This window comes from Ictidomys tridecemlineatus, chromosome 15, assembly GCF_052094955.1.
Source record: "Ictidomys tridecemlineatus isolate mIctTri1 chromosome 15, mIctTri1.hap1, whole genome shotgun sequence".
NCBI lineage: Eukaryota > Metazoa > Chordata > Mammalia > Rodentia > Sciuridae > Ictidomys > Ictidomys tridecemlineatus.
This window is the reverse complement of record NC_135491.1, coordinates 58,599,897-58,667,682: the sequence shown is the minus strand read 5'-3', so window position 1 is coordinate 58,667,682 and position 67,786 is coordinate 58,599,897. Positions and strand designations below refer to the sequence as shown.

The 67,786-nt window shown below is 57.3% G+C and overlaps 4 protein-coding genes and 1 long non-coding RNA gene across 9 annotated transcripts; 1 reads left to right on the top strand and 4 right to left on the bottom strand.

Annotated features, from left to right (window-relative positions):
* Window positions 1-10,397: 10,397 nt before the first annotated feature.
* On the bottom strand, window positions 10,398-15,320 carry Foxl1 (forkhead box L1). The gene has a single exon (XM_040279777.2). It carries the CDS (start codon window positions 13,185-13,187, stop codon window positions 12,153-12,155), a length of 1,035 nt encoding a protein of 344 aa, XP_040135711.2. The 5' UTR covers window positions 13,188-15,320; the 3' UTR covers window positions 10,398-12,152.
* Window positions 15,321-21,621: 6,301 nt separating this feature from the next.
* Foxc2 (forkhead box C2) lies at window positions 21,622-24,527 on the bottom strand. The gene has a single exon (XM_005335441.4). It carries the CDS (start codon window positions 23,988-23,990, stop codon window positions 22,488-22,490), a length of 1,503 nt encoding a protein of 500 aa, XP_005335498.2. The 5' UTR covers window positions 23,991-24,527; the 3' UTR covers window positions 21,622-22,487.
* Window positions 24,528-28,935: 4,408 nt separating this feature from the next.
* Window positions 28,936-30,926, bottom strand: LOC106145194 (uncharacterized). Of its 4 annotated transcripts, none has more exons than XR_001230076.4 (3): window positions 30,249-30,925; window positions 29,908-29,975; window positions 28,936-29,361 (listed from the first exon to the last, which is right to left on the bottom strand). It is a non-coding gene; the product is annotated as an uncharacterized LOC106145194 (long non-coding RNA). The 4 variants fall into 4 exon arrangements; XR_005731447.2 differs by having other exon boundaries at window positions 28,936-29,523; window positions 30,249-30,827; XR_005731445.2 differs by having other exon boundaries at window positions 28,936-29,975; window positions 30,249-30,926.
* Mthfsd (methenyltetrahydrofolate synthetase domain containing) lies at window positions 30,837-44,414 on the top strand. 2 transcript variants are annotated; one of them, XM_078032786.1, is made up of 8 exons: window positions 30,837-30,973; window positions 32,761-32,864; window positions 34,148-34,261; window positions 36,845-36,958; window positions 38,385-38,475; window positions 40,576-40,688; window positions 40,918-41,043; window positions 43,433-44,414. In XM_078032786.1, the coding sequence occupies exons 1-8, from the start codon at window positions 30,958-30,960 to the stop codon at window positions 43,919-43,921; spliced, it is 1,167 nt and encodes a 388-aa protein (XP_077888912.1). In that variant the 5' UTR covers window positions 30,837-30,957; the 3' UTR covers window positions 43,922-44,414. The 2 variants fall into 2 exon arrangements, with proteins under 2 accessions (XP_077888912.1, XP_077888913.1); XM_078032787.1 differs by lacking the exon at window positions 34,148-34,261 and adding an exon at window positions 34,005-34,118.
* A 9,517-nt stretch (window positions 44,415-53,931) lies between these two features.
* On the bottom strand, window positions 53,932-58,585 carry Foxf1 (forkhead box F1). Its single transcript, XM_078032785.1, has 2 exons — window positions 56,626-58,585; window positions 53,932-55,272 (listed from the first exon to the last, which is right to left on the bottom strand). The coding sequence occupies exons 1-2, from the start codon at window positions 57,752-57,754 to the stop codon at window positions 55,112-55,114; spliced, it is 1,290 nt and encodes a 429-aa protein (XP_077888911.1). The 5' UTR covers window positions 57,755-58,585; the 3' UTR covers window positions 53,932-55,111.
* Between the last annotated feature and the right edge of the window lie 9,201 nt (window positions 58,586-67,786).

Sequence of the window (67,786 nt, the reverse complement as noted above, 5' to 3'; positions counted from 1 at the left end):
TCTTCTTTATATTTTAGCAATAGGTGAGGTCCAGAATGCATTTCAAAACCATCCAGATTGGTTTTGAGTAGATCACGCTGTACCCTTGTATGTGTTTTAACTTTTATCATAAAATTAGAAGTCCCTCCTCAACAATATTCCCCTAAAGGATAGGGATACCAGTCCCAACAGTGTCTTGCTCTACATAAATGGGTTCCCGGGCTCCCATCTCTCACCAGCCAGCGAGCTCGCGTGTGCACACAAAGGCCGCGGGCCGGGTCCTGGAGCCCGGGAGGGCCCCTGGCGGTCACGAGCAGGCGGGTCTGCCCATTTCACAGCCCACTGAGAAGTCACAGCTCTCTAATTGTGAACCACACATGAACCTTTCTGGCTTGGGAGCTCATTTATGCTTGGCAGAGGCAGCCTCTCGTTTCAAAGCAGGGAAGCGAAGACTTTAAAAGATTTAAAACCCAGCTCCAAAAGCTCCGTGGACATCAAATAGCTTTTTTGAAACAAGGTTTTGATGAGTTAAGAGCAAATGAATTAGAAACACATGGATTAAATTCCCCCTTAAAATCCGCCTGGGTTTAAAAAATGAAGGGGAAAGGGGCTTGGCAAATATCCTCTCGGTTTTATCAAACCCCACGCGTTTTTAAAACAGTGTGAGATGGTCAGTGTTCCAAGTGCAGCTGTATTCACCCAGTGCCATCAGCTGGGCGACGGAAAGGGTCCCACTGACCAAGTGCAGAAGCCACTCCATCCAGCAGCCCCAAGCCTCTGCTCAAACGGCCCAAAGCCACCAGCTGAGAGCTCCGGCCAGTGGCGCACAAAGTGGTTCTGGTCTTTGTACCACCCCTGTCCCTCAGGGTATGTAACTGCAAAAAGGACGTGGCACCTGGCGGCATTTCCACATTACTCTGGTCCCCCATGTACCCCGCACGTCCTCCAAGCCCCCCCGCAGCCATCGAAGGACAACCAAATGGCTGCCACCAAAAGAAAGCAGCGTGGTCTGAGCTCTGTGTGCTGGTTGGGCCCCCTCCAGGCTCTGAACAGAGCAGACCCGTGTCCTGTTAGAACCCTGAGGCCAGGCGTGCACCCTGGGGATGAGATGGCAGAGTCCTGCAGCACAGGAGGGGTGGTGGCTGTCCCCGAGGCCAACTCCTGTCTCAGGTCAAGTGACAAGTTGAGCTGGAGCGTGTAGACCCGACAGGGGCACCCATCACGACGAGCAGCCTGGGTGCTGGGTGCTGGGGTTCAGGGTTCCTAATTCCCAGGCCACCCATAGGCTGCATCTGAAGATTTGTGTTGCACACCTCAGGAGAAGTGCCTGTCCCCAGCCGTGCCATGTCAGTGCCGTGGGACAGCAGTGCCCGGTCCACCCACAGTTACTGAGACTTGGTGAGGAGGTGGACGTGGACGGTGGAGAAGACAGACCCCAGTACCAAACCGCCTGGGTCTGCCTCCCCGCGTGACTGCTTAGAGCTGTGTGATGTTGGGCAAGCCACCTAGCCTCTCTGTAAACTTCAGGGAACAGTGGCTTCCATCTGGAGGGTGGCTGGAGGGCTGGCACGAGTCTGTACATGTGAGGCTCCGAGTGCCCACGCCGCGCTTGTGCTGATTGTGATGCGCCCATCACTGCAGATAAATGACCTCATCCCCTTGAATCCTCGCCACGCCTCAATGTTATTAGTCCCATTTGTGGGATGAGAAATCTGAGGCTCCAAGAGGCCAGATGACTTGCTAACCAGTAGCGAAGCCAGATTCCAGCCCGATAGGCTGGCTCCAGGGCCACCTCACACCCAGAAGGCGCCTCTCCTTGGGCAAATAGGGCAGGCTGGCTCTCAGGCCAGCTCAGCCTCTGCACAGGCACTGGGCACAGCGAAGAAGCAGAAGAGCCAGCGCCAAGTGCTGACCCAATCCAGAGCCCCCCGTTTCTATTAGCTGGGCGCAGGGAGGTGGGTGCTGTCCCAGTGCAGCGTCCAGAGTCCTGTTCTGAGTTCTAATCCCAGCTTTGCCAACCATCCACCAGGTGACCTTGAGCAACAAGCCCAACGTGGGCACTTACATCACGGGGCTGGGAGACAAGTCACAGAAGAGCCGTGAAGCTGGCTTGGCAGGGCTCCCGGCGTGCACTAACTGCCCAGGAACCGTGGCTGCCCGGCGCCATGCTGTTATGCGCCAACCTCTTCCTCCAGAAATAGGAACTGCCTCACTACACAGAGGTCTCAGCCCTCCCTGTAGGCTCCCAGGTGGCCAGCCCCCGCGCAGCACAACCTGTCCGGAGGGAGGCACAGAAAGGCGAGGAAAACCCTCCTCTGTCGCCCGCGTTCCCGGCGCACGCTTCTGGGTGCGCTGCAGGGGTGTGCCTGGCGCTGGTCGTCGTTATGCCCGTGAGTGTACATGTGGCTGTGTCTGGTCGTGCTTTCAGCAAGATCTGATATGGAAGGAATCAACAAAGACGGGGTCACACGTAGGGCTCATGTTGTCTGCCCTGTCTGATGGATGAGAACCAAACCTCCCTCAACCCCAGTCTTTTTGTCTGCAAAATGAAGTCCATGGTACCCGCTTCTGAAGGGTAGTACCAAGACCATAGCTAACGTGATCAATAAGGTTTTCCTATCACTGGACTCTCTTCCCATTACCAGCCCAGCTTCACACAATAAGCCAAGAAAACTGCAGTTCCGAGCCATAAGTACCAGGGAAGGGATGAGTTCATCCCCTGGGCTTGATCAAGATGAAAAGCATCGCTTCGCTACGTCAAGATCACAAATCTATTACATTTTTAAAACCCAAAGGGGGGGCCCAGGCCCTTTGAAGCCAACGTAAATACAACTGTTTAACAGCTTATTTTAACGATCCAATGGGAACCGAGTTGTTTAAATGGATTCACGTTGCCAGCACCTCTCTCTGCGACACGGTATTGGTTAGAAATCAGGATTTTACTTAGCTAAATGTCTTGCGGTCTCCTCCGCTTTGTTTCTTCACAGGGTCGTCTTTCTGTGAGTTTTCTTTGGCTTCCCAATAGAAGAGTAACAGATTCCTTTTGAAGTTTTTTATTGATGAATGAGCCGCTATAAATAACCCTCCGTGGCAGCTGCCCCATCTCTGAAGCTGACTCTGGAATAATAGTAGCAGTGGGAACCGAGGGCAATTTACGGCAGCGCGTCATGAAATGGTTTAATGGGCTTCATACTGTTTAACTTAATCTTTACAGATGTAAAAACAGAAATACAATTATTTTAACAACTATTATTACATATTGCTCTGCTAATGCAAACAAGGGCTCGGGAGGGAAGCACCGAGACACTGACTCAGGAGCTCGGGGTAGTTGTAAAGCTGGGAGCCAGGGGAAGGCTCGGGTCCATGGAGAAGCGGTGATGGGGACCCATAATCTCCCCGAAAGCCTCTCTCTGCCGCCCGGCTTTGCCACACACACAGCCACACACAGCCACACGCACGTCATAATCATGTGGTCGTCCACAGTGAACTCCTCTGGGCCGATTTCAAGCGCAGCTCTGCGGTATGAATTATGGGGCCCGTGGAGAATTTCAGTTGCTGGGAAAGGCAGCCACTTGCTCTGTACGGAGGAGCTCGGAGGAGTTGCCCTGTTTCTCACACTCCCCAGCTGCCACCACTCCCTGCTCCGCCCCCCTCCCCCACCTCCCCACGAACACCACCAAGTGTCCGGGGAGCATCCTTGTGGCCAGGCAGGGCCCAGCTCCCTGGAGAACCTATATCCCAGAGTCTGCAGCTTGAAAGTTCTCCCTGTCCCTGGGGAGGTCCTGGAGGCGGCAAAGGGAACCCAGGTCTCCTCCGTGGGGTGACAATGATGTCCACACCGTCCTCCTCTCTGAGTCCTGGGGGAGGGCCTGGACTCCGGGCCCCAGGCAGGGGAAATGCCGTTGGTCAGTGGTGTTCTCATGGGCTCAGGGCGGAGCTGGAGCCCCTCCACTCCTAACAATGTGATTCTGCGCCCAGAGGGGTTCCGCCTCCTCCCCGGCCCTCGGTGGGGTTCTCACCACTGCAACAAGGAGGTCGCAATTCTGAACCATTTGAGAAATGACAGATTTGGGCAAAGAAGGAGCTCAGCTGGAGACCGCGGCTTGCCTCTGTGGCGAGCCCAGACCTGCCCACCCAGTTGACGGCAGCTCCCGACCACCGCGGCCCCCCATCCCAGAGCGGGTGGGTATCACCACTTCAGGGGTGAGCCCCACTGTGCATCCCCCTCCCAGAGCGAGCGAGTAAGGGGTGGGCAGTGCTCCCCAGGGAAGGGCACCGGAGGCAGAGGGAGACGGCCTCGGGAGGAAGGCCCTTCCCCAGATGAAGCCCCCTTCCCTGTGCGCCAGGCAGATGGTGATCAGCAGCCGGGATTTCGCTCCATCGGGAGAGCCAGGCATGGAGGATTTGTGAGGGCCTACTGGGTGGTGGACACCATGCCAGACACCACGGAAGGAAGGGAAGCAGCAGAAGTGGAACCTGCCTCTCACGGAGCCTCTGGGGCAGCGGGCAAGACGGGGCTGGAACTGGCCTCTGAGCGACTGCATGATTGACTTGCGCTGAGGGCCCCAGAGAACCGGGAGCCCCTGGTGCCTGAGGGGCACCCAGGGAACGCCGGGCCTGTGCGATCCAGGTGGCCGCTTTGTGGGCATCCCTCCTGGGCACCTGAAATGTGGCTCATCTAAATTACCATGTGCTTTAAGTGCAAAATACAGGATTCCAAAGGCTTGGTACATATATATAGTGTGTGCGTGTGTGATGTTAATTCATTATATTAAACTACAAGACGAAGCGATCATGTTTTGGCCATTTGAGGTCAAGACAAATACATTATTACACTTGATTCCACCTGAGTCTACTTTTTTAATGTGGCCACGAAGACTTGCTGAATCCCTCTCTTTTTTGGCCACTGGTACAGAAGAAGACACCCTGACCAAGAGGCGGAGGAGCCCTCTGAGCTGGAAAGTCCCAGGGTCTGGGCTGCTGGTGTCACTGAGGCAGGTCACCTCCTGGCAGGTGGGAGACCTCCAGTTCAACTTCCGCACCCCAGGAAGAGAGAAAGAGGGGAAGGGGAGCCCCAGGGTCTGTGTGAAGAGCTGGCCCCTGCCTTCATCCCCGTTCCCGGGCGCCAAGAGGTCCCGAGAGACGAGACGGGGTTTCCCAGGTGTCAGTCTTACAGGCCGAGGGTCCCTCATCTGGACTGCTTAGGTCCAGAAGGGTTTCACATTGGGGATTTTCCAGGTTTTAGAATATTTGCACAGGAGGTCCTCGGGGGTGGAGACGCAGGCCTGGACATGCAATTCCCTGATGTTTCCCCGGCACCTTCACACGGCCTGGCGGTGGTCCTACAGGATGTTTTTAGTGAGCCTGCGGTTTTGACCAGGAGTGCAGCACCTGCAACTCCAGGACTCCTTCTGAAACGGACCTGCCACGTGCCTCTAGGACAAGACACCTGAGGGGGGGGGGAGAGAGAGAGAGAGAGAGAGAGAGAATCCATCCACCGGCCTCTTGTTGGGGTGGTTAAAATTAAATGAGAAAATGGACATGAAAGTTCTTGTGCAAAATAAGTCTCTTTCCCTCCCTATATATTATTACACCTTGTTGTGAGTTGGTGATCATATCAAAATCAAAAATTAAATAAATCTATTTCTTGATCATTTCTCTCCACTGCATGTCTGCCAATAATTAAAATAAAAGTACTGTGACATACAGAGTTCTCTGTCCTGGGTAGTCTGTGAGTGCATTGCACAGGAAATGCAGAAATACTTTTTGGTGGTAATCATGACAGAAACGATAATGATGGTGGTGATGATGGTGGCGGTGATGGTGGTGATGATGGTGGTGATGATGGTGGTGATGATGGTGGTGATGATGGTGGTGGTGATGGTGGCGGTGATGGTGGTGATGATGGTGGTGATGATGGTGGTGATGATGGTGGTGATGATGGTGGTGATGATGGTAAAGGTAAAGGTGGTGGTGATGGTGGGGATGATAGTGATGATGGTTGCATTTAAAGACTATATTGCTCATATATGTGAAGGAAATACCAAAATACATTGAAAATACCAACTATACTCTTGGAGGAAGACTATCCCAAGTCATTGTAGAATTACAATTTTGCTCTTTTTAATGACTTTCTGAATGCTACATTTCTTGAGTGAAGACAATAACTTCTACATTGGGAGGAGTCGAAGTGGAAGGTAACATCAAGGTCACGAAGAGTGCCGAGGGGCCACTCTGGCCAGAGGTAAAGTATACAGAGGGAATAAAGAATAAGTGGTAAGAACACCTTTCTCTGTTCCTGAAATCCACTCGTGGCATCTACTCCTCACTTCGGTGGCTCTCAACTCTGGCTAGGGAATCAGTAGGATTGCCTAAGAGGTTTTCAAAAACACCCCTGTGTGTCCCCGCCACAGGTCACCTGATCATAGAGGGTGGCACAGAGATCATCTCGGAGGTGGGTGCACGGGACCACGCCCAGTGGGGGTGTCGCAGGTGGACGCCTCCAGGAGCCCTTGGGAGAGAGCAGGGAGCCCCGCCGCGCCCACCCCACTGTGCCTCGCCTCCCCCACCCCTTGTGCTCTCAAGATGGAGCCGGCAGTGCAGACTCCAAGGCCAAAAATGTGGGAAAGTTTATTTATTTCCCCAAAACATTCCTGATTTGTAATGTGCTTTCTAAAAATGTTCCAGCTGACCAAGCCCCTGCTATATTTAGCTGCAGCATTTAAAAGAAATGTTCTTTACACTTTATAAGGCGGGCCAGGAAATGCAAGGGTTTAAGAGAAAATTGCTCCTCCTCTGGTCCCTTTCTCCCAGGAGGGGACAGAAGCTCCCAAGGCCCACAGGAACAGCCTCTGTGCTGGGGAGAGGCACAGAGTCCCATCCACTCAAGGGCCCTGAGCTCACAGGGGCCCAAGAGCCACCCCTGGGAAGTGCCCTCTGAGTGCCTGGGCCCCGGGGCTGAGCCGGGAAGCATGGTGGGGTTTCTGTCCCGCAGCCTGGCGTCTGTCTGGCCCTCGGCCATGTCTGCTGTCCTCGGCTGTCCCTCCATCATGAGTGGCAGCTCATTTTCTCTTGGCTCTGGATTCCAGCAGTCAGATCAGCTCCCAGGTGAAGCTGTGCAGTGAGAGGTGAAGTGGACTGCAGCCCTGGCGCAGGAGTGGAGAGGAGTCCAGCAGCTGCTGCTGCCCAAGAGCCACAGGACACGGGGGGAATGGCTGTTCAGGGTTTTGCTGCAGAAGTCAGAGTCCCAGACAGAGACTGGGGGCGCTGTGTACAGTGCTAAGACCCACCATCCATTAGTGCTTCTTGTGTGCCAGATGTCAACCAGTTCCACTCTGACCACCACCCAGGCAGGAGGTAGATCCCTCCCATTCTGCCAGCGTGGTGGGTCTGTCAAACCAGTGGATGCCTGTCTGTTAATTGTCTGCTCAGGACAGCACCATGAGGCAGAGGCCCCCAGTGGATGGCCTCTCCCCACCCCACCAAACACCAAGCACTGAACGATAAGGAACCAGTAAGATGCCCATGATAGGGCCTCCCCGTCTCGGGTGGTGTGTCCACCAGACCTGGAAGAGTGGGGGTAGGAGGTCAGTGGGGGGTGGCCAGTGCCTGGCAGGGCAGATGCCTGGGGCACCAGGAGGGTTAAAATATCTCTTGCTGCACAGAAGAGACAGAGCTGAGCATCAGGGAGACAGGGCCCACCAAGGGTGGGCACGTGTTCTGGAAGGTGAATGCAGCGTCGGTCAATCCAGGAGGCCAGCAGCAAGGCACGCCTTGCTTCAGATGCTCAACAACCTGAGCCAAGGCACGTGTCCCCCCTGCAGAGACTGAGGACAGGGACGGCAGGGTGGGGGCAAGACCATGAGGTCAAGTCCAGGCCCTGGTCCCACCCACCTAAGAGGAACAGACAGGGTCTGGAGCTGCCCCCAGCGGGAAGCCGACCCGTGGGAGAGCCCACCCTCTGCGTGCCACCGGCAGCCTGCTGCGCCTCGGTATCTGGGCAGCGGCCACCAGTGAGCCTAAGGAAGCACCCTTCCCCACCCACACACTTGTCCCTTCTCAGCCCATCTAGCCCTCAGCTGACCCCTGTGACCATGTGTTACTGGGGTCCCTCTAGCTGGTCTCTGACAGGTGTCAGTCAATGAGAGGCATCAGGGTGAGGCTGGGTACTGCGCCGGCTCCCTCCTGCTCTGGATCCGAAGGTGGCCTGCTGCAGGCCGAGGTGGTGGGAGAGCGTGTGGCAGAGCACTTCCCCTTGCTACTACCTGTGTCCCTGTCCTTCCCCACCCTGTAAACAGTCCCTCCCCTTGGCCTCTTCATTGCCCTAGTGAGTTTCCCTTCTCTGCCAGGACCTGCCTTCTCACACCTGGTAGGTAAGTGGTTGCAGCCAAATCTTTGGCCCACCATCTGCCCTTATGCCTCAGTCCCCTCTGTCAGAGTAAACAGAGACACCTGAGCTACCTGTGTACCCCAGATGGCCAGGCAGCCCCACAGTGCAGATCCTGAGCTCAGACCCTCTGATCCATATGTGGCCTATGAGCCCCACGACTAATGTCCCCAGTGCAGTTAGTGTTTGGATGCCATTTGAAGGGACAGACCCCCACCACCACTCAAGGTCACTGTGTACCCAGGAGAACTGGGCCTTGGGATCTCTGGATAAAGGCCAGCAAGGTGGAGAACTCTCCATTTGGCTCTTCAGGTTATATTTTTAAATTACTTTAAACAGCAAAAGAATTTTACTTTCCCAACAAGCTCCTGCCCTTTGTTCTTGGTGACAAACTGTGCTTGTTATCGTCTGCATTTTCCACTTTGTGAAAAAGGCTTTACTTCACGGAAGCCAGAGTCTAGCCACCGTGAAGGAGGTCAGGCACAAGACCCTGACTTGCTGGATTCTCTCACTTGAAGGTGCAGCTAGCTTCTGAGATTGTCCCCTACTTCTGTGACATGAGCAACAGCCTCCTGTTGGCAGGTAGGCTCTGGGTCCGAGCTATAAAATAATCCCATTGGGCTAATTCTGTATCCCACCCAGGCATACACACTGCGACTGCACATCAGAGAACATGGTGTTTCTGAAAAGGTCTAAGCAGGCTTCTGGGTTCTGAACTCTCCCAGAGTGTGCTGGGAGCCTGGACAACACTGGCTCCTGCAAGAGCCGGCAAATTCCCCAAGCCAGACAAAGCCGAGACCTCTGCAAAGTTTTCTGTCCTCGTAAAAATCGTAGAGGCCAAGTTCTCAAAGTGGCTTCGTCTTCCAAGATTACTTTATAAAGTCTTTGTTAGTTTTATTACAATAATGCAAAAAAATAAAATAAACTGTCCCTAGCTTGAACTGTATAGGAAAACAAAATTGTAGAAAATTATACAGAAAAATAAAATCTTTCAATAATATCAATGTTTGGGCTAATGTGAAAGGAGCCAACAAATCCAATCTACATGCAAAAAGGGTGTATTTCTGGGAGTTCATATCTCTAACATACACATACACATGTAGGTATGCATACATATATCATACACAGGCATATATATGTATATGTAAATACCATAACATGCATGTGTGTACATATATATGTATGTATACACACTTACCATTATACATGTGCCTTCAAATCCTCCGTTATGATCAGTGTATTAATCTGTGCGTGTGAGAGAGAAAGAGATAGGGCTTGGAGCAAAGATCACTTCATTCAGAGGAGAGCAGAGATGCAAACCTTGAACTGGTTGGATAAAGCAGAACCATAAGCTTGCTTCTGGTTTTCCCTTAATGGAGCTAAGATTCTGTTTTAATCAAAGGTACAGACCATTTCTTGGTCTCACCACTCTATAATTTTGAGCCGATGATAAGTATGGGCATTAGAGCAACTGTTTGAGTCAATAAGGCCCAAATCCCCTCTTTTTCTTCAGTAGGAAGAAACGTACAAAATTACATAAATCACCCCAAAATCCATTTTCCTTAGCATTTCTAAATCTGGGGAGAGGGAGGGTTGAATAGAATCGCCTTCCTGTATGTATAAATACACAAAGTACACACAGACTCTTGCATGTCTCTGTGCCTCAAAAACCATGTTCATACAATACTTCTTTGAATTTTAAGTCTAAACACAACCTTTTTCGAATAGTAGTATTAAATTATTTGTTTCTTGAAAAAACAGTGGTCACCAATGAAGAACATGACAGCAGATCCAACAAAAGAAAAAGAGAAATTAAAAACACCCAACACAGCTCAAGCACTCAACTTCCTTCCTGGTGTCCCCAGACTCCTTGGGGCACCGGGTCCCCCAGTCCCCCCTCAGCCTGTTCCTCTCAGGAGCCGGAGCCTCCCATGCTGCTGCATGGCTCTCGGCCGTGATCCCAGTCTCCTCTTTCCTATTACACTGTTTGTTTATTTCCTCCTAGTAATCCACTGAACCAGGCACTGAGAGGTTAATGTAAAAACAACTTTATTCACAGAGGCTGAGAGTGTGGGATAACAAAATATCCAATGACAGCCCACCACATTTTAAGTTCAGCACAGTGAGCCCGGCCCTCGCCCAGGGGCCTCTGCAGATCAAGGACGCTCCTGAGCTCACTGAAGTCTTCCCGTCAGCCTGGGTAGAACCCTGCCCTGGAAATGCCTGCGGATCAGTCTGCATGGTGGCTGTGCAAAGGGCCTACGCGCTCTGGGCACCCTCTGCCTGCCCCAAACATCCTTCGAACCTGTGGACCAGGAAGCCCTTTTGACTTAAAGCTCAGAACCATTTCTGTACAAGTCCTGGGAAATATCTTGGTTATTCTGAAGGCCTCTCTCAGTCCACCTCCAAGAACTCATGGCTCTTTGTACCTTTCCTACACCAGACAAGACACAAGTTCCTTGGACGTTCAGGAAATCGAGTTTCAGGACCCACAAGGCAGCCCGAGTGGAGGTGCGTGGGAGTCTGGGAGTCTGAGAGTGGTCCCCCAGAGGCTGGAGCTTACCAGATCTTTGTGGCAGACCCAGCTGCCCAACAGACTTCCAATCACCTCCTCAAGGTGTTTATTCAGCCTCCTGGTCTGCAGGAAGGGGCTTGGAGCTCCACCAGGCTCTATTGCAATCCTCCTGGGCCGGACCCTTCCTCAGTCAATAGCAAGTTTCCTTGCTCTTCCCAAATTAACCCATCTCTCCCTCAATCAGTTTACGTTTGCTTCATTTGGCTTTTTGGATTAAATTAGTCCTTCATTACAGGATTCTGGAAAATGTAGCGAAAACCAAACCCAGATCTTGAAAAACTATGGAAATAAAAAAAAAAAAGTCTGATGTCGTCTAAGGCATACTCCACCCTCCACACCCTCCCCCTGTCGCTTAAAATCTTTCAATCCCTTAAAAACAAAAGCAAAAGCAGAGAGGCTATTCTGAATTATAGACCCGGCAGGAAATGTAGACTCATCTCACTAGGCAATGGAACACCACCTTACCCAGCGTGCGCCTCAGGAGAAGCTGTTCCTGTGAGAGTAGAAAGAGCCAAGTGTTTAGGCAAAGAATAAAGTGTGTTTCTTTTACTGCCTAGAAAGAAATTCAGAGAAGAATTCTCCATTTAAAATACAAGTGTCACTGCGTTCCGGGGTTTCTGGGCATCCACCTTAACCTTGGTCATAAATGCTAACCAGGCCTACATTTCCAAAATGACCCCATGGAATAGGGGCCACCCTGCGCCCCAAACTGGACTTCTGGGACAAAGCCAACTGAGAACTGCCCCCCCCCCAACACAGGGGACTCAAAGTCAAAGCCCAGGCCATGCGAGACATGGGAGCCTGCCACCATAGCATGTAGATCCAAAGGCCACGGTGACTGTAGTCCTGTGTTCAGGTGGTCAGCAGGGTTCTCCTGCCTAGTAGCCCAGGGCCTGTGGTGGCAGCAGAGGATCAAGTCATTAGGTCAAGGAATTCTCCTGGAAAGGGTCTGTTCAAATCCCCACAAGGTGGTTCTTTAGATCTCCAAGGCCAGTTCCCATTGCTGGGTAAATCCACTCCTGAGGAGGGGGGCAAACGCGCTCACCTACGCACAGAAGTTGGCGAGGCTGACCAGAACCCTATTGTCTACACAAGCAAAGATCCCTTTTAAAAGAATGTGCCTCTTCTCCTGCCGGCACGACGGTGGGACCGCGGCCGGTGGCTCAGAGGAGGCTGCGCCAGGGCAGAGGACAGAGCGAGCCACTGCTTGCTTTACTGGAAGCGAAGCACCGCCTCGGGGAGCTGCAGGGGGAAATAAGAGAGGAAAGGGATCCCCAGCTGGTAAAAGCCGCCCTGGACGTGCGGGTCCAGCATCAGGGAGGCGTTGAAAGGTGGACGGAGACTGGAGGAGGCGGCCAGAAGTGAGGCGCCCAGGCCGCCGGCCGGCCCTGGCTTGGCGTCCCCCGGGACCTCGCCCCCTCCAGCCGGTGTCTGGCCCTGCCTCTCCGCCAGGATGCTGTCGATGCTGAAGCTATTGGACTTGGAGCTCTTCGGAGAGCTGCGGGAGGCGGGCCGCGGAGGGGACCCTGGGCCATCCCCCGTGCGCGCTGGCTGGCCCACCGCCACCGCCACGGTGCCCTGGACAGCATCGCCTGCGTCCTGGTCCGGCGACCCAGGGCCCAGCCAGTGGAGGGACGCCTGCGGAGAGGAGCCTTCCCCGAGGGGCGAGGGGCGCTTGGGCGCTCCCTCACGGCTGGGGCTTCCGGGACTGGGGCGCGCTGCCCCGCTGGCCGCCTGGGGCCGCGCCTCTGAGCCGCGCTCCTGCAGCTCCGCGCGAGCCCGCTTGGCCTCCGGGGCCCCGGCGCCGGGTTTGGGCTTCCTCTTCCGGCGCCGGTAGTTGCCATTCTCGAACATATCCAAGCAGCGAGGGTCCAGCGTCCAGTAGCTGCCCTTGCCCGGCCGCCCTTTCTCGCGGGGCACCTTGACAAAGCAGTCGTTGAGCGAGAGGTTGTGGCGGATGCTGTTCTGCCAGCCCTGCCGGTTGTCGTGGTAGAAGGGGAAGCGGTCCATGATGAACTGGTAGATGCCGTTGAGTGTGACCCTCTGCTCGGGCGCGTCCTGGATCGCCATGGCTATGAGCGCGATGTAGCTGTACGGTGGCTTCTGTGGGGGCTCCGCTCGGCCCGAGGCGGCCAGAGCAGCCGCGGGGGCGAAGGCCAGAGGCAGCCCGGGTCTCTCAGGGCCGTACAGATAGAGCATGGGCGAGGCGGCCAGAGCAGGCAGCCGGGGACCGAAGAGGTGACTCATGGCGAGCCAGAGCCGGCGCTGCGCTCCGGTAGGCAGGCGACCCCGGAGGCTCAAGGACTGCGCCGCGCGCCACAAGGGCCCTCCTGGGGAGCCTGCCTCCAGTCTGCCCTCCGCTCTGCCGCTCTCCCTGGCTGCTCCGCACTCTGTCCTTTCTTCATGGCTTTAAAAATGTTAAATAATTGTTGTAAGTTTGCTATTATATGTTGACTTAGCGCTGGAAAATAAATTGTCTATGATAAACAGTCGTTGTGTTCTCAGCCCACCCACATTAATTAAAATTTCATTGCTGAAAAACTCCAAGCTTTTCTCTCCACGTGTCTTTTTGATACCAGCCAATCGGTTTCGGGGCTATTCCTTCATTTGTTTATAGAATTAGTCTGTTGATAAGTCCGCCCACCCAAGTTGAATCAAGCTGTGTTTATTTGGAAAAATTTCCGGGCACCCAATATATAAACGCACTGATCTGATGTTTGAAATATCACGTCCACCCCTTGACGCTGTAAGCACACACAGTCAGTGAGGCAGGATGTGGACGGGTGGCTCGAAGCCGTGTCTGCAGGGCCAGGAAGGCAGGGTGGGGGGGCACCAGCGTGGGTTTTACTGTTGGCCTAGGGGCACCCCATAACCTTGAGTCTCCCACAAAAGGTCTCTCTTCTTCCACGTCATTAGGAGATGGAGAGAGCAAGGCCCTACAAAGTACTTTCTGAGGCCCTTGACCAAAACCTTTTTTAGAGGTAGTGTCCCCCATGAGAGGTTTGGTGTCTGAAGTGGGGTGCAGCCCTTTCCAGACAGATGCTGGGCTCACTCTGTGGGAGACAGGCATTCTCCAGGTGTGAATGCCCCCAAAGTGGAGTGGACCCCAGGGGCCAACCTCTCCTTGCAGGAAGGCAGAGGAGAGCAGAAGGTACAAGGGTACCAGGTCTGTAGCTCTGGTTGAAGAAGAATTCAAAAACACTGTTTGCCGAGTTGGGGGCAACACCAGAGTCTTTCTGGGGGGCTAAGGTTGCAATCAAGAAACACCATCAAGGGGCACTTGGCAGCTGGCGGGTGAGCTGGTATTTGTGGATGCGGGTCTTTTGCTTTATATCCTGTGCTTTCCTGTTTATAACAAGGAGGGGGGTTATAACAACTTCACAAGTGCATGCAGCTGGCCCGTGATTACATTAAGCATTTGGGAAGCCTGCTTGCTCTCCCCCAACCCCCCCCCCACCCTGGGGTGTAAGCAGCCCCTCTTCTGTCTCATTTTACATTTAGCCACGTCACACTTTGAATCAAAAATCCTGAATGATACCAATTCCAAAGGAGTCCTCTCTTGCCCACTCCAAGTTGGGGTAGGGGTGGGGGCATGTAGCGTGACCAAGTCCTGTTTGTGATCTCGCTGAGTGTTCTTTTAAAGGAAAAAGAAAACACTGGGGATAACTGAATTAGCGTTTCATTGAGTAAGCCGCCGAGCGGTGCCAAAGAGAAAAGGGAGGGTGGGGACGGCAGGTGGGCGTAGAAACGGCCACCCGCACGCACCACCCGAGGGGGCGTGGCACTAAGCACTAATGTGGGAGGAAGGTCTGTCACGGCAGCTGTCACATCAAGCTGGGGACTGGTTGCCAGAGGTCAGGTAGCTTTTGCACGAAGAGCAGGAGCGCATCCCACTCCATTAGGAGGAACCTGGAAGGTAACCCATGTGGTTGGGGCTTTCCGGATACCGTGGAGGACGTAGACCGCAGAGGATGCGGTGAGATTGAAATACCAAAAGAAAGTCGCAGCCAGCATCAGAAAAACCCAGTTTAGGTGCAGATCCCAGGGTCTGGGCTGGCGTCCCCGAGTCGGGACCTGCAGATAAACTAACGTATGCCTAGCTTGCCGGCAGGCCTAAGTCCTGGGAGTGGCCCTCTAGACAAGAGGGGGCGGGACGTAGCCCTCTCGGGATCCCTCCTTATCGCCAGTGCACCCCCTTTCAATCCTGGGGTGAGAAAAGAGCCTTAGTGTTCGCACATTTGCAAGCCTGGGGTCACCCGGCCTCTCCAGATCAGCACCACCCGGTCAGCCCAAGTTGGAAGCCAACTCGAGTTCCACCTCTGCGCTGCCGGCTCTAACAGACGCAGACCGAGAGACCGGTGGCGCGACGCAACCCCCTCCCACACCTCTGCACCTCGCAGCCCCTCCCAGAGCTCCCCGCACCCGAAGTCCAGCACGCACATCCCCAATTCTCTGGAAACGCGCGCCGTCTGGGCGCGTCTTCCAAACTCTAAGGCAAATCCCAGCTTGAATCCGTGCACTAATAAACACCTCCCAATTTGGGCACAGGCCGAATGAGGGCGGAGATACGCAGGGCCGGTGGGCGGAGCACTGTTAGTAACAAGGAGGAAATAAATAAACAAACAAATAAATAAATAAATAAGAATCACCCCCCACCCCCCCACCCCCCACCCCGTTGTACTCGCGGTTGCCGTCGCACGCCCAGCCCTGCGCGCTTGAAGAGGTCTCAAAGCCTCGGAGAGAATCCAGATTCCAGCTGTGAACTCCAGCGTCGCCCCAGCCCGGCTCCTGGGCCAGCGCGGGCATAAATTCTGGGCTCCCAGATGAAGAGTTTGTAACTTGAGCTCAGGTGGGGCTGCTGTGGGGACGAACTTGGCGCTGGGGCACAATCCCACATTTCCGGGGACTGCAAGACCTAAGGCCCTAGCGTCCAGGAGCGGATGCGCCCTCGTGCGGAAGCTCCGTTGGCGGAGGACCCGGCTGAGGCCTGTCGGGGGACAGCTAGTCTGTGAGACAGCGACGGGAGTGGGCGGGACAGAGGAGTGGGCGTCCTAGAGAGCCCTTACAGATTCCTGAGTCTTCAGATCCCTGCAAAGCACGTCATCACCAAGCCAGTTGGTGAGAGCCACCTTCCTGGTGGAAACCCTGAGACCGCCATCGTGCAGGATGCTGCCGGGAGGCTTGACCTTCCAACTCGCTAGCAGAAATTGAGGGCAGTCACCGTTCCCAGTCCCCAGACTGAGCGGAAGTGAGCTCCTCAGGGAGGCTGGTTGGAGCCCAGGCTCTGGGGAGGGAAAGAGCCTTGGAAAGAAAGAGTGGTGAGATGGGGGCTCCTCCCACTGCCCCCACACCCTTCCTTGCTCAGCCCACAGCAAAAGGAAGACATCCCAGTTAGGGTCCTCTGCGCCATCTTTTCAAACATCCACATCCCTCTTCTAACCGTGAAGCCGGTTCACTACATTTCACACATGTAGTTATAAATATTTCACGGTGATGATATGTGTAGGATTCCACCCTGCGGTCAGCGTGCTGGAGAAGAGTGGGTGGAAAGAAGCAAGACCCGGCCTGGGCACCTCCTGACAACCTAAAAACATTGCAGGCGAAGGCGATAACAACAGTGTCAGTCACTGAGATCAGGTGAGCGCCCCGGGCTGTTGGCGTCACTCCAGCTGCTTGTAGGAAGTCATTTCACCCCCACAACAACTCTTAAGAGGTAGACACTTTTGTCACTCCCAGTTTGCAGACAAGGAAACCGAGACCTGGTAAGTTGATTGCCTTGGGTCCTTCATGGGGCAGTGTTCCAAAGATAGAAAAGCAATCTTATGACAACAGCCACATGTTTGGACCCCGGGGCCCGTGGGAGTTCCCTCCTGAACCCTCTCAGCATCTCTGAACGACGGGTGTGAAGGATTCACCCATTTTACAGATGACAAAACTGAGGCCGAGTGCAGCACTCCAGGGCTGGTGAACGACAGAACAGGGATCTGAACCCACATGATTGTCCCCCGAGGTGGTGCTCTGGGGTCTGGCCCCATCAGGGGCTGAGAAGGACTCTCTAGAGGAGAGGCTTCCATAAAGGAGAGGGTGCCTGGAGAAACCCAGAGTCCCCACAAACCCAGGAGACCCTCTCCTCCCCTCACCCCCCACGGCCTCTGAGGCTGGAGCACAGGGTCTTCTGTCCTTCTCTTCATGGTGGTGGGGGCCATGGGCTGGGACCAGGAGGGGAAGGTAATGGCGACCCAGCTGGGTCCACAGGATGCTCAGCCAGGCAGGGGGCAGGGCACCCTGAATGACCACTCCCACAAGCTCACCTTGTTCCCAGGAGTGAAAGGCTCAGAGTGAGCTGCAGAGGCAGGTGCACCACCTTGCACAAGCACCGCAGGTCTCCACTGAGACCACAGAATCTTTTCTGTTCTGTTCCCCAGGAAAACCCCAGAGCTGAAGGAGGTCGGTCCTTTCTGACAGTGCACTCTATGTTCCTTAATCCTCACAACAATTCTATTTGACCACCCCCCCACCCCGTTTTTCCCCAGTTGAGAAACTGGCCCAGAGAGCTTCAGGTGATGGGGCCCGGTCACTTGAGCCCTCTGCTAGCCTGTTTGTAAGGACCTGATTTGGTGTATCCACATTTGGCCTTAGGCCTTAGGAAGACTCCACTGGGACCTGGGCTCAGGGGTGCCCACCTGTAACCCCGGCAACTGGGAGGCTGAAGCAGGAGGATTGCAAGTTGTAGACCAGCCTGGGTAATGGAGCAAGGCCCTGAGGATGTAACTCGATGACAGAGTGCCCTGGGCTCATTTCCCCCGTACTACCAAGAAAGAAAGGACCCCAGGGAAGGAAGGAAGGAAGGAAGGAAGGAAGGAAGGAAGGAAGGAAGGAAGGAAGGAAGGAAGGAAGGAAGGCCGCCCTGGGAAGTCCACCAAGATAACATGAAGCTAGGTGAGAAAAAGCCAGAGGGCCACCAGGAGACAGAGGGCAGAGGGCAGAACCAGGCGCTGCCGGAGGGGCCTGTCTGGGGTGTGAGGCTGGGGCTCCTGGGAGGAAGCTGCATTCAGGCCTGAAGGCGGAAGCCTGCTTCCCAGCGCCATTCCCTGAAGCCCCAGGACGCGCTCTCTTCTCAGCCTGCCCGCTCTATTCCGCCTGTTCACATGCTCACAGCCCCGGGCTGAAGCTCCCTGCAAGCCAGACATTTGGAAAAACCACAGCACACAAAGTGATATCCGCAAAACTCACTCTGCACAAGACACAATTCTGCTTCCCTTGGCTGCAGAGCAGGGATGTTGAGCGGGGAGGGGAGGCCTGGTGGGAGTCAGAGGTGGGTGGCGTCTTCCCAGGCACAGGGCCTATGCCGGAAGAGGGTCGTGGCTGCCAACCTTCCAAACTCCCCTGAAACATTCCACTGCTTTCCTTGCATGCCTCTGTCAAAAAGCAAACATTGCAAACGCCTTGGAGAGCTGAGGCCACGCAAGAGAGAGGCGGGCAGCAAATGCTTCTCAAAGTTTGGGAAAGCATTTCAAATATGTGGGGTAAGAAAGCATTCCCGAGAGAGGGCAGCCCTGGTGGCTCCAGCCAGCCTGTCCCCTCACCTGGCACTGAGGCACCGGGCCCTAGCACCCCCTCTTCATCAGCAGCAAGCTGCCCCGAAGGCATAGAACCTTCACTTCCACGGACCCACGTCTGCTCCATGGCACGGGTGGACAGCTGCAGATGCCCATGCAGGACAGGGTTCCTGAGGGCCAGGTGCAGGATCTGAGGCCACAGTGGTCCTACCAAAGTGGGTCTTTTCTCTGTGCTCTGTCACCATTCTCTCAGGTTTCGGTTAACAATGAATTTCCACCAGCCCCTCCTACCCAACAGCCCCTGGCCTTGTTTGGATTGGGGGCAGGAGGCAGGGGCTGCCTAGCAGGCTCTTTCTCAGGAGGGAGCTGGAAGCTGCCTTCTGGCTCTGGGGCCCTGCAGGAGTCTCTGCCAGTGCTGTCAGTGACCTGCCCCCAGCAGTGGAGGGGCAGAGGGGAGAAGAGGACCCTGGAGATTTATGAGGCAGGCTCTGAATTCCCAGGACCCTGCCCTTCCTCCTTCCAGTTTCTGATCTTCATTTCTCACAAGCAGGGGGAGGGTGGTGGGGAAGAGAGGGTCCGTCCCAGAAGCCATGGCTGTGCCAGGTGGAAGGAGAAGGGCTGCTTTGGTAGCCTGTGCGCTTTCCAGCTCCAGAGTACCAGGGAGGCAACAGGTCCGTTCCTGCAGATGTGCTCTTGGTATTTCTAGTCCAACACGTGAGCAGTTCAGGAGGTAAGTCACTGCAGAGTTGACACCTTGGGGCAAGTCACTGGAGCCAGAGCAGTGAGGGCCACCAGGTTGCAGATTCACAGGAGTCCTGGAAGAGGCCTGGGCAGGGCAGGGCACTGGCAGTCCCTTCCTGCGCACTGTGAAGTGGTGTGTGGCCTCAGGGTCTTCCAAGAAGCACGTGGTAGATGTATGTGGTGGACCGCAGAGGCCCCCACCCCCAGAATCAGGCGGGCGAGGCCAGGCACCCCTCTGCCCAGACCTTTCCCCCTCTTCTAGAAGGCTTCCCACGGACAGAGAGGGCTAAGAAAGAGGCAGCCAGTCGATCTGTGGATCACCGACAGCTGTGCCTGGTGCCCAGGTCTTTTTTGGCAGGCAGCAGACACCCGGGGTGGGGGCGAAGACCTGCGAGGAGCCGGCGGGCCGCCGCTTTAGTGCGCCTTTGCTCACAGCGTCCGGCTTCGGGCTTCTCCGCGGGGCTGCAGGAGAGGCTGCTAAACCGAGGCCTGAGGCCGCGCAGGAGGGCCGAAGCCGGGCGAGCCGAGCGTGGGGCCAGGCGACACGCGCAGCAGACAAAACCAAGCTCCCGGCCGTTCCGCACCACCCAGCCTCCTTGGTTTAAGACTCCCAGCGACAGTGACGGAGAGCGCTGGCCCACACCTCCCAGGGCCACGGGTCTCCACTCTCCCGCCTCCGGAGGCCCCAGATGCGACCGTCCTGAGCTTGCCCACCTTCCTCGCTCTGCGGGCTGCGGGGCGGACCTTCTCCAGCTACCCGCTGGCGGCTGCGACTTCTTGAGGAAAGCTTCCTAAAGGTGCAGAAGCCCGACGCCGTGTGGCAGTGTGGCACTGTGAGGGCAGCAGCCGGTCTCTCCCCCACTCCATCCCTTCTCTACTTTCCAGGTCTCTGGGTCTCATCATTCACAGGGCAGCGAGAGTTCCAGACCCCAAGGCAGGGCAAGCTTTCAGGGAGGTCTCTTTGGAACATCTGGAGAAGGAGAGCACAACCCACTCCTGGTGCTGAGTGGTCCTCTTGGGTCACGGGCAGGAAGAACAGAAGCAAAGTGAAACCGGTGTGGCTGACGGGAGCCAGGGGCTCCGGCCACCGAGTTATGACCCCAGGAGAGGACCCCTTCCTCAGGTACCTCCTCTTGCTCACTGAACCCTAGCATGGCTGCCTAGGTGCCTGCTCAAGTCAAGCCCCGGTCCGAACCTATGGAGAGAACCAGCCCGCAGGCTTTAAGCCTTGACCACCGGCCACCTCTGCCTCCGCACACTGAAGAATCTGTGCTGCACATGTGGGGAGAATTACTGTGCTTCAGACTTCCCCTCACTCTATTTTAACGTGGCACAGAGGCAAAAGGCCATTTTGAAAACACAACACCCAGGTTACAGTGATTGGTAGTCAGCCTTGCACCAAGCAAAGCCACCCGTAGCTAAATCGCAGTCCCCTGGAATGTTAAATTCAAAAAGAGCTTTGTCGGTGGCAGAGCACAGCTCACCTGCTGGGGTGGGAATGAGAGTAGCTGGAGTCCCAAAACTCACAAGTGGAGGCCAGCAGGGGAGCTGTAGATTCCAGCAAAAAAAAAAAAAAGATAAGAAAGACATTTCCTCAACTACATTTCACAAAGGCTATATTGATATCAAAATCTTAAAAGATAACAAAATCAGAAAGAGTAAGGATATCGTTATTTAACATCCTAAACTGACTAAAATTTAGAAATCTAAAAGCATCAAATAGCTTTCAAAGGGCAGTGAGCTTTGAAATTTATTCACCGCAATAGGGTAAAGATTTAAAAATCAAATAGGGAAGTAAAGCCTTCTGAAACCCATGTCTGGGCTGGTCCCAAAGACAAGAAATATTAAATGCTAGAGAATCAATTCCCTTGGAACCTTTGCTGGCCCAGCTCAAATTCTTTTCTGGAAAAACCACTGAAGTGAGCAAGAGAAGCCCGCATTTTAGGAAATGGAGGGAAAGAAAGCGGACTCACCCGGGCTTACAGTTAGCAAATGGGTAATGTTTATCCTTCTCCTTTGCCTCCTAAATTGGGGACAGCTGGACATTGAAATGGAGTGGCACTGTTTTGTTTTGACAACTGGCACTTTTTTCTGCATATAACAAAATGCACTACAGCAACTGACCAGCTCAGGGTCTCTCGAAAAGCCCCATCCAAAGGGGACTGTTCTCAGATTGCCTGGGCGGAAAAATCTAATTTTGGAGTTTTAATTAATTGAAAAACTTTTCTGTCACTAAATAAGACAATAGGGGAGCACTCCTGTGAGCATCTATATGTACCTACACGTACAGCCACCGGTGTAACAAAAATAATCAGAAAAGGTGGGTTTGGAAACACACCCTTTTTTTTTTTAATATAAGAACACAAACACATTGTCCGAACTTTGGGCAAAAAAACGACATGGGTTTATTTTAGGTAAATACAACAATTAAGACCACATAAGACAAACACAGATGAAGTTAAAATTTTTAAGTTTTTTTTTTCTTGTAGGAATACTGAGGGTGGAATCTACTATACAAAACCATCACACTTTGTAATAAAAATTATCAGATACTTGACTTCTTTATCCACTGACCAAAAAATTATAATAATAAATTATTTTCTTGTTTTGTAAAAGACCTACAATGGGGTAAAGAATTGTATTTCATAATTGTACAAGAAAACCCCCACAGAGATTTCTTAAATTCAATTGGTAGAAATGGCTGGGCAAGATGAAAAATTATCCAGTGAACTCAACTTTAAATATTATATTAATGGCTCTGAACAACAACATAGCCTGGTTACAAATCCACACATTTGTACAGCACGGTTAGAAAAATTTAAAATTACACACAGCACATACATCATCTATAGAGACTCCCACACACCTGTGGGGGTTTCTACAGAAAGTCATTAATGGTCGCTATGGTATTTGGTCCATAATTTAGATCTTTGAAACCCCAAGTAGAGAAAAGCATAGCGTCCTGGTAGGGGAAGGGGATTTTAAAAATCGGTATTCATCTCGCTGGGCTGCGTCCCTTTAGAGGGACTTCCTGGGATCTCAGAAACGGGGCGCGGACTAAAGTTACCTGCACGCTTCATAGACGCTTCGCAGACGGCTGGAGGCGGGCGCACGAGCTCTCTGCTCCCGGGTCTGAGAAAGAGTCGGTGGGCATGATTTGTTTCTCTGTGCGTCACTGTCTGCAGCCTTCTGTCTGACAGGGTCGCGTCTGGAGGCGAGGCCCAGAGCAGGGAAGGGCTGGGGCGCTTCAGTATTTTGTGCAGTCGTAGGAATAGGGGGTGGCGTGGCGGTAGAGGGACGGCGCGGCTCTGTAGGGCAGCTGACAGCTCGCGTTGCTCACCTGGGACTCCGCCAGGGTCGAGTTTTCAATTCCCAGCCGGTGGGAGTTGAACATCTCCCGGACGTTGGGGAAAGTCTGCTGCTGGGCCGCGAATGTGTGGCCGGAGAGGTGGTTTAGGTCCCCGCTGTGGTTGAGGTACCAGGAAGCCGCCGGGGCCGCGGCCGACCCGGGCTGCGGCGCGGGCTGGGGCTGAGGAACGGGCGGGGGCTGCGGCGCCTGTGGGTGGTGGTGGCCGTGATGCTGGTGGTGGTGGCCCGCGGCAGCGAGCGCGCCCTCCTGGCCGGCAGCGAGGTTGAGGGCACTCAGCGGTGATGCGGGGCCACTCGGGTGGTCCGAGAGGGTCTCGTCCAGGGCGGGCGGGACGCACATGTGCGCCGGCCGCTCGGCCCCGGTGTACAGGCTCATGGCGCGCATGCTGCACTGGTAGCCCCCCGCGCCCCCCGCCTCCAGACCCTGAGCGCACGGCTGACCGTAGGCTGCAGGCGGCGCGGCAGCGTAGGGCAGCGCCAGCGGGGGCACCACCAGGCCAGCGCGCCCGGCCGCGGGGCTCAGTTCGCCGCCCGGCGGCGACGTTCGCAGCGTCATGATGTTCTCCACGCTAAAGCCGGGCAGCCCGTTGGGCGCCGATGCGTGATGCTCTGGCAGCGAGCCGTCCGGAGAGCCCGCTGGGGTGGAGGCCGCGCTGCGCGGGCTGCCCTGCAGCGCGCTCTCGGGACTCAGCGTCTCCACCTTGGTGATGACCGGCAGCGCAGGCGATGCAGCCTCGCTCTTGATCACCACTTTCTTCTCGGCCTCCTTGGGGGCGTCCGCTAGGGGGGGCCCAGCCGGGGCGCCCTTGGACGATGCCGGGGGCGGCTCCTTGAGGTGGGCCCGCTCCTCCTTCTCCTTGGGCACGTCCTTCTTTTTGAAGCGCCGCCGGCGCCTCAGGAAACTGCCGTTCTCGAACATATTGTAGGAGTCAGGGTCCAGCGTCCAGTAGCTGCCCTTGCCAGGTTTCTTGTCGTCGCGAGGCACCTTGACGAAGCACTCATTGAGCGAAAGGTTGTGGCGGATACTGTTCTGCCAGCCCTGCTTATTCTCTCTGTAGAAGGGGAAACGGTCCATGATGAACTGGTAGATGCCGTTCAGGGTGATCTTCTTCTCTGGCGCATTCTGGATCGCCATGGTTATGAGAGCTATGTAGCTGTAGGGCGGCTTTACCAGGTCCTTGGGCGCCGCGGGCTGGTGGTGGTGGTAGGGCGCGTACGAGCGGCCCATGCCCGCGCCGTATTGCTCCGGGTGGCCTGAGTAGACGCCCATGGGGCTGGCCATGCCGCCGTAGCTGCCCGCTGCCCGGTAGTAATTCTGCTCGCTCAAGTAGGGCACCACTCCCAGGGCGTTGGGGTCGGACACCGAGTAGCGCGCCTGCATGCTGCGTCCAAGACCGCTCGCCACCGCCTGCGCGCACGGGCTGCGGCCAGGGGAGCGAGGAAGGCCTGGAGAGTGAGAGCGAGGCGCGAGAAGGGAAAGAATCGGTGGGGACTGCCCCGGCTGAGCGAAGCCTCAGCGGCGAGGTGGAGGAGGCGCCGGCGCTCGAGCCGAAGAGGAGCGCTCGATTTCAGCGGACTGGGCGGGTCAGCATCCTGGAGGGCGCGCCCTGGGCGACCACAGCTCCGGCCCTGCTCGCCCGCGCGCTTTCGGGGTCCGGCGGGTGGCAGCCGGGCAGACTGCTGGTCGCAGCAGAGACGCCTCGCGTGCACTGGAATGTTCCCCCCGTCCGCGCAAGGAGGGAGAAAGCAGGTCTCCAAGTCCCGCTGCAGATCGGCAGCCTTGAGGGTCAGCGAGCCGGGGTCCAGAGTGGCTGCCCTGCGGAGCCCGGAAAACGAGGCAAAGTCCCTTTTAGGGATTGGGAAAAGTTTCAAAAGTCTTCTTGCCGTAAGCGAGTTTTTACTTTCCTCAGGCCGCGCCCCCTCCTGCAACTTTGGACCAATCATCCGACAGCTATGGGGAGAGGGCACCAATCAGGGAGAGGAGCGAAGGAATCCGGCGGCTCTAAGACCCAGCCGCGCAGCACTCGCCTTTTTTGTAGCTCAGCCCTAACTTGAAAAGTCTTTTTAAAAATGAGTTATCTTAATAAAATTTATTTTATTATGGTATTTTGGTTAATGAGACCACGTGTCCAGGGAAAAAAATAGAAGTTTCTTAGCGAAAAATAAGTTTGAAATATGAAATCGAATTGGCGAGTGCAGCCGAGTAGCTCCCACCACACCTTGGGGACGGCAGAGATGCTGGGGGGACTTTCTTATTAATGAGTGATGAGGCGAGTGGGTAGATTCCTAGTTATCGGGGCCTAGATTATGGATTCAAAGCGGACGTGCCAGATCCGAGTGGAGGGGACCTGCCCTGGGTGCCGTCCCCGGTTAATGCGATGATTAATCGTCTCCGGCGGGTCGCCAGCTCCGGGCGTCAGGAACGACCTGTTCAGGTTTTGGAGGCGCCGCATAGAAACCGAATCCCCTCGCTCCTGCCCCGGGTCAGGCTGCGGGGGGGCCCTGGGAAGGCGCGTGGGGAGGCACTGCCAACCTGGGAAAGCCACCTTTCGACTCCGCCGGGGTCCCGCACGTCGTCCGTCTCGGTGAGCGCGTGTGGGCTCGGCCCGAGTGCCGCCGCCGCTCCCTCTCCCCCTCCTCTCCCCCGCAGACCCCGGCGGCCCACGCGTCCCGCTCCGCGCGCCTCTCCCTTCCCCAGAAATAAATTCCCTCTGACAAGCTCACTCCCGCGCTCCCCGAAGACCAGAACAATGCGGCAGCTCCCCGCGCCCAGTCGGAGCCCGGGCTGCTCCGCGGGGCCAGAGGAAACCCGAGCCTGCTTTCCGCGGGGCCTCGCCTGAAGAAGCGCGCAATTCGCGCGGAGCGCCGGGGTTCGCCGCGTGGACGCTTCCCCGCCGCGCGAGCTGCCAAACGCCGACCCCAGGGCGCAGTCCCTACCTCCGCTGCTGGCAGAGCCCCCTTGGGATTCTTCAAGTTGACTTTTTATATTTTAGTTTCTTTTGTTTTGTTGAGTTTTGATAAGACGAATTGAGGCCCAGCAGGGCTTTTCGGGGGGCTGGGTAAGAGGGTGCAGACGGTGGGAGACGCCCCCAGGATTCTAATTACTCCCGATACTGACCTGAAGCGGACTTCTAGGACCTCGACCATCATAGTTTCCTCCTCGCCTCTGGGAACCCGCGGACGATTTGTTTACTTAGGGAGCGATTATTTATTCCTTCCACACCTCGAATAATCCGAGCCCCCTTTGTCCACCCCCTTGAAGGGCTGGGACTGGCCTTAGCAAAGCCTCAATGCCCAGGCTTGTTGGTCCGGTTGGGTAGGGAAGAGGGTTGCAGATAAAACATTTGTGTTTCTTTTCCTAACTCTCATTAAATTCTCAGCAAGAGTGTGAATCCACCCCTTAAGTCTTGTCTAGAAGAAATCAGGGACCTCTCGTTCATTTTCAATGAAAGAACACAAAAATATTTGTGTGCATTATCTTTGTCTCCTAATAAATTCAAAACCAAAAGGAAAGCACAGAGCAGGCTCCTATTGTCTTTAATATTCTACTTTTGAGACACAATTTTTATGGGTGTTCTGGTTCTTTTTCTAACTTGACCCCCCTCCCAACTTTTCCAACAATGTAAAATAAAGCTGCCCAGTTAGTTCTTAGCTCAGGGGTGGATGGCTTGCCTTCTCTCCCGACTCCAAACTCCCACTACAACTTTATTTTTTTTTTTACCTCTAATACTTCTGCATTCATCTTTAAAAAAAATAAGGATGTGACAGAAAGTACGTTTCTCCTGAAATGCACCACAGGCATGCTGAGCCTCACAGTTTTACTGGAAATGCAAAACTATTGATCAAGAAACACCCTCAGTCTGTAGGCTTCTTGGAGGAATATTATTTACTCTGCTTTTACGAGGTGTGTGTATGTGCCGGAGTGTGTGTGTGTGTGTGTGCCGGAGTGTGTGTGTGTGTGTGTGTGTGTGTGTGTGTGTGTGTGTTAAATGCTTTATCACAGCATAGGGCAAAACTCAAACTATCTAAAGACTGAAAAACAAATTCTAAAATGTCAGTTTCTGCCTGCCTTTGTACCTCTGAGAGCCCAGGTTAAAACCGAAGCCATCTGAGAACTTTGGTTGAGTTGCCAAATTTGTTAGCCAGGAGAAGTGAAGGCCAGGGAGACCTCCTTAAGACAGAAGAGGTGAGAGAGACATTTCCCTTTCCCCTGGGATTGGGTTTCTTCTCGGTGCAGTGGGACCTGGGAGAGATGTCTGTTCAGGTTATTAAAACACACCTGGACCTTGCCATCTTTACCATCCTGGCTTTAACCTACCAGCGTATTTGGGATTGCGGGCTGCTATTTCCTTGCTGATTTCCCCCTTCCTCATTGTCAGACCCTGTGTCTTACTAAAGTGATAAGCGGTGAAAAAGGCGAAAGTTGCTGTTTCTTCCTCACAGCGTGTCACTTCCCGTCCGGGCGCGGCTGGGCTCGGTCACCTGGCTCCGACAGACTCTGTGGGTGTTGGCGCCATCCTGCGTCCAACACGGGAACTACTCTGCAAAAAGAGAGAAGGGAAAGCCGGTGGCTTCGGCGCTAATGACGGTGCTGACACCTTACGGACGCACCTTGGCATTGCACCGCAGGAAGAGGCCTTCGGAAAACTGCCGGAGGGAGGGAAGGTCAATAAACGGGCAGTGTTTCCAGAGCTTGATCTGCGGGGAAACAGAAGTGTCTGTGAAACTTCTTGGGAGCAAGAGGTCTTCTCCAGGGAAACGCTCCCACGTTTTTTTGCTTGTTTTTAATTTTTTTTTTTTAGTTGCAGTTGAACACAATTCCTTGATTTTATTTATTTTTGTGTGATGCTGAGGATGAACCCAGCGCCTCACACGTGCTAGGCCCCAGCGCCAGCCCAGGGTCGCTGAAGGAATGCCCCCCCCGCCCCCCCCCCGCCCCCCCCCCCCCCCCCCCCCCCGCTGCCAGTTTGGGGGAACTGATCAGAAAGCTTCTCGGAGGAAGGCCTGTGAGCCAGTGCAGCCTCCTCGGATTCGGAGGCTCAGGAGAACCCCGTGGCCAGGTGGGGGAAGGCTGCCTCTCCTCTGCCCTCCTTGGTTGAGCCAGAGTCCTCCCCACCTTTCTCCTGGGGCCCAGAAGATGCCTTGGGATTCCGGAAAACAGGACCAGAGAGCAGAGCTGTCCCGAGCTTCCAGATGCTACATGGGAAGTGACCCTTGGTCAACTGGAGTGCATGCCGCCTTGTAAAAACCCACTGTCTTTTGACTTACAGAAATTACCTTTTATGGGAGACTTCAGAGGACTGAATGAAGGGGAAGCACAGAGCAGCCCCCCACCCCGACCCACCGAAATCAGGCCACCCGGGCACCATGATCCTCTTCCCCCTTAGGAGTCAGTGAGAGGTGAGGACGCCCCTGCCCCTGCCCCAGCCTCAGCCTCTGCTTGCAAGCGCCCCACAGGGGGCTTCCACGCCAGCCCAGCCTGGGCCCCACAGGGCCTTTGCACTCCTCAAGACCTTTGCCTGACCCCCACTCTCAGTCTGGCTCCCAGCCACTTCCTCCCCTGGCTTCCTTCCTTCGGCTCACCGCATCCTGTTTCATCTCCCAGCTGCACTGACCACCCGGTGCCTGCCGCCTGCCCGGCCTCCATACCAGAATGGAGGCACCAGGAAGGCAGTCAGGGTCCAGGGTCTCCCTGTGCTGGGTTGAATCCTCTGGGGGGGGGGGCAGACTCCATGCTCCAAGTGAGAAATTGAATAAATGGATGTCGCTTCAGAGACACCTCCCATTTCCCCTGCCATAACCACAGGACGTTTCGCCCATGCGGGGTTCAAGCCCAGAATTCAGTGCCAACAGGTGCTGGTGTAGTCTAGGCGGTGCTGCGTAGGGGATGGAGGAGATCGCCACAGCACCAGCTCCCGGGCTGTGGCAGGTATGCGGCCACCAGGGGATGGGGCTTCATCTTAGCCACTGGAGCCCTCCACAGGTTCCCAGGGCCAGGCTAGAATTTCAACAGGTGCCTCCAATGTGCCTCACAGGGCTGCCTCCCTTCTGTCCCAGGCGGGCACAGGGATGCTTCCCTGCTACCTACTCCCAGGGCTGCCGTGGGAGAAAGCGAGGTAGGACAGAAGGGAGGGAGAAGGCGGTGTGCGTCCCTGGGGAAGCTGGCAAGCCAGCCGGGCCTGGAAACGAGAGAAAGAAAAACTCTAAACTGGAACGTTGTTTGCTTTGGGTTGCCAGATTGAGCACATAAAGATGTTCAAAGATTACCTGGGACACATTTACATACACACACAGATACAGAATAAGCATACGTGGTATTCAGCATATCTGCATCTATGTTCATTGTTTATTTGAAATTTGAATTTAACTGAGAAACCTGTATTGACCTGGCAATTGGGAGACAATGTCCCTCAAACACCTCTTCCTGACTCTTCGACAGTGTTGTATCTGCTAAGCATTTTCTGCAGCTTCAAAGCCCTCCCCAGCATGACAGTCCCCATGGGGAGCCCGACAGGAGAAGGCCTCGCTTCCCAGCGCTACCACTGTCAGCACAGGAGACCAGCAGTCGATGGGTGAGAAGATGCCAGCCTGGGCCTGGCTGAAAGCCCAGAAGCACCTTCGTCAGAAGGACACCTTGCTGCTGGCTGGACTCCACCGTAACTGCTCTTTCTAGCAGTTACAATGCATCTCAAAAATAGGCTCCAACCTCTGTTCTGTTCTGGCCCTCAGAGTTGCAATCCACTGGCTTCCTGCTGTGTATTTAAAGATGGTCATGAGTTTCCTTTGACTAAATTGACTGGTTCCCACATGCAAAGGGGATGTTTTAAAACTCAGCCACAGTGTTCCCGGGGTCCACGTGGGATGGCTGGGAAGGCCGTCACACACGCCAGGCGTTCTAAGTCACGTTTGGTTCCCTGAGAAAGTCAGAGCAGCCACCTAACCCTCTCTCCACCCCTCAGCGGAGGGTTTTTACTTTGCTGGCTTTCTGCAGGGGCACAAAGCCCCTGCAGAGCGCCTCTTGCCTTCCTAGTGGAAGGTGACCGCACAGGGGCAGCACTGGAAGATTCCCCACCTGGGCAGAGGTGTTTCCCCATGCCCTGCCCTCCCCTTTGGCTAGTCACCAGGACATCTGGGGGGAGGAATTTTTTATAGACTTCTTGTTTGTTTCTTCCAGCAGTTTTAGGTCCACAGCAAAATTAAGCAGAAGGTGGAGATTCCCCCCGCGTCCCTGGCCACCCCGCCTTCCCTGCTATGGATAGCATATCTGTGGATGCTTTTGTTACAACCAATGCACTCACAGTGGCCCATCGTCACTTTGGTCCTCAGTTTAAGAAAGTTCATTCTTGGTGTAGTGGGATTTTTCCACCTGCAAAAAATGAGGGTGGTGTGGGAAACAGCATTTCTGAGATGGAAAGCACACGAGCAAAGCCAGAAAGGGAGGCAGGCAGAGCAGGACTGGAGCCACGGGAGGCAGGTGCTGGGATGAGGTGAGCAGGGCCACCTCTGCCCGGTGACGAAGCTCACGCTGAGCCCGTGCAGGGAGCGGAAGCCAGACTCACACCCAGAAAACAGGCAGGTGGGGTCCAGGTAGGCAGAGGGCAGGAAAGAAAAGCAGGAGACTGGGAGGCAGGAGTGCTACCGTGGTGAGGTGACCGTCATTGGCTGGGTGGTGAAGTGCCAGGTTGCTGGCTGCTCACTGGGGTCCTGGACAGGAGAATCCTCACAAAGAGCAGCCAGTGGAAGGGAGAGCTGGGGGGGTCTCAGAAAGCCACAAGCTCTGGAATCAGAGTGCCTGAGGGGAGGGGCTTGGCTGTCACGGGGCCTTTTGTCACCCACCAGCTAGCTGTGGAGCTCCATGAGGACGCTGCTGGCCGTGCTCCCCCAGGACCAAGCAGCCACCCTTCCTCTTGCCCACTAAAGTGAAGGAACCAGTTCCACAAAAGAGGGGGCTGAAGCTCAAAGGGTGGCCTGGACACTCACGGTCACCCAGCTCAGGGCCGATGGCCAGGCTCCTCACAGCTGGCCACTGTGGCTACTCATTACCTTCTGGCCGGCTTCTAAAGGCTCAAGACTATCAGGAAGGGCCTGTGACAGCTAAGGTCTAAGTGAGCCTCCACGTGGCCATTGACAGCAGCTTCATCCGCAACCGCCCAGGGGGGGGGGGACAACAGGGCTCCTCCTAGGGGAGGGGTCACTGTGGCCACGCGGCGGTGGAACTGCTACCCAAGGGCCACGAAAGCCCGCGCAGCTCCAGCGCACGACGCTAAGTGCGAGCAGCCCGGGGAGGCGACCGCGGTGACAGGCGGCGGCGCCGCGGTGACGTCACGTCGCGCGGAAACTGCGTCGCCATGGAGCCCGGGGCGGGTGAGGGGCGCTCGGGGATACTGGGGGCGGCGGGACGGCGGCGGGGACCGGGTGGACCCCGGGCTCGGCCGCGCGTCCCACGAGGACCTGGCGAGATGGCGGGGACGGGAGGCGGCGGCGGGGCGGTCGGGACCCCTCGGCCCGAGTCGCCCGCGGAGCCGCTGGCCAGGAGGACGCCCTCCGCGGGCAGCCGGGGCCGCGGGCAGGGGCCAGTGCGCGCGCGCCCTGCTCGCGGGGCGCCGCGTGGGTCCCCAGGCCGCGCGTGGCGCGCCCCTGCCGGGCTCCTGTCGCCTGCGGACTGCGCTGTGGGCGGCGGGGGGACTGCGGCGCGTGGCCGTGGCGGTGGCGGTGGCGCCCTTCGGGGAGGATGCCGCGACCAGGACCCAGCGGGGGCGGTTGAGACCCAGGCTGGCCGGCCAGGACCCAGGCTGACCTGGGGAGCAAACGGGCGCGCAGAGCAGGGTTCAGGCACTGCGCGCCCCGTGTGCCGCCCTTACCACCCTCCCGCTTCCCGCGGGTTCATTAGGGCAGGGCCTGCCCCTTTACTTCTCATCCCCCACCCCCTGCCAGTTAGCCCATTGCTTTGTGTCACTTATGTGTCTGAGTCATTGTCTCTCCAGGGCAGGGGCCGCGATTTTGACATTTCTTGTCCCCATCTAGCGTCCTTCTGGGTTGGGGATATTCTAGGTCCTTTGCCTGTGATAATAACCAAACGGGGGGGGGGGTCCTCTGGGTTCCTGAGGGAGGGCATCTGTCTGGGGCTGAGCACTCAGGGATGGCTTCCTGACAGAGGTGACACCTAAGGAGACTTAAGGGAGAGAGACGTGGGCAGGCGTGTCATGGCCAGCAACCGTGTTCAGCCACCTTTGGGGTTGAAGTGAGGCTGAGTGGTCAGAAGGGCCTTCGCCTACAGCACTCCCGCAGCACACCAGGATGGAGCTCAGCCGAGGAGGGGAGCATTCAGCCTGCTCCGAGGCAGAACTGCTGCTGGAACTGGGCCTTGGGGAGTAAGAGCTTGGGGGACAGAGCACAGAACTTCCCAGCAGCAGCCGGCGTGTGCAAAGATTCCAGCCACAAGGAACAAGCCAAGTGCTGGGCGGGGCTCAGTCGGTACTTCAGAGTGTGCCACGAAGGCTGACAGTGGCAAGGCCCCAGGCCCCTCTCTAGAGATGCGTGCTCCCTGAGCTCCCTGGAGTCCACACTGAGTTCCTTGAGCACTTCAGGTGCAGCCAGAGAGGAAGCTCCAGCACTGTTGGAATGGCTCCAGGAGGCCCCAGGGCCTGGCTGTGAGGACACTGGTGTGCACACTGTGCCCAGGAGGTTCAGTCTGGGCCTCATGCTCAGAGAGTGCATGCACAGTTTTGGATGGTGATGTAAGTAGGGAGGTCACAGAAGGTTGAAAAGCAGATGGCCCCTCAGTGGCGCCTGCCTGGGTCATTGTCGGCCTCTCCCTGAGGTGGGGTGCTTTGGACAAAAAAGCATGCGTGTTTCCCACACACCTATTCAGACTAATCTGCAAGGACATTTTTTAAGTTAAAAACAATGACAGCTCTATGTATCATTTGTCACCATTGACAGAAAGACAGTGAAGGCTTTGGTAGCAGCACCCCCTTGTGTGCAGGCCGAGCTAGCAGGAGGGGTTCACAGGAAGAAGTGTCATGCTGATGGCCCCGGGGCGGGACTGGTACCTGAATCTTGTCTGGTGTGGTCATGAGCTCCATATAGCGTCCTTCTCACGTGGAGTTCCTTTTATTTCACCAATGAGTCACAGCTCTTTGTTGCCATAGGTGGCTCCAAACAGGACATTCGTGAACGAATTTGGGACTACATGGAGTCAGAAAATGTAGCTGACTTTCCCCGGCCTGTTCATCACAGGATCCCCAACTTTAAGGTACGGAGGCATTTCTGCAGTGTTGAAGGACAGCTCCCTCTGCCTCCTGGTGGATCTGAACTTGGGCACTGTGAGCAGCGGGTGAGACCAGACTGGCTGGCCGCCGAGACCCCGCTGCTCCTGTTACCACCTTTGTGTGCTGCGGGGTCTGGCTGTGGCCTTCTGGTGGTGGCTCCCAGGACGGTGGCTGTGGAAGCCTTTATCCCAGCTGGCGGCTCTAGCCCTGTGCTGTGAACGCCCAGAGCAAGGCCCAGGCACAGCGCCCTGGGCAAACAGATGCCTCAGATGCCGCTGTGAAAACAGGAACCCGAGGTGTCTGCTCATAACAGAGTGCACAGAAGACAGGGCTGTGGAGGAGCCTTTGCTGTGTGTTTTCAAAAAAAAAAACCAAGGCAGTGCTTTCTGAAAAGATACCGGTGGCCCTGACAGGCCTGGAGGGGCCAGCGTCCCTGGCCAGCACCCTCGACTGGGCTGCTGTCCCACGCTGGGCAGCTAGCCCGCCCAGTCCTTGGTTGAGCTGGCTCCACGCTGCCCCGTCTCCCTGAGAAACTCTCCTTTGTGTGGTTCTTGACACACAAAGGAGAGCCTAGTCTCAGTGCTTGGTAGCGCAGGAGAAGCAGCTCGAAGCTGGGGGCAGGAGGGGGGGGGAGCAGAATCATTCAGAGATCTTTAAAGAGGATCACCTGGGAAAGGGACTTCCGCTTCCGCCATTCCATGATTCAGGTGGAGGTGACCCCTGAACCTGTGCGAATCCGCCAAACTCTCCACTTGGGGAACGTGCGTTTTATTTCAGTGAAGACCAAGTTCCTGGTTTAGTCCACTGACCCTGCCCTCTTTCCCAGATGTTTCCCGTGATCCTTAGCGTCTGTCTTAAAGTTGGCTCACCCTTCAGGGCATGCGTCTAGATCCCGGTGACTCAGGAGTCTGAGGTGGGAAGATTCCAAGTTCAAGGCCAATCCCAGCAACTTAGTGAGATGCTGGGTCAAAAGATAAAAGCTGGAGCTCAGTGGTGGAGCGCCCCTGGGCTCACCCCACAGTACCAAAAAGAAAAAGGAAAGCTGACCCTGCCGTCCAGGTGGGGGCTGACCAAGCCCCTCGGGATCCCTGTCCTCTTGGTAACGCGGGATTGCATTTAAACAGGGCGCGAATCGTGCCGCGGAGCACTTCCCGCGTTTGCAGGTGTTCAGAACAGCCAGGACCATCAAAGTGAATCCCGACGCTCCCCAGAAGAATGCGCGCTTCCTGGTCCTGGATGTAAGTGCTGCTCTCTGTCCGCCTAATAGGGGTCTCACCGGGCTTGCCAGAACCTCAAAGACCTAGAAGTTTTTGCCAGGACGCAGGAAGTGAAAGTGGACCCTGACAAACCTCTAGAAGGCGTTCGGCTGCTGGCACTGCAGGTAACCTGCTTCCCCAGATGCCACCTGGCCCCGAGGGCCCTCTCTCCAGCGGCTGGCAAGTGACGATGCTTGTGACTCCCAGTGCAGAGGGCTCTCAGAGCGGGTTTCTCCAGCACAGTCCAGAAGCGCCTCCCTGGTCAGCCGGTGTCAGCCAGCCCTGGACCGTCCAAGCTCAGAGACAAGGGGGTCAAATGAGAGCCCTGGGCTTTGTCATCAGGACAGGCTCACCTGTGGCCACTTCTTTTTGCTGCTTTTGTAGTGTTGTCATTGTTTGAAACGTGACAGCTCATTTTTAAGAAATTTCATGAATGTGTTCCAGGATGCAGAGTGCAGTACTCCTTCTCAAGTGCACGGGCCCCTTGCAAAGGGTTGATTTAAATTAATTTATTATAACCTGACTTAAATGCACAAATATAGAACTTGGTATGAATTTGATACTTATAACTCTTAAGCTGCTATAAAACCCAAATAAGTACGTAAATGAACCCCAGGTGAAGCTGAGGGGCAGCGACGTCCAAGGACCCTGTTCATTTTAACGTTTGGCTGAAACGAGTTGTTGCTGGCGATTGACCCTGGGGCTCCCGCCGCTGCCGGGTCTCTGGAAGTCTGCCTCGGGCTGCGGCACGTCGTGGGTGGCTCAGTTCTCCCTTCTCTCCTCAAGTCCAGTGACTCCAGGGCCCTTCCCCGCCAGGTGGTGAAGTGAAGACCAGAGGTGGCTTTGCCAGAGAAGGAGGGCCACGTGGGGGTGCTGCTCTGGTTTTTTAAATTAGCCCAAGGGGGAGAGGGTCTTGTTGCTCGTGGTTCAGCCGCAGACAGGCCCCCGAGGACCTTCCAGAGGCAGAGCTCGTGGCCAGCAGTGCTTTCCCACGCGAGTCCCTCTTGGGAACTGGAAGTCACACCTGCCAAGCCTGAGGGGCAGCCTGGGTGGTTGTGCTGCGAGGCCCGGTCCCCGACGCCTTCTCTGTGGCGCTCCCTTCAGTTATCCAGATCTCTGGGAGCCGTGTTCCTGCCCATGTGACAACAGAGGGCCCCAGACATGGAGAGGGAGTGTCGAGTCGTGGCAGAGCCAAGTCTGACCCGGAGCCGGCCCTCCTGTGTGAGGTGCAGGGCGTTCTGTCAGCCTCAGAGCAGAGGCCAGTGTCCTGGCCTGTGGGGTCAGACTTAGCCCAGTCCTGGGAGAGCCCAGGAGAGGAGTGCTGCTGGGTGCCATGGTGGACTCCTGAGCTGTCGAGCCTCCGCTGGGCACTGGGAAGTGGTGGCAAAACACATACACACACACACACACACACAGTCCCTGGGCCCCACCAGAGTGGCTCAGTCCCCCTTCCTGATCAGGACTCTGGGTAGGAGTGCTTCCTGCAGGCAGCTGGGGACCACTGGCGAGGGCAGCCTCTGCCTCCCCTGGCTGGCCTTGCCAGGTGCTGGTGCCGGCCCAGGAGCCGGCTGCAGACCTCGGTAACTCTCAGAGCTTGGCAGGTGATGCTGCTGCACAGCTGGGGCGGAGACCGCGGAGCTCTGGGTGCACCGCTCCTGGGAAGGAGGGAACTGTCCAGGACACGTGTGGCGCCCCAGACCTGGACCCTGCCATGCAGAGAAGCAGCCTGCGGCAGTGACAGCAGCGTGTGCTGAGGGCCTGTGCGCGGCTGAGAATCTTTCTTTAAGCCACACTGATTTCATAAGTCTTAGTGGTCTTGGGTTGGTCTGCCGAAAAACCAGAACGCACTATTGACATGAGGGCCTTTTACAAACGCTGTTGTCTGCTTCATGGGCTGCCCTCACATAATCTGTAGAGACTGGCCAGTGGTTTCCAAGCTCTCAGGTGTACTAGAAGCATCCAGAAGCCTCTTAAAGCCCAGATAGCTGCCCTGCCCCCCCACATACCCAGAGCATCTGATTCATTTGTAACAGGTGCCAGGAGCTGCTGACCCCTGCTGCTGCCCAGGCCCTCTGAGACCCCTGTTCTAGGCCACACCGTAGGTAGAAGAAAGCGGGTGTCACACATGGTCATACAAAATCTTGACTTGGTCTTGGATGTGGCTTGTTGAACAAGGCAGATAAAAACATGTGATGGAATACCACTGATTTTGCTGTGCTGAATCCATTGCAGATTAGCGCATCGTAACTGCATAGTGCAGAGGACAGAGGTACAGGGAAACTGACTGGAATCTTTATGAGAACATATAGATTTTTTCTATTTCTTAGTTGTAAATGGACCCGATACCTTTGTCTTTATTTATTCATTTTTTCATGTGGTGCTGAGACTCAAACCCAGTGCCTCACCCATGCTAGGCAATGCTCTTCCACTGAGCCCAGCCCCAGCCCTCCCAACAGATCTCCATGTAGATTTTCAAGTGGCAGGTACAGCAGAGAGCAGGTCTGTGGAAGGTACACGGCAAGCGGCTGAAGGACAATGACCAGCACACGCCATGTCATTGGGCTTGCAAACAAGGGAGTTCCTTGGCACACACCAAAATACGAAAATACTAGTCATGGTCTTCCCTTCCTGACGCAGTGCAAACATGAAGAAAGTCCCATGTAAAAACTTAATTGTGTAATTCATTGATTATCTTTTTTCCTCAAAAGAGCAAAAAAACCTTGCTGGTTCCAACGCCCCGGCTGAGAACAGGACTGTTTAACAGGATCACGCCTCCTCCTGGAGCCAGCAAAGACATGTTGAGGAGATGTGCCACCTCCCAGGTGAGTGCTCCAGCTGGGCGCGCTCCGGGAAGATCTGAAGACACTGTGAGTCGCCACCTGGACAGAAGGTAGAGCGTCCACGGTTCTGCCGCCAGGAAGCCAAGTGGACGAACCCTGAAGAAATGGGTTCCGCTCCTGCGACTCGGTTTCTGTTTTGCACCAAGTCGGCGGTTCATAGATTATTGTTTAAAAAGGTGAAGGTGAAGCCAGTTCCCCGGGCTCTGGCGCCCTCTAGCGCTGGCTGAGGTGGCCCTTGGGTGTCATTTTGGTCTGTACTTCTATCGCCACCAGAACAGGGCGGGGGGAGGATGGATTTCCAGGATGTGCTAATTGGAAATTGCCTCACCAGTTCAGAATAATGGCGAACAGCTTATGCATTAGATTTCCTTGAATGCCTCATTCTAGTAAAACCAAAGTGTGTGAACATTATAGTGAGGTACAGCGTGATAAAATTCATTTTGAATTTTATAGTTAAATAAACTTTGGTGGTTTTTTAAAGAATTCTAAAGTAAATACCAGGTCATCAGATTCCTAATCTGAGAATAACAAATGAGTAATTTAAAATTCTCTTTTTTCAGGGATTTGCCCCTTAAGTCTGATGTATAGATTGAATGATGTATTATCTATTGATATTCCAAAAATAGAATTTGCTGTGGCTTACAGAAACAAACACAATAAGGCAGATACACATGCACACATACATGTGCGTAAATAGCAAATAAGACTCAGCCATGGTTCTGGGCAGTGTCCCTGCTGTGAGCCTCCCATCCCTGGAGCTGGGGGCCTGCCCCACCCTGACGGCCTGCCAGGTGCTGTTCCACGTGGGCATGGTGAGGACCAGTCCCTAGACGTCCTGGTGGTCAGGTGTGAGCGCCGTGACTATGTGGCTTCACCTGCAGGCCTCCATTTCTTAGGAGAAGCGGATGAACTCGTAGTGCGTTTGGGTTGAAGCAGTACTGGGAAGTGAGTGCGCTTTTCGTAAAGATAAGGGCTTCCTGCACTGTACCTTGAATGGGTGGGCTGGACAGTGATGTGCTGGACACTCAGCCTCCGTTGTCTTTCTCGTCCCAGCACTGGTCCGTGAGGCCAGTGTGTGTCCCTGCTTGCAGTGAGAAACCCGAGGCTCAGGGCCCACTGAGATTCCACGGCTGCGGGGGTCTGGCCAGGGTCTGGCTCAGTCCCTGTGGCTCCCATGAGCTCCCCACTTGCTCTTCTGCCTTAAGGGGATCAGTGTCTGCGACTGCCACTAGTTCCCCTGGCACCTTCCTGGGAAAGAGTGGGAATCCTGCCTGCCCAGGTCTGGCGCTCGCAGAACACGCTGCCTGCCGCGGGTATGCAGCCAGCCAGGAGGTTGGCCAACCTGCTCCTGGGTGGGGACGGGAAGTGAGGACCCACGGCCCACCTGCAGCTCAGCTGTCCTTCACAGGGGGTGAGGGACTTCAGTGTGCCCGTCGGCTTGGATTCCAGAGTCCTTGTGGATCTAGTTGTCGTGGGATCTGTTGCTGTTTCTGAAAAAGGTAAGATTGGAACCAGCAAGTCTGGTGGGCGCTGTTCCGGCAAGGCCGCTGCGGGTGCCGTGTGCCAGCCTTGGTGGGTGCCCTGCTTCCTGGGCGGGCGCCTCTTCTGAGCCACCTCATTTGCCATTCTTGGGGAAGAATCGACCCGCTCCTCCCTGGTGGTCCCGGCCCAGCTTTGCAGAACTGTCTCGGGCAGCTCCCTTCGGGTGTGCCCAGGTTCTCAGGTCAGCGGACGTGGGCTGAGCTCGTTTTCATAGCTGGGTAGCCAGCCTGGGCACCGTTCCCAGCCTCATGTGCCCCAGGGGCCTGCAGCCTCCCCAGCAGCACCAGGTGTCCTGTGGCCATGAGGCCGGTGACACAGACTGCTGTTGTCCACACGCCCTCGCAGTCTCCACCCGTGCTGTGCCCTCTTTCCCAGCCCCCAGCTGAGCTGGCACAGTGCACAGGGTCTGCCTCGCTGAGCTGTCAGGCTGTGCTCACCTGCACACGCGACTTCCTGTGCGCCTGCCGTGTCAGGCAGCCCTGTGTGCTGGAGGTCTCCGCCGTGGCACTCTGTGAGTGGCATGCAGACGTGGGGGTGGAAGCATGTTGGTGCCAACAGGAGTGGGGGGCCTCCAGCGCTGCGTGGGGCACCAACTCCCCAGCGGCCTCGGGGCTGGCTCTTGCTCTCCAGGGCTGTGGAGGCAGGAGGGGCAGGAGAGCCTCCCAAGGGAAGGAGCGGTGGGTGCAGGGACGGGCCCTTTGGCCCTGAGGCCAGGCGAGGGACTTGGGCCAGGCTCAGCGGCGCTCTCTGTAGAGGGCCGTCAGGAGCCTCCTGTTCAGACGTGTGAAGCAGAGAAGGCGATTCTCAGCTGCCCCCACTCAGCCTCCAGTTTAAAGAGTGAACTAGCCATGCGCAGGTGTGGGGCACTGAACACCCAGAAAGCCCCACCTGGAACGCTCCCCGTCCCTCCAGGGCCACTAGCAGTGTCCCCAGTGCAGGCCACATGTGCACCAGCATTGTGAACCTCACCCGGAATGTCCCTGGCCCCTCTAGGGCCATGGCAGCGGCGTTGCAGGACTCAGCTGGTGGGTGTTGCCAAGAGCCCCCGCAGGTCGCTCACGGGCCCCAGTGCCTCCTTAACAGCCCCGGCACTTGCGGCCCCTCAGCCCCTGGTCTGCTGCGATTTCATGGTTAAAACAGTGACCTGAGCCTTCTCTCCTGTTCCCATGTCACCTGCCTTCTTTTTTTTTTTGGTACTGAGATTTAACCCAGGGAAACAACCACATCCCCAGCTCTGTTTTTTGTCTTGAGACTAAAAACAGTTGCTTAGGGCCTTGCTGAATTGCTGAGGCTGGCTGTGAACTTGCCATCCTCCTGCCTCGGCCTCCTGGTGGCTGAGGTCACACCCAGCTTCTTGTTCTGTGACTGTCTGGTCTTCGCTGCTTTCCCCCTGAGTCCCCTCGTTTCTGTGCATGGCTGAAGGTTCTGATTGTAAGCGGCAGGTCTGATCTGGGGAAGTAGCAGCAGTGACGTGTCCTCCCAGGGCGCGGGGACGATGCTGGCCAGGGCCAAGGCCTCGGAACTTTTGTAGCTTCTGACCAGTGGGAAGTGCAGGTCCACCCTGGGGCCCAAGGCCATTAACCTTCACTGTCCCCTGGCTGGTTGGCGGGGCCAAAGGGCTGTGAAGCCTAAGCCACACCCTCGCCTCTCCTTGGGCTCCTTTGTGCTACCATTTGCACTGGCCCTGCCCAGGCCGCGGCTCTGTGTGTCCCAGGAGGCACGTCCCCTTCAGCTGCGCCCACCTGGCACCTTTCCTTTCTCCTCTGGGTACGTGGGTCAGAATATCTTGCTGCCCGCTCTCAGTCTCTGAGAACGTTCTTGTTTCCAGTGTGAGGCTCCCCAACGGGGCTCTGCAGGCCTCCGCTGTTTCCCTTTCCAGGGTTTAACAGGCCCCTTGTCCACGGTGCGTTCTCAGAGGGCGGCTTGTGCGTCGCCCTGGAGGTGGCTGCGGAGGCTGGCGCGCTGGGCTCAAGCTTCTCCCGCCGCAGTGCCCTGAAGGAACCTGCCCCTCAGTGGCACCCAGGCCCACGCAGGTGCTAACGCCTGCCCTCTTTTAGGCTGGAGGATTGGGAAGGGAGAAGGTTACGCTGACCTTGAATACGCCATGATGGTGTTGATGGGAGCCGTCCACGAGGGGACGCCAGTGGTCACCATCGTCCATGACTGCCAGGTGCTTCCTTCCGGCTGGTCGAGAGGGCTGCTCACTGCCAGCTGCCCTGAGCAGGCGGGTGGGGGGTGTGAGGGTGGTGGGGTGGGGCTGGACCGCAGGTGGTGCAGAGGCTGACCTCACCGCAGGTGGGCAGGGCGCCTTTTCAGGCAGCCTCGCGTTTCCTGCCAAGGGACGTGAGCACGGCTGCGCAGTCTTGCCGTCAGCTCCTTTCCCCGTTGGTGCTGACCAGGTGGTGGACATCCCTGAGGCGCTCCTCGAGGACCATGACCTCACTGTGGACTACATCCTCACTCCAACCAGGGTCATCTCCACGGGCTGCAGGCGCCCAAAGCCGGCAGGAATCACGTGGTCCAAGGTGGGTCATGGCCGCAGCTCCGGGGAGCAGGAGTCCTGTGGCCATCCACTGTGGGAGCTCTGGTGTGGGGTTCATCACAGTCACTGTGGAGTTTTCGAACACTTGAGCTCCTGTGTCCCATCTCCAGGCTGGGCCTAAGACTCTGCTTCCAAACTCGGGTTACGAGAGGCATCCAGGTTCAAGGTCTAGCACTGTAGCGGGCACCGGTGACTAGAGGCGGCTCCTGCCAGTTGCTTTTCCCTGTCTGAGCTGTCTCCTCCCATCCCAGCTACAGCACAGCCGGTCCCTCTCCCCAAGTCCCGACTGCCCTACAGACAGGACCTGGATCTGTCCTCCAGGACCTAGGTCTCGGACAGAGGCGCTGGCGTGGAAGGCAGGGCCAGGCTCCCTGAGGTGTCACCTCTGTGACTTCCACGCAGCCCAGGTCACCTCGGCAGCTCCCGAGGCTGAGTCTGGTGGCAGCCAGCAAGCACACTGTCTGGTCCACCAAGCCTAGTCACCAGCCAGGGAGGGTCCTGTCCCCAGGCCTGGAGAGAACATCTGCCTCCAAGGGCAAACCACGCTGGGTGCTGGCACTGGCCTCGGCCTGGTGCCTTGCCCTGCAGCTGGGCTCTCCTGCCTGGTGGTGTGGCTTCTTCAGAGTGGATGGGGACGGTATGCCCGACCTGGAACTGGACCAAGAGTGCCCGGGAGAGGTGCTCACCCCTTCCTGGAAGTCAGGACGTCCCCTGAGTCTTTCTGAAGAGCTTGAACTCACCTTGGAATCCGGGTCCATGCTTCCTTGGAAGTGGAGGCCACTCCCATAGGTGGCAGTGAGGCCACGTCTCCTTGGAACCAGGAGCAAGAGCCTGGGAAGGTAGCTGTGAGGCCACCTTGTGGTCATCAGGAGGATCCATCAGCTGCAGCCACGTTAGGAAGATTCTGGGGCCTCTCCAGGAAGTGGGGAGTCTCCATGGTGCATTCTACAGTCTTAAGAGAAATGCAAAGGGAGCCACAAGAGAGCTCACACGGGGACCCGTCCCACGACCTGGGGACTGCTTGGGATCAGGGAGGGGCGGTGGGCCATGATCCAGGTGTGGCCCAGCTTGTCTGCGTCTTGGGTCATTCATGTCAGCCGCAGGCGACTAGAAGAAGCACGTCACCCGCAGCAGCCAGTCCTCGCCATTCAGAAGCCAGTCAGAGGGTTGTGACCCAGGGAAGGCCTTCTGCCAAAGGGGGAAGATGGTTCTGCTCCTGGTGCTGGAGACGGCGGGGAAGTGGAGGAGCACGGCGACTCGGGCTTGCGAGGAGGCCCTGGACTCTCTGAGCCATTTGGGCTTGGGCCCTGCTCTCACACGGTGGTTCTGCCTGGGGCCCGGCTCCTCTTGGAGTTTGGAGGACCCTGGAACTGGTGCTCAGAACCGGGCGAGTGGCTCCTGGGAGAGCCAGGTCCTGGGCTCTGAGCGCGGTGGGATGGCGTGCTACTGCAGCCCTTTGGTTTGTGGCACAACATGACCAAGTAGCGTTGGTGCGGACCTGCAGCCAACGTCCACGCTGCTGTGGGAGCCGCGGTACCTGCTGGTCCACCAACAGAAGCACCTTGCAGAGGGGACTTGTCGAGGCCTGGCTGGCACTGTGGCCCCTGGCCTCCTACTGCTCACTCCCCAGTAGCACCTCATACATCTGTCCCCTGACAGCCACCGGGCTTCACAGTGGAGCTGCGTCCAGCCAGTTCAGTCCGTTCAGTTGGGACCGGCTGTGCCAACAGGCCCGGCCGCCTCTTCCACCGCCTGTGGGGCAGCCAGGGGCCTCCCTGGTGGACGGTACTGATCTAGACGGAGCCCTCACACAGACGCCCCAGAGGCGACTGGACTTCGTGTGACTTCATTTCACAGCCTGGTGACTCACGGCTGGTGGCTGGCAGCAGAGGTGGCATCCAGTCTCTGTGTTTTCTGGCCCTGGATGTGTTCCTTCAGTAGCGAGAGGACCCCTGGGGCCCTTGCAGGACCTCGTCCCACCCACAGCTCCCTGGGGCAGAAACCCCCACTGTTCTGGGGCTGGTCAAGGGCAGTGCCAGTGACCAGTGACCCTAATGCCCGTGACCCTCGGTGCCTCTCTGGAAAGGGCCCAGGCTTCCTTTCTGGCCTCCTGGGCTGGTTTCTGCAGCCACCGTGGTACGTGGGGGACAGTCCAGAGCAGCGTCACTGGTGCAGAGCTCCCCGGGGCTGAGGGTGGGGACCAGAGCGGCAGGCGGTGTCTGTTAGAAAGAGGGGCTCTCCTCCCCGAGAGCCTCTCAGCCCGCACACCCCACCTGTGCAGCAGGCGAGTGGTCAGTTCCTCACGGGGATGTCTGGCAGGCGCCCTGCAGTGACCCCGGACCCTTGATTTGCCGGAACTGCTTGACTTTCAGGTCAGCCCTGAGATGCTTGGGAAAATCCCGGTACTCAGAAGCCTCCGCGACCGAGAGAAGCGGGCGGGGAAGGACGTCGCTCTTCAGGCTGAGCACCAACCCTTCCTGGGATCAGCCAGCACGCACCCAGCGCTGCCAGGCACGGTCAGGAGGCCCCACGATGCACCCCGGCCAGGGGCAGATTCCCTGGAAGCAGCCTGTGGCCCCCGTGATGGGGAGGACGTGCCGGCTGCCACCGTGTGTGTGGGGAACCTCCCCCACGATGCCCGCGTGAGGGACCTGAAGAGAGCCCTCCGCGAGCTCCAGGTGGCGCCCCTGCAGCTCACCTGGCGGGGGCCGCAGCACAGGGCGCTCCTCCACTACCGGGATCTGGCTGCAGCCCAGCAGGCCGCCTCCTGTTTGCAGGGCCTGCACCTGGGTGACCGTGCCCTGACTGTGGCCCTGGCCAGACCACCCAACAAGTCACCCGGGGGCTGCCCAGGCAGCTAGAGGCACCCTGGGGAGGAGTGTGACGTCCTGCCGTGCTGCTGCTGCGGCACTGGAGACTGTAGCCCAGGGGATGTGGGGCGCCTCTGAGGCTCCTGTGCTGCCCCGTATCCCCGAGAGGGTGAGTGTGTGTCCTTAGGCCCCAGAGGGGGACCTCGCTCACACCTTGAGACAAGAAGCTCTGGGACCTGGGTCCCGGTTTTCCTGCCGCGTGCCCGTCAGGATGGCAGCTCCCTGTCTGGCCAGAGCTGAGGCCGCCCCTGGCATGGGAGACCTGGCTGCACAGGTGGCCGTCAGAGCTGATGGGCCTGGCCCTGACGCCACCACCTCAGCTCCTGTGCCCAGCTGTGCCCCACACCAGCGCCACCCTCGCGCTGCACGTTAGACCAGTCAGTGAGTCCAGGTGAGCCTGTCCCGGGACTCTGTCCACGGCCACCAAAGTGATCCCACCTAACCTGTCAACGCACAAGGAAATTAAAATTGTCATAAAATAAAAGACTGATTGATTGGCAGAGGTCAGTCAGCTGGAAGGTCGGGCTGCAGGCTCTTCCCGAAGCTTCCTTCTGAAGTCGTGCGGGAGGGCACTGCCTGTCCTCTGTGGCCCACAGCCGAGTCCCCCACTAACTATGGAATTTATTTTTTTTAATCCAGTAACAACAAAAACAAGTAAGTGCCTGGAACCTGCCTGTCAGGTGGCTCGGGGCTTATTCGAATAAAAGGACACTTCCAGAAGGAGTGACAGAGCTGGGCAGACACCTCTGGGTTCCAGATGACAGCTTCTCCCTGGAATGGCCCCTCAAGTGGCAAGCAAGATCCCAGCAGGGTCTCAGGGCACCAGGACGCTGGCAAGCTGGGGAGTAAATGCTCAGGAGTGACCCCACAAGCATAGCTGGGGCTGGGCCAGGCCTCGGCACCCCCGCTCTCCTGCTTGACGGACCGGTAGGTTCAGCTCTGCCGTTTGTTGGAAAGGATGGGTGTGTAGGAGTCCCTCTGGGAGCAGGACAACCCAGACGTAAGGGTGATGCAGCTCTGAAAACAGCTGTGTAGAGTGCTCAGAAAGTACCAAGGAAAGGAAGGGCACCCTTGATTCAGAACCACTGTGATTCCATGTGTTCTTTTCAAACAGGCTTCTTTATTGTTACTCCAGTCGTTCTTGGAACAATGGCCAGGAGAGATACCCCTCATGACCTGTGTCTTTACTTCTAAGCTTCTGGAGTGCTGAAGGCAAATACCTGCCACTCTGCTAGTACATACAGCGAGTGTCTCCATCGCGGAGCCTGGAGCCTGGCTGCAGGCTGGCCAGAGCATGGGCTGCGAGCGCTGTTGGCCAAGCCCAGCATGCTCTGCTCCCTGCAGGCGGAGGGGCGCTCCTGGTGCCTCCCTGTCCCCCAGCCAGCCTGGCTGAGCTACACTGCCTCTGCCCCCTGCTCGCCGCTAGGCTGCGTGGGGTTGGGAGCACCTCACGGGCGGGGCTGGGGGACCAGCCAGCGCTGTCTGGGTAGCACTGGCAAAGTGCAGATCCAAATGTGACTCTCAGAAGGAAGCTCCGCGTCAGCAGACCTGCAGATCTTACAGGCAGGCCCTGGAGAAGTCCTGCCTGTCCTCTGTGGCCCTGTCCCCAGGTCTTTTGGTGCCATTGGCTCCCTAGTTCCCAACTAGTGGCCCCACACACTCCCTGTGAGTGAGACAGGCTGGGACAGTGGCAGTGGCAATACTGCCCAGGAAAGCCCACCACAGGGCACGTGTTGGAAGGAGGGTGGACGGGGTGCCAGACACGAACATGGAAAGGGGCGGGAGGGGGAGCACCGTCCTCTGCAGCACAGCTGACCCTGCCCCCGCCCCCAGCACTCCCAGCACAGCGCTGAGGACCAGGCCCCTTGATCTTACTTGTTGTGAAACGTGAAGTTTTCCGTCTTTGCCAGATATGTCCCCTTTGCCTCCTTCCGGAGCGTTCCCACTGCCTGCACCCCAGTTCTGGGAAGTGCCTGTGCATTGGTGTCTCTGCTTCCAGAATCCCCATTCTCCCTCCCTGCTCGGCCGAAAGGAGTCGGGAGGTGGCTGAGCTCACCTGCCTTCCCTGGATTCAGGCAACCAGTGTTCCAAATAGAACAGATGTCCCCGCCTGAAGACCACTGATTTGGGGGCAGGGGTGTCTGGCCGCCTCTCTTCAAAGTGAATCTTGCACCATATATAAAGGCAGGAAGGAAGGGGTGTGGGCAGCCTTCACCACTGCCCCCCGGCCACCTGGGGGCTGAGCTCCATGTCTCTGCACAAAGGACCAAGGAGGATGCCAACCTCTTCCTCTGGACATAGTAGCTCCAACTCGCTGCGCTGCTCTCAGGGAGGGGAAGCCTGAAACTCCTCCCAGAGCTCTGGGCAGTCCTGAAGAGCCACCCTCAACCGGCTTGCCACGCCGTGCCTGCCTGCATGAGCAGACCCAAGACACGGGCAGCTCTGCTCCTGGAGTCCAGCCCAGAGCGCCCTGCAGAGGCCCGGGGCAAGGCACTGAGGGCCAGCCCCAGGCAAGGGGCACCCCCATGGAAGGGCTGCAGGCTCTCGGGAGCCCCTGCGCTGGGCCAGGCAGAGCAGAGATGGACTGTTCCCACGACCCCTCGGAGGGCAGCCGGAGTGAGTGGGGCCTGGCGCCGTGTTAAGCACTCTGCTCCTGGGGCTGCTTCTGCCCTGAGTAGTCGGCACAGCATTTCTTCCAAAGGAAGTGATGCTCGTGTGTAAGTTACCAAGCACACACATAAGACTGTATTTTGAATAAATATAGAGACATGAGTCGTGGGTGGGCAGATGCATGCGCAGTCCTCGCGGCCACTTGTGAGAGACACCCTGTTTCACGGATGAGGTAGCCGAGATACGGGACGAGGAACTGACTGGTCCGCAGTCCCTTAGTGAGTGGGGAGCAGGGTCAAGACTTCCATTGCACCAGGTCTCTGAGGAAGTTAGAAGTGCCCATGCGTTTTCCTTTGTAGTGGATTGTCCCCAACTTGCCACCTACAGTCAGAAGAGGCAAAGCCATGTGGGCTGGGCAGATTGACTCAGACCCCGTCTGCTCTGCAGGTGTTTGTGGGGCATCTGGGGCAGCAGGGCTGCCCGCTCTGCATGGGGTCTGCCCTGCAGCCCTTAGTCACCACCCCTGCTGCCAGCCCTGAGGACGACGGCTGGACCAGCCTTGCTCCGTGTGCTGGATGAAGTAGCTGGTGTTGGTGGCCCGAGCCAATCAAGGGCTGGCACAGGGTTTTGCCCGCTTCTCCCTGCTCCCTGCTGGAGCTGAGGCTCAGAGAATTGGGAGCTCCTCACAGCCCCTCCTGCCATCCAAGCTGGTCCCTTGCCAATCTTAGTGGTCACCTGAGGCTTTTGCTGGGGACTGCCTGGGCAATCTTTCAAACAAGCAGAGACTTTTAAATTGGCAACCACACTCCTGTCCCTCCCGCGGGGCAGAACTTCTTCCTGTGAATGAAGCCTTTATTCTTGATGTCCATTAATCATGAGGGTTAGAATGGGAGCTGACATGTGACCATGTGATGTGGACATTTTGCACTTTGGAGGTTTGGAGGCAATAAACCAGGCCCTAGGTGCTGAGTTGTGAGCAAACTAGACGCCTTCCAGCTCAGGGGGGGGGCAGCCCACTCCGCCCTTGCAGCAAGCCCGGGAAGCTGGCTCTGTACCTTCCCATCTTCCAGGTAAGAAAGGCGCGGGTGCAAGAGCTTCTGTGACTTCTTAGGGTTCCACACAAAGCTGGCCAGACCCCTGGAGCCTCTCCCCATCAGGAGGGAGCAGGCTGTCCCCAGGGAAACACTGACCGCCCTGCTCCTGACCACAGCCAGGCCTCAGGGCTCCCTGGAAGCCACAGCAGCTAGTCAGAACAGAGGCACCATTGAATACGCCAAGAACAGGGTGCTGGCCCCACACACCAGTCCCAACTGGAGCCGCCTGCCATGCGCTCGCCCTCTCTGCGCCTGTTTCCTCGCAGATGAACTCACTGGAGCCCCACAGCCCTTCCCAGCGTCCTGCTCACAGGGGAGAAGAGGGCAGGGTCAGCACTGGACTCTGCCCTTCACTGCCTCATACACCGTCAACTCCTCCCGGGCTGCCAGGTCTCGGTGCACAGACCACTGTCTCCCGGGCCAACACAGCTGCCAGGATGGAGGGGCCGTCTCTTGCCTTGTTGTCATCTCTCTGAAGCTTTCTTAAGGAGCCCTGTTGTTTGTACACTTAGGAAAGACTCATTGGTTTGACCCCGTTCCAAACAAAGCCAAGTCCTCCTTTGAAAAGGCCAAGGCTCCGAAATGCCAAATGCAGTGTCATCTGTGCCTGCCACTGCCACTCACCTGTGGAATCCTTGGGGGATCATTTTTAGGTCCCAGCGTTGGTTGTGCAAAGGGGACAGCAGGTGGCGCTGCGTCCTCATGGAGAACAGTGCCACACACCCCGCCTTGGCAGATGGACAGACTCTGCCTTCTTCCTCTCCTTTCCAAGGGGTCTCCCGGCCCTGAGCTTCCACTCACCACCACCACCACCACCACCACTGGGGTGGGCTTTGCCTGAGGAGCCCTGGGAAGTGCACTGGGACCTGCTGCCCTCCTCTCCCCAGGGCCCGGTCCTGCACCACCTTGCCCAGCCTCCCCTCACCTGCAGCTGCCCCCTTGCCCGGGTTTCCTCTCACAGTACCTGCTGGACAGAGGTGGCCCACTCCTCTGCTCCCACAGCTGTGTCTGCTGAGGGGTCGCAGCAGAGAGCCAGGATCAGCAGGGGCTGCCTGCCTCACAGAAACACCGTGTGGGGATTTGAGGCTGGCTTAGAGGGACATTTCCAAAGACACAGCTGTTTTATCCTTTTCCAGGGACATTGGAAGACCTGGCCCACTTCCACAGTCAGGAAACATGTGCGATGCTATTAGCTGGATTAAGATAACCCACCCCCCAACATACTGTTCCCAGACCAGAGCCTGCTGGCCACCACAGCACCAGGCTGCTGACACGAAGCACAGAGAGCAGCTGGTACCTGGCCCAGTGGTCTGTCCACTCTGGGCAGGCTTCCTCTGGTCTTTGTCCCCAGGCTGACAGCCAACGCCAAGGGACAGGGAAGGGCGCGGAGCGGAGGTAACCAACCCAAGGCTCTGCAGGCACCAAGTTGGGCTGTCTCTGGGCCCTGACCAGGTTGCTGCTCCACCCAGCACCAGGGACCCCGGGGTGAGACCTGGCCTCAGTGTCATCTTCTCTCAGAGCACACATGTGACCCATGTCCAGGTACTGGAAATGGCTGGAGGGCAGCAGATGGCCCTGTGTATCCCAATGCTGGGGAGCACAAGGAACCCGTGTGCTCAGAAAGGGACAGGCGCACTCGCCCACTCAGTAGTGCCTGCTGCCCTGCAGTCACCCACGCTCTGCCCTGGGCCCTTCCGCTCATGCAGCCAGCTGGGTGGCCACGGGCACTGTTCTGTCAGGGTGTTCCCATTCCAAGGGAAGGCAGCACTGGAGGCGGCTCTGCCGCTGTCCTGGTCCGTGCTGACGACATACCTGCAAACATCCGTCACCACTCGTCCCTGCCCAACCCAGGCCTCAAGGAATGGAACACGGGCTGGAGCCCAGTGACAGACAGCATGCACCTCAGCCCCAGGGAGGCCAGGGCAAAGGGGGACAGTGGGGAGGGGAGGGCGGGGAAAGAAGCCCCCTCCAGGGCTGCCTGCAGGAGAGGTAGAGAAGGGAGGGAGCTCCTCAAAGTCGCCCAGAGCTCTGAGATGTCCATGCCCAGAAGACGGAAGCACTGGACAGGAGGAAGCCACCTGTCACCCACCTGGCTTCCCTCCACCTTGCCCTTGGTTTGTGGGGGTTCTCCCCCCACTGGACTGAGGGGCCAGGGAGCAAAGGAAGCGCAGTGGGTGGGCCTGGTGGAAACCAACCGGAATCGCGGTCCAGCACCTGGGAGGGAGGCGAACTTCACCAGTCTGAGCAGGGACTGCTAACCAGGCTCCCACCCACCAGGGGGCCCTTCCCCACTCAGCCGACAGCCGGGCAGCTTCTTGAAGCCACTGTCATGCCTGCCCACTGCCACCGCCCCAGTGGTGGCTGGACCGTGGACCACACGTCAGCAGTCCTCCTCGTTCACTGGACAGGGGGCTGGAGTGAGATGGATGTCCGGGAGCAATGAGGCAGATGGTTAGGGACATAGGTTTGGGGGTCAGAAAATCCCGAGTCTGAATCCAAATTCTCCATTTGCCTGTTCTGTGTCTGGAAGAGGAACCACAGGAAGACTCCTAAGGGGGCCGTGGGGAAGCGCTGAGTGGCAGGTGCCGGGGCTGCATGGTCAATCTTGGCCATCATGCCTGCTTGCCTGGGCCCCGGGTTCTTGCCACCAACCCTTGTTCTCGCCACTAGATCCCTGCAGGCAGGAGAGGGCAGCAGAGGCCAGGCAGAGCCCGGCTGCATCCCCAGGACTCTCTCAGGGCCCAGAGAGACACTGGGGAACAGAGATGTTTAAACTGTAGCGCTCGCTGGGACCACCTAGCAAGCTGCAGAAGCCACAGATTTCTGGGCCCCAGCTCCAGAGGTCAAGCCAGTTTGGACAGACACCCGGGCACCTCTGATGTGGGCAGTTCCTGGGAATCAACATCAGAGGGGAGGCCACTGGGCAGGGCCCTCCTACCTCTCTTCGCCCTGTGGCCTGCATCCCAGGCCCCAGGCCTCCCAGGCTCCGTGAGCTTAGGAGATTCTGGCAGTGGGTCTCCATGGTAGCCACAGGCCCTACCAGTTGTTAAAAGCCTATCACTTGAGCATGTGTGCTGTCTTCCTTTTCCCTGGGGCAGGAAGAACAGTCCAGGCACACCAAGGAAGATGGGTGGTCAGCTGTTCCCAAAGGGGCCCTCCTAGAATATGGATTCTTGGACTTTTTGTGCTGCCCCCCCCAAAGGGCACACATCACCAGATCTCCAGAGTGTGAGGGGTCTGGTGGCTATTCCCATCTGGGTGCTAGGGAGCTAGGTGTCCCTGGCTCCTTAAGAGCATGGTTTCTTTAACCATCACCCCCTAGGCCCACCAGGACAGTGATATCAGAGAGGGGTGACTAAGGCTCAGAGTTGGCTTGCTCAGGTCAGGTGGCAGCCGGGCAGGGATTCCAGCTGTCTCTCCACTACTCTCTCCCTCCCAGGGAAACTGCCCATCCTGCCACACCACTAACCCTGTCCTGCTCGAAATCCCCCAGCCCCACGCAGAAGAGAAAATAGTGGGCACAGCGCACCTGGGAGAGCCAGGCCCTCCAACACCCCTGGGGTGCCTTCCACTGCTGGCCCTTGGGCTCCAGGAGGGGACCCTGGGCAGCAGCTCCAGGAGTGAAGCCCTGCCGGGCCCCCAGCTCCTCCCACCTGGCCCCCAGCTCCTCCCACCTGGGGCTGCAAGGAGTGGTCAGCAGGGTCAGTCTTGGGGGCTCAGCAGCGCCCAGCAGGGTCAGTCTCTGGGGCTCAGCAGCGCCCAGGGCGTCTGCCTGGCCGAGAAGCCTGGCCACACGAGGGTGGGCAATCCCCTACCAGAAGCCGGATGGATGGCTCACAGCCTTCCCGTTCCCCTCCTCCAGCCCTTAGCGTGGGGGGTTAAGGGCACCTTGACTGCGGTGCTTAGGGCGAACCCCCTAAGCTGTGCTTAGAGACTGTGGGTGGATTCTGCCTTGGATGCCCTGTTCGAGCGAGCCCATAGCTGCCGCCGAGGTAGTTCGTCGACATAATTTTGCCCCAGGCGGGGCGCTTTCGCGTTTTAAGTTTGTAATTTGCACGTGCGGGACGCTGGTGTTCCCATGACGGGGGACCTTCACCCGAGGGCCCCTATGCGAGTCCAGGCCGATATGCGCCCGAGCAAGGCACAGTCCAACCAAGTGCGGTCTCCGTCCAGCAGAAGCCGCGAAATCTCAGACGTGGGTGTGGAGGCCGTTTTGCCTGCGGGTCTGGCCCTTCCGGCCTCCCTGGCTCTCCTCGCGGGAAGGCTGGGCTCTGCCTCTCGTCCTCCCGGCAGGTCAGGCCCCGTCCCCAGGGAACAGGGGCCATGTCCCTACATCAGCCCCCGGGGTGCCTCCTACCCTAGACGTGGGAGAGCTGGGAGATCCCGCTGCAAAGAAGGCCCTGGCCGGAGAGGGACAGGAAGCCGGCTTCGCCGCCACCCGGGACTCGGGTCCAGCGGCGCCGCGCACCACGGAGGCTCCGAGGCCTGTGGCGCGCCAGGGCGCCGAGCGGGGGTGCGGGGCTGGAGCCGCTGCAGAAGGAGACCTGGGGCGCGCCGCCTGGCCGGCTTGGGTTTCTCCTAATCAGCCCACTTCCCCCAGCCTGCGTCCTAATTGGGGCGCAGCCTCTGGCCGCGGAGGAGGGGCCCCTGCTGTGGCCTGCGGAGGCCGTCTGGACCGAGTGCAGTGTCCCCGCGCTGGGAGGCCTGGGCGCCGAGGTGGCCTCCGCCCCGGAGGACCCTGCCTTCTCCGCGGGCTGTGAACCGGCCCGAGCGCAGGGCCAGGCGCGTGCGGGGACCGCGCTGTGCACAGCGGACTCTGGCCAGAGGCTTCAGCGTCCAGAAACCCGGAGGGTTGGAGTCGCCGACCTTTATCTGTCCCCTTTATCTCGGTTTTATAGACAGCTGTTAGTTTGGGACATTAATTGCCCGGACGAGTTTATTGATAATTTTGATGTAACAGAGCACCGGAGAAATTACCCCCACGTCCAAAATGTCAAATCTGAGAAGAAGCAGGTTCAGAGACTCGCGACCCCACGGCGCGCAGACACTGCGGTGGGTCAGGACCGGCCGCACCAACAATGCGACTTATTGTGTTTGTTTTCCTGGGTAGCCAGGATCAGAATGGGAGGGGTGGTCTGCAGAAGACAGGAACTAAGTCTCTCCCCTCACCCCCGGGCGGCGAATAGACTTAGGAGCCAGCAAAATGGCAAACGCCTGCAATCCTAGCTAGCCAGAGGCTGAGGTGGGAGGACGGAAAGTTCGAGGCCAGCCAGGGCAAACTAACAAGACCCTTTCTCAAAATTTCAGAGCTGGAACTGTGGTTCAGTGGTAGAGTGCTCCCCTAGCACGCACAAAATCCTGGCTTCAATTCTCAGTAAAAAAAAAAAAGAAAGAAAAGAAAAGAAAGAAAAAAGAAGAGAGAAAAAGAAAAAAAATCACAGAAACAAAAACTAAAAAAGAAATATTTTGTACATTTATATATAATTTTATATATTTTATAATGTATGTGTGTATATATACACAAACACACATACATACATGGAAGGAAATATGCCTATGGCCTTGGCCTCCCAGCGGTGGTCCCTTTATCTCTCAAATTTCACTTTATTTTCAATTGGGGAAAACCAAGTATGGACACCAAAAAAACAAAATGAAACAAGACAAAAACCAAAACAAACGTTTAAAGTTGTTTTATGATTTATAACCTTTAGAATACGGGACCAGTAAAATTTGAAGTTCAAAGTAAAACTCATTAGTCTTGGAGTGGCCACCAAAAAAATTATATATATACATATATATGTGTATACATACACACACACACACCCATGTATAATTTGCATATATAACATACACACATATGTGTGTGTTTTCCTGGTGGGAGGGGGAACCTTTAAATGTTTGATTATTTCTTTAAAATGAGAATTTTAAATGATCTTTAAAATGAGAAATGACATTTAGAGGGGCAGAGAGCTCTTCTTTAAAAACAGAAGCCAAGAAAAATAGTTACCCTTGTCCACATTTTACTACAATTTGAAACTAAGAGAGGATTGGCCAAAAGGGGGGAAAAAAAGAAAGAAAGAAAGAGAAAGAAAAAAGGAAAAAAATATTCTAAATTTTTCAAGGTCTAGAGATACAAAGCTTTCCAACATTTGGGAATCTGGAAGATAATCTGTAAATAAAATATCCACATGATTTTATTTCTACTTGATACAATTTTAAAGGCCATATACAAATGTTATACATTTTTATTTTTTGTTCTTTTTTTTTTAGGAAAAAAATACACAAAAGGCAAAAACATCCTCAAATTGTTGTTTTATACAGTGCAGAAGTAAATTTAAAATACGTGTCACATGCTGCAGCCCAGCAGCCCAAATTCTAAAAAGGGGGACAGTCCTTCATATTATATATATTTATATAAAACATAGGAAATTTGTTTTTACATGGATTGGTCTTTGCTTCAAATTTACAATGGATATCTAAAAAAAAATTCTACACGGCAAATATTGCCAACAAAGTTACACCATTAATACTGATCAACGGAGGAGCCTGTGCGGGGTTCCGCTTACTGGGAGAGAAAGTAGAATAAATAACAGGATGAGCCTCGCGTTAGTTTTAAAAGTGCCTTAACCTTTCTGCGTCTCCGCAGGGCTGAGAGCCGGTCGGCCTCCCGGGGCCTGGGTCTTAACCTCGCTCTCGGACCAGAAAGTTTACAGTAGAGCTCGGGAGAGAAAAATACCCACCGAGAAAGTAAAAATGAAATTCAAAACAAAACAGACTGGCGAGAAGGATGAGGACGGTGGAAGGGGACAGGGGACGGCCGAGGCCAGACAGCGCTGGCTTCTGGGCTCCTTCTGTTTTCTTTTAAAGAGGAACAGTGGCTTCAGAAATGTAAGGTATTCGCACAAAGATCCACCTGTGGCTGCTGGAGGAGCCTTCTGAGCCGGGAGGGCGAGGCCGTCTGGTCCCCTCCCTCCCGGCAAAGGTCGGCTCTAGGGGGACCTGCATTCCAAGACATTCTTTCAAAAAAGTTAAAAATAAAAAGATAAATATTCAACCAAAAAATAGAAGTATTTGATAATGGCTGGTCTCACGTGTTGCCTTTCACCTAGAAATCCTCCCGCTTTGGCCAGGGCGGGGACCTCAGCAGAACTCTGGGCTCAGCGCCTCCCTCCGCAGCCAGCCGGGTTCCACACGGTCGACCGAGAGCAGCCCGCGATTGCCGGGCGCTGCAGTCCCACCAGGCCCCAAGATCACGTTCTAAAGCCCGCAGTGAGCCAGTGGGGGAGGAGTCGCTGACCGCGGCGGCCTGGGGCCTCTGCGCTGGGGATTTCTTTCCAAATAATCCGGTTGGGGAGGGGTCGACCCCCTTTTTTTCTGCCAAAGGTTATACCTCAAGAATAAAGCAGTCTCTGGTGGTGGGCTCCGAGGTCCCCCGGGCCTGCCAGCCCATGCCGGGAGCGCCTGGTGGGCCGCAGCCTCACATCACGCAGGGCTTGATGTCTTGGTAGGTGACCTGCTGGTGGTAGTAGGAGCCCCCGCTGGCCGAGTGCATGGAGGAGGACGCCATGGCGTTGAAGGAGAAGACAAACTCCTTTCGGTCACACATGCTGGGCGACTGGGAATGATACCGCGGGATGCCTGCAAGGAGAGCCGACAGAGGGTTGGGGACACCAGACTTAGCATCAGGGCCAGCATTCAGGGTGGACCAGGCACTGTGCAGTGGGCCACGCAGCTGCCAGCCCGGCTCCAGCGCACACACGACCACCTTATCACTCTGCCTGCTCCATCCCAACTTCCCCGCCCCCGGGGGCCAACCGAGGCTGACAGGGTTTCAGGTCCTGAGTTGCGCACACAGGCAACCATCCCAGAACACTGCCCGGCTTCCTGCAGCTCACACACCAGGGCCTATCCGGCCTTGGACACTGTCCTTCCGGGCCAAGGGTTTCCCAAAGCCGAAGGGGAAGGGGTAAGGGAGGCAGCCTCCCTTACTGAGGCCACAGAGGCCTCTGGGAGCCAGATCTTCTGAAGCCCCGGGCAGCCACCTCCACCAGGTAGAGCAGAGCGGGAAGCCCCAGCCAGGCCAGGCCTGCCGAGGCTAGGCCGGCATCACGGCCATCCACAGGGCAAAAAGAAAAGCGTCAGAGGACAGATCTCTGAGGGAACAGCCCCCCACCCCTGCAAGGGAACAGGTAGGGAGTTTGAAGAGGCAGCCCACCCACCTCCAGGCCCGGCTCCTGCCTCCTGGAGGCTGCTGACAGCTGACCCTGACAGGCCCCAGTGAGCTGCTCCCTACTCCTTCCAGAACTAGGCCCAGAGGGTGGTGGCTCGGGGCGGATGGCTCAGAGACTGTTCTACATCTTCTTTCTCAAAGAACTGTGTGTCTAGGGTGGGGGTCTGGGGACCTAAAAACCTTGATCCTGAGAAACAAAGAGCTGTGTGGCCGGCAGCCCTGACCCTCCTCGGGCCTGGCCACCGCACTGCATCTGTCACCACAGAATGCCCCTGCACTCACTGCCAAGCCTGGTTCCTGCAAGGGCCGGGCTGGGCCGAGGGGCACCAAGCCCAGGAGGCTCTGGGCCTAACTCTTCCCTTCTGCCCAGGCCCGAAGGCCTGCTGAGGGATCACTTAGGGGACTGCGGGTTCCCTGGCCAGGACGGAGGGTCCTGGCTCCACACAGAGACCCGTCTGAAGAGCGAGAAGACTTAAGGCACCCAAAGGACTTAGAGTACTGGAGTCTGAGGCACTTTGGTGAGAATGGGGCCTACCTGGTCAGACTTGGGGAGGCCAATAGGGCAGAGTTAGGACCAAATTGGAGGTCTCAAGCTGCATTGCCCTTCAAAGGGACAGAGTGGGAACCCCGGCACCCAGGGGAGCTGCTCCTTTCTTCAGCAGTTAGAGGGGCTCCACCATGGCAGTCAGCGGGCTTGGGGCTGGGTCCTGTAGGGCACTCACAGACACCGCTTCTAGGGACAGTCTGAGCCTTCCACTCACCTTGCAGCTCAGCTGGGGCGTTGTGGCTGTTCTGGTGCAGATATGGCTGGTCCAGGGAGTGTGTGGAGAGGCTGCCGGACAAGGGGGTGGCTGCAGGGTTGCAGGGGGACAGGGGCTGCTGCTTGATGTAGGAGGCTCCGCTGTTGAGCGCCGCAGAGGCCGAGGGCGGCCAGGCAGCCGCAGAGCCCGAGTAGACTGCGTGCGGCTCCATGACCCCGCTGGCGGCCGCCGGCAACAGAGGGGAGGCCGGCACCGAGCTGTCGTGGTGCGGGTACTCGCCCGCGGCCGCGCCGCCGCAGCTGCCCATGTACGAGTGGCCGCCGTTGGAGGGCAGGTGGGGCACCGAGTGGCTGGGCAGAGCCATGCCGTCCACGTTGCCCGGCAAGTGGCCGTTCATCATGCCCAGGCCGCCCTCCAGCGCCAGGCTGTTGGGCGGACAGGAGAGGCCGCCGGTGGAGCCCTGGAAGCCATAGGTGTCCGGGAGGTGGTTGAAGCCGAGCCCGTTCATCATGCTGTACATGGGCTTGAGCGCCTGGCACTTCCTTCGGAAGCCGCGCGGCCGCCGCCGAAACGAGCCCTCCTCGAACATGAACTCGCTGGCCGGGTCGATGGTCCAGTAGTGGCCCTTGCCGGGGCGCCCGAGGCCCTTGGGCAGCTTGATGAAGCACTCGTTGAGCGAGAGGTTGTGGCGCACCGAGTTCTTCCAGCCCTGGTAGGAGCCGCGGAAGAAGGGGAAGCGGCTCTGCAGGAACTGGTAGATCTCGCTGAGCGTCAGGCGCTTGGCGGGCGAGCTCTGGATGGCCATGACGATGAGCGCGATGTACGAGTAGGGCGGCTTCTCCGGGCGCCGGATGCCCGCGTTCGTCTTCTTGGCTTTGGACGGGCCGGACGACGCGGGGTCCATGGCCGCGCCGCCTCCCCCGCCGCCGCCGCCGCCGCCGCCGTGCGGTGGCTGCTGCTTCTCGGGCGCCGAAGACATCGGGTGGCTGCTGCCTCCGCCGCCGCTGCCGCCGCTGCTCTGCGCCGCCGAGGGGCCGGGAGGAGGAGGAGGAGGAGGAAGAGGAGGAGGGGGAGGAGGGCGAGGGGGAGGGGGCTGCGCGCGCGGGGCTGGCTGCACCTCTGCCGTCATCGGCGGCCACTTCTCCCGAGCGAGCCTCGGCGCGCCCTCCCCCGCCCGTCCGCCCGCCCGCCCTCCCGAGGAGCTGCTGGATCCGCCGGCGGTTGGCTCAGAGCCCCCCTCTCCTCCAACTCCTCCTCCCCCACTCCTCTCTCCTCCCTCTTTCTCTCTCGCCCTCCCACTGGGGAAGGAGCCGAGCGGAGGCCGAGGGCAGCCCGGGCGGAGGCGGCGAGGAAGCTCCCCCCGGGCTTTTGTGGGGGGAGGCACCACCTCTGGGGCCTGCGGCCGGCGTGCGCCCCGGCTGGGAGCAGCGCTGCGTCCCCGCTGCCCGCGGCACTCCGCTCCACGGATTCCCGCCCAGGCCGCTTTCACCGCACCTCCGCTCGCTCGGGGCGCCTCGCGGGCTGAAGTAAGACCCCGCAGGAGTCCCCTCCCGGCCTCCCTGCGGCCCCAGTCGGTGGGCGCTAGAAGGGCCCCCGCCTCCCCCGCCCCGCAGCCGCCCGCAGAACCCGCCCCGTCTCCACCAACCTGGCGAGCAAGTGTTAGTGTGCCCTCCGCCCGCGGCTCGACCCCGCGGCGCTCAAGCCCCCGGCCTGCTAGGCTCGGGCGGAGCCGCGGGAGACGAGCCCCGGGCCCCAGGCCTTTCCCGACCCGCACAGCCCGGTGGCAAATGGCACCCGCCAGAGCAGCAGCGGCCTCCGGGATGTGACCATCGCGGGCATAGCGGGCTGGGCTCCGAGTACCCGCAGCGGGACGGCGTAAGTTCCCGCGAGGGACCGCCTACCTACTCTCCCCGCCCCGGGAAGGACTGTGCCGCGCCCGGGATTTTTCGGACTCGCCCAGAAGTGCGCGAGCGAGCGGCCAGCTGCCCCGGGCTGAGCGCGGGCGGAAAACGAAAGCTCAGGGCTGGTCAAGGTTGCTTTGTGTCCGGCGCCACAGGCAGGCCGGACCCAGGCGAGTGCAAAACCGCACAGGTTCCCAGAACAAGCAGCCCCGCTCACTCATTTATCTGTGCACACACACACTCGTGTGCTAGAGCATACACTTAGCACCCACATACACAAATGGTCCACTTGAAAATCCAGTAAATCACCTAGACTCAGACCCACAGGCACCGTGTATGCCCACTTCAGCACACAGTGCTCAGGCATGTGAACGTCCATCAGTGCGCGCGCTCACGCACACCGAGTAGGCCCCTGGGAGCTTGAATTCGCATTCTCTCACGCGTATGCACATCGCGCTCTGAGCCTAACTCACGTACAGCCCAATTCTCCCCCAACCGCCCTGCCAATACTCCCACTGAATCTCCTTCTGTTTGGCCCCGCGGTCCAGAGTTCCCATTTTCCAAGCGCAGGTTCTGATTTCCCGAGAGATGGCAAAGGCCCTGGCAGGAAGTTTACAGGCTCAAAGTAAACATGTTCAGGGGATTCTTTAATAATAATAGAGAATTCCGCGTGCGCGGGGGGAGTTGGCCTAATGCCCCTGTGGGCTCAGCCTACCACCGCGGCGGCGGCCTCTGACACTGCGCGCCAGGCCAGGTTCCGGAAGGCAGGCTGCGCGGGTGGGGAGCGCGGGCTAGGGCGGCCCTTCAGCGCCTGGCTGCCGGCCGGGAGGGGCTGGCACGCACGCCGTCCCTAGCAAACCTCGCTGCGCGGGCCTGCGGGCTAGCTCGGGTGCACCGGAGGTGCTGTCGGGCGGAGCGCGGGATCACGCAGAAGGCGCAACGCAGCGCGCACAGACCCAGGTGAGTGTGGTTTTCCAGCGTTCCGCTGGGCGCCGGCCTGAGCAGGGAGAAGGGGAGCAAGGTGTGTTTTCGCGGGTAATCGCGAAGAGCCATACCGCTGTGCCCCGGCTCGAGCTAGGGCGACAGGCGTGTGCCGGGCTTTAAGCCCAGCTTGCGGCTCCTTCAAAGTCCACTGGCCTCTGGGGTTTCTCCAGATCTTTGTCCACCTCTCACCAGCACCCCCTCCCGCAACACACACACACACTCACAGAAGCCTTCAACTTTTTGGCGGAAGACGCCTTGACGCCTTCAGGGCGCCTGGCACTGCTGTGCGAGGAACTGGGGGTGGGTGGCTTGCCGGCTTAGCCTGCCGGGCTGTCGCCGCTTCCCCTGGCAGAGCCGGGCTGGGAAGATGGCTCTGGAGATGAGAGAGTTGCTTCCCCAGCCTTGTCCTGCCTGGGGAAAGGGCGAGTGTGGGACATAACCACTTAATATTTATCTGTGCATACACAGTTGGGTGTTCTCACAGACAGACAGCCGTGGTGGACAGACACACTCCACTTTCAGGGCCCACTTGGCATTGCTACCCACAGACACCCTCAGTACCTCCAAAGCTTTGCCTTTACCCTCCCAGCCAATGCAAACCTACAGCTCAAGTGCCACAACCCTCCCAGGGTCACACAGCTTGCCCACTGAGGGGAGCCCATGCTCCAGGCACGCCTACACCACGCTGTGCTGCATTTGCCCACCAGAGCTGGTCCCACACTCACACACAATCACAGAAACGGCCACCCCACCCCAGCGCATGCCGTGGACACACATCATTGTCTCCCCACACACGCAGCTGCAGAGGACAGCGGCCTGGGTGCTGGAAGGGAGGTTTGATCCTGGGAAGGAGGTCTCCCCACAACTGGCCTTTAGCAGAGGTGAGTCAGTGAGGGGTGCACAGGCACCCACAGCTCTCCAAAAGTGGCAATAGCATCTCCATTCCCCTCTCCCCTTCCTTCACTCCCACAGGCTTCCAAAGTGAGGGGAGTTTACAGAACATGAAGTTGGGGGCCCTTTTACTAGTAGCCTCCTTCCCCTTAGGCGCTCTCCAGCTGGGGTTTGCTGCAGATTCTTGGACTAACCCTGAGATGGGGTTTCCTAGCCTCCAGCACACCATAGCCTTTCACATGCACCCCCGGGGAGTTCCTTATGTTTTGGGATAAAGGAACTTCTGCCCTTTAGGGAAGAAGCTGTGGGATTATTCCTTAGGCCTGAGAGCTAGCCAGATTCCGCAGGGGAAGATCTGCAGAGTGGTGCCCAGGGAGAGAGGGGCCCAGCAGCTGGGGTCTTGGGATTGCCAAAGACTAAAGCTCTCCCCAAACCTCAGTCCCTACTGAGGTGGGAGGTGAGAGTGGGGCCTGACCGTGGAGAGGAATGAGCACCCAGTTCTGTAATATGGACCCCCCAATTTCTTGAAAACCACATTCATGGCAAGATGGCTTTTCTGTGAGTTCAGAGACAAGTTCTTGGCTCTTTCGGGGGCCCTGAGAGGTCCCTTTGATCTTGCATTTCTGGAGTAGAGAAGCTGGAGCCCAGAGAGGACTTGGCCCGGGTCAGCTAGTGCTGCAAAGCCACCATCTCTCCGTCCTTCCTCTCTTCCCCTTAGGACAGAAGGGCATGACTTGTCGTCTTCCCAGATAGTCCAGGAGTGGAAAGAGTGCACTTTCAAAATGCTTCTGTCCCCACGCCACAGCCCCGGCTTCCCAGGCTGCAGGGGCTGGGATTCGTTGGACAGCTGAGGGTGCTAGCCTAACAGCCCAAGTGACCTTAGCTGCGGTGCTCTCCACGGCTGGCCACGCACCACCCACTGCACGGCTAGGTATACAGCCCTCGGCAGGCATTCTCAGCCTTTCTCTGGACTACAAATCCCCTGGATGAGCTGTGAAAGTGGTATCCCCTGGCCCCTCCCCAAGGTGACATTGGTACAGTGAGTCAAGGCTTTGCCCAAAATGCCTGGAGCTAATTCATGATCATGGTCCCCATCCTCCTGCGCTTTACCCCGGGACCCTGGTAAAAGCCCTAAGGTTACCTGCTTAATATTCCCAGGGTTCCCTATCAAGCCAGTCTTGTTCCTCTCCCTTTAGGAAAGGGGCTGGCAGGTTAAGGGGCCACCCTGCAGAGAGACCCCCCAGGCATAGTCCAGTGGTCCTGGGGATGTGGTCCCACCTCCCACACCTTGGGACGCTGTATAAACTGCAGGTTTTTTTCCTCTAAATATTGGAACTAATTATGACACCCGTTTCCTAGAGGGTGTGACCGGGTTACTGGCCTTGATCTACTCAAACAGAAACGAAGACCCCCAGGCTCAGCCTGGGGCTGGGCTGTGGGAGAAAATGCCCACAGGATCCGTGAGCAGAGCTTCACTCTCAGTCGCGGATCCCTTAAGACTCTGCTCTGGTCCCAAGTCAGTCCGCTCCGGCTGGCCCCAGGAATCCCCAAATTGGAGGGGGGTGGTGTAAAAACAGCCTGCGACGTCCCCACTCCCCAAGCCCGAGGCATTTTTTACTGGCTAATTGCTTAAGTGAAGCCGCCGGGGCCCAGAGCGCGCCGTAACCCGAGCGGGGAACCAGATCCAGCTCGGATTGTGCCCGGACGGCCGCGGCGGGGGCAGGGCGGCCGCCGACCACCCACCGCGAGGGCAGCCGCCCTGCCCGCCGCCCGGCCCTGCACTGACGCCGGCCCGCGCCCCCTGGCCCTGCTGCCCCAACCCCCTGCGAGGCGACGTCCAAACGGGGCCTCAAGGTAGGGCGGTCAGCGAGCGAGCGCTGCCCAGCGACCTGGACGTTTGGCTCAGGAGCCTGGCGGGTCCCAGGCGTCAGTGGAGAAGGGAGCGGGACTCGGCAGGGGAGAGGAACTTCAGGTCCCAGGAGTGGAGAGCGGGACTCAGGATGGGGGTGGGTTCTCTGAGAGTGAAAGTTCAGTCTTTGGGTACAGAGGTCTGTGGTGGGGAACGTTCAGGTGGGAAAGAGAGGGCGCCCCTGCGCTTGGATAGAAACTGACCTGGGTACAGAATGCACAGGACAGGTCTCTGCACACTCCAGATGTGCACCCGCTGTGCTGCCTTCTCCTGCAGAGCACCCTAGCACGCTGGCCAGCCAGGCCCTGGGCCGCACGGCCAGGCCAGGCCTCAAGGCGGCCTCAGGTAGCGCAGAGTGGCAGAGGGCTTCTGGCACCGACGTCACAGGAGCACATGGGTACAAGGTAGTGGTTTCAAGAGTGATGAAAACGCTCAGATGTGCACGATATAATGATATATCTGCGGAATAGAGAGGTATTCTCTACACAGAATGTTACAAGGTGTGTGTACCAGGTAACAGGGTTAAGGACACAATTTCTTTGTGTATCATAAGCCCCCCCCCCCCCCGAGTCCAGTGGTCCTAGAGGCAGAGTATTGCAGGTTCTCCTGGTCACACAACCCAGGATACATAAGGACAGCAGCAGGATAAGTAGAGCCCACATGTGGGGCACCATGGGCTGTGTGCATGGCACCTTGTGAGAGATGTCCCATGTGATACTTGTGGGCAAAGAATGCTGCAGGAGACGTATTGATGCACGTCCCCAGCACACTGCAAGGAGGAGGATAAGTAGTGACAAATGCTCCATCTGCCCAGGTATCAGAGAGTGGGTCTGGGTAAAGCATGGCCAGGTAAGTGGTAGGCTGCCAGGAGGTTCACAGGCAGCCCCACCCACATGATGGCGGTGATGGCAATGGTGATGGTGGTGATGGTGGTGATGGTGATGGTGGTGATGGTGATGGTGGTGGTGATGGTGGTGGTGATGATAATGATGGTGATGCTGGTGGTGATGGTGATGGTGATGGTGATGGCGGTGATGGCAATGGTGATGGTGGTGATGTTGATGGTGGTGATGGTGGTGGTGGTGGTGATGGTGGTGATGGCAATGGTGATGGTGGTGATGGTGGTGATGGTGATGGTGGTGATGGTGATGGTGGTGGTGGTGATGGTGGTGGTGGTGATGGTGGTGATGTTGATGGTGGTGATGTTGATGGTGGTGGTGGTGATGGTGGTGATGGTGGTGATGGTGGTGGTGGTGGTGACAATGATGGTGGTGGTGGTGGTGATGGTGGTGGTGGTGATGGTGATGGTGGTGGTGGTGATGGTGGTGATGGTGATGGTGGTGATGGTGATGGTGGTGGTGGTGATGGTGGTGGTGGTGATGGTGGTGATGTTGATGGTGGTGATGTTGATGGTGGTGGTGGTGATGGTGGTGGTGGTGGTGATGGTGGTGGTGGTGGTGACAATGATGGTGGTGGTGGTGGTGATGGTGGTGGTGGTGATGATGGTGATGGTGGTGATGGTGATGGTGGTGGTGGTGATGGTGGTGGTGGTAATGGTGGTGATGTTGATGGTGGTGATGTTGATGGTGGTGATGTTGATGGTGGTGGTGGTAATGGTGGTGGTGGTGGTGATGGTGGTGGTGGTGGTGACAATGATGGTGGTGGTGGTGGTGATGGTAATGATGGTGATGCTGATGCTGATGAATGATGGTGATGGTGGTGATGGTGATGGTGATGGTGATGGTGATGGTGATGCTGGTGACCATGGCGATGATGGTGGTGATGTAGATGGTGGTCGTGATGATGATGATGGTGGTGATGGTGATGGTGTTGATGGTGGTGATGGTGGTGGAGATGATGACAATGGCTGTGGTGGTGATGAGGTGATGGTGGTGGTGATGGTGACAATGGCGATGGTGATGGTGGTGATGGTATAGTAATGATGCCGATGACAAGGTGGTGGTGGTCATCGTGGTCACAGAACTGCCGCTGTGATCCAGTAAGCATATTCTGTTTTGACTTTAGTTCTCCGGGAAGACAAGTGACACTCCTACTTTACTTTTGTAGCAATGACTGTCACTGTGGCTGCTCTGGGAAGGCACACAAGCCTAGTGATCTTCAAGCTGTTCTGTGTGGTATGGGAGGGGACACGCAGGCCTTGGGTGGGGGGCTGTAAACCCTGACCTGGAACAGAGAGCACCCACCCACTCAGGGACGCGAGGTGTACAGGATGGGCCAAGTTCAGGAGCAGCTATGACAAGGATTGTCCCTGGCAGTTAATGTCCCCTACAGCCTGCGTGTCAGGAAGAGGCTTCTAGTATGTTAAAAAAAAAGAAAGAAAGAAAGAAAGAAAGAAAAAAACCAAAAAACCCTCGTGTTGCGGCCCTGAGCTCACCCCTTCCACTTGGCCCTTTTACCCAAAAGCACGCATTTTCCATGACGTTCCTCAATGAAATATTTGACAACATTGCAGCCCGGGAATTCACAGCTCTCTCCCTGCAGGACTTTTGGGAGTTTCTGGCATTCGCGGTACACGCTGCTCCAAGGGACAGGGTGAGCTCTGGGGACATGGAACCCCGGGCGTTCCCATTCTGGACGCTGGCCACGGAGGGCAGCGCTCTTCCCGCTCTTCCCGTGAGGGGGCCCCCACCGCGTCCCGATGTATTTTAACCCTCGCTGCTTGGGCAGCTGTTCTCAGACAGAAGCAAGAACGCTCCCTTCCAGGGAGGTGTGTGCGGGTGTACATGGGGGGGGCGTTGAGCAAAGGATGACAAAGGTGGGGCAGAGAGGAAGGCGAGCACCCGACTCCTCCCAGTGTGGCACCGCGGTGGAAAGGAGCCGCGGGCGGGCGTGGAAAAGAGGCAAACAAGGGTGCCGAGCAGCGAATTTCCAGGGCCAGATATTTCACAGTTTTAGAGCACACGCACACGCACACGCACAGGGAGAGGGCACTAGGAGAGAGGGATCCACAGAAACACACAGGCAGATTGTTTCTTAATCAAAAGCAGCGACTGGCTCCCAGGAAGCGCCTTCAGCGGAGCCTGCTGTCTCCAGGGCTCACAGCTCTGCCCCTGCCCCTCAGAGGCATTAGGCATCATGAAAACAAGTGTGTATTTTAGGGTGAAAATAGAACTCCACCCACCCGGCCAGCCTGGGGAAGGAGGAGGGGGACCACCTGCAAGGCCCGGCCTGTGGTCAGCCTGGGGAGGACTCCCTCCACCGCGCCATCCCAGGCCACTGCAGCTCCTTTGTCCCAGCCGGGAAACGGCTTTGGCTTCCTAGTGGCCCCGGGGAGTTTGCCCTGCGTGGCTTGGACAGGACGCCGAACAGCAAGGGTAGCCCAGTCGGGGAGCTGTGAGGAAGGGTAAATACAGGACGGGGAGCCGGAGGGCGCACCCAGACATCCTAGGGAGGCTGGTCATCAGAGCTCCGGAGGCACTACAGAGCCCGGGAGGCACACGCAGGGGCCGAGAGATTCAGGGCCACCTAGCGCAGGTCCCCCAGACAGAGGGGCTGGGACCCGCAGAGACACAGGCACAGGGGGCACACCGAGGTAGGCTGACTCCTGGGTCCTTGGAGAAGGGTGGCCAGAGCCCCACTCCATAGGCCCCACCTCGGCCTAGATTTAGCACCCTGACCTGGAGCAGGACCCCCAAAGGCAAAGAAGGGTACACTCCTGCACTGGCACTAGCTCTGAGCCTTGGGCAAATGCCTCAACTTGTGGGTGCTTTGTCTTGCAACCTACCCACAGAGCTGACCCAGGACCAGAGGGAAAATATCAGGATTGCACTGTGCAGAGGCCAGTGGCAGGCCCAGGTGGGTGGGCGTCGTAAATTCAGACCATGCCAGAAATGTCAAACGAATAAACAAACAAATATAACTATGAATAATCAGCAACTTGGGCCCTGTCTGCTTAAGGTTTGGCTCCACTGCTGTGTGACACAGGGCCAGTGAATTTACCTCTCTGTGTCTCATTTTCCTCTAGTGTAAAAGAAGAACAAAGGAAATCCCTCTCTTCCAGTTAGTTAAGGCATTAGATAAGTTACTAATTGTTAGCTGTGGTAGCTCTTCCCGGCGGGTGCAGAGGCCCCGTTAGCCGGGTTCTTTGGGGATTGGTGGATGGCATTCCTCACTTTCGTGTGTGTGTGTGTGTGTGTGTGTGTGTGTGTGTGTGTGTGTGTGTGTGTGGTGGAGACTGAATCCAGGGACTTGTACATGCGAGGCAAGCACTCTACCAACTGAGCTATATCCCCAGCTCTCACCCCATTTTTGTGGCAGCCCGTAAAATTCTATGGAACCCCAGCCTGGGGACTTGGCCAGACAGGACCAAGAATTTGGTGGCCTGGAGACAAGTCAGGGGATGTAAGGCCACCTGTGACTTTAAACCAGTGTCTTCCCCTCTGGGGAGTGCCAGGTCAGAGAGCAGCCTCCTTGGCTGGTGGAGAGCTCACAGCAGAACCGGAGGCAGCAAAGAGGATCTAGTCTCAGTGAACCCCTGCCCCTCAGGGCCAGGCTCCGTCCTGGTCACCCCCTGCAGACAACAGTACCCTGAACCTGGGGTGACCACCGGGAGCTGGCTGTTGTCCAGCCCCATCTGCTGGGTGAATTCTGAGCCACTTCTCGACCTCTCTGGGCCTCCGTTCATTCCTCTTCTGCACGATGGCAAGAACAACAGTAAGAATAACGTCCTCAGGCTGCTAGGAAGACTGTCACTAGGGAGCCACTGAGCACCTCCTGACTCTGCTCAAAAACTGCTGTAAGGCTCATTTCACAGACAGGAACACAAGACAAGGCAGGGCGAACAGAAAGGGCCTAATAAATGTCAGATTGTTTTAAAGCACTTCCCTCCCTCTCAAGAAGGGTGAGGGTGCAGACCCCGCGGTGCTCCACCTTGGGCAGCTCCAGGGGGGGGGTAGGAGGAAGGGGGAAATGACCTCCAACTCAGATTAGGCCTGAGGGCAAGCTGCCCGCCCCAGCCTCCACCAGGCTGAATAATAAAATAGCAGCCCCTAGCTGGCAGACCAGAGAAGCCAAAGGCAGCCTCCGAAGCCCTGGGAGGCCCAGCTGACTCCCACCCCCACTTGCTGGCCGGGCCCCCTCCTGTCCAGTTTCTGGAAAGGGGTGGCCTCCTTGGCTCCAGACCCTCCGCCTGTGCCTCTGCTCCCGTGCTGCTGGGCGGGCAGCTCCTGGGCACGCTCCTTCCCGGGGAAGTTAGAAAGATCCTCACCCAGACTGTTTTCAAGGCACAGAATGGGAACAGAGGCCTTGGAGCAAAGAGGCCCCTTGGACAGCCCGTGCTTGGCCCCTGAGGGGTCAGGGGCCCCTGCCCCACTCCTCCAGAAAAGACCTCCGTGAATTCCTTGGGGTAGGGTTTCCCTCCGGGCTACATCCCTGGCCATTCCCCGCAGCCCTTTAAACAATTCCTATTCGGCCTCTTGGTCAAGGCTCACCTCATGGCCAGCCCACAATTCTCTAC

What these genes read in the sequence shown, in the direction of transcription:
- Foxl1 (XM_040279777.2), bottom strand. Translation starts at nt 13,187, where the DNA reads ATGAGTCACCTCTTCGGTCCCCGGCTGCCTGCTCTGGCCGCCTCGCCC.
- Foxc2 (XM_005335441.4), bottom strand. Translation starts at nt 23,990, where the DNA reads ATGCAGGCGCGCTACTCGGTGTCCGACCCCAACGCCCTGGGAGTGGTG.
- Mthfsd (XM_078032786.1), top strand. An exon ending in TTCGGCTGCTGGCACTGCAG is followed by an intron (nt 34,262 to 36,844) that starts GTAACCTGCTTC and finishes TTTCCTCAAAAG; the next exon opens with AGCAAAAAAACCTTGCTGGT. An exon ending in CAGGAATCACGTGGTCCAAG is followed by an intron (nt 41,044 to 43,432) that starts GTGGGTCATGGC and finishes CTTGACTTTCAG; the next exon opens with GTCAGCCCTGAGATGCTTGG.
- Foxf1 (XM_078032785.1), bottom strand. Translation starts at nt 57,754, where the DNA reads ATGACGGCAGAGGTGCAGCCAGCCCCGCGCGCGCAGCCCCCTCCCCCT. An exon ending in CGCCCCAGCTGAGCTGCAAG is followed by an intron (nt 55,273 to 56,625) that starts GTGAGTGGAAGG and finishes CTCTCCTTGCAG; the next exon opens with GCATCCCGCGGTATCATTCC.